Source organism: Etheostoma cragini, chromosome 12 (assembly GCF_013103735.1).
Source record: "Etheostoma cragini isolate CJK2018 chromosome 12, CSU_Ecrag_1.0, whole genome shotgun sequence".
NCBI classification, from domain to species: Eukaryota; Metazoa; Chordata; class Actinopteri; order Perciformes; family Percidae; genus Etheostoma; species Etheostoma cragini.
The window spans coordinates 16,421,545-16,483,611 of NC_048418.1; the positions used below are offsets into that span (position 1 = coordinate 16,421,545).

General features: G+C 39.2%; 6 protein-coding genes and 2 non-coding genes across 15 annotated transcripts in view; 2 read left to right on the plus strand and 6 right to left on the minus strand.

The window, feature by feature from the left end:
• eif4g1a (eukaryotic translation initiation factor 4 gamma, 1a) overlaps positions 1–14,576 on the minus strand; it is a 19,882-nt gene extending 5,306 nt beyond the window's left edge. Inside the window, exons 1-24 of one of the 8 annotated variants that reach the window (XM_034887194.1) lie at positions 14,136–14,576; positions 12,142–12,268; positions 11,964–12,050; positions 11,698–11,730; positions 10,519–10,539; positions 10,133–10,297; positions 8,991–9,090; positions 7,976–8,086; positions 6,713–6,864; positions 6,362–6,454; positions 5,466–5,541; positions 4,584–5,368; positions 4,403–4,505; positions 4,227–4,315; positions 3,853–4,033; positions 3,631–3,764; positions 3,331–3,450; positions 2,561–2,950; positions 2,214–2,360; positions 1,858–2,094; positions 1,194–1,298; positions 709–1,014; positions 308–425; positions 122–224 (exon numbers count right to left, since the gene is read on the minus strand). In XM_034887194.1, the coding sequence (XP_034743085.1) occupies positions 122–224; positions 308–425; positions 709–1,014; positions 1,194–1,298; positions 1,858–2,094; positions 2,214–2,360; positions 2,561–2,950; positions 3,331–3,450; positions 3,631–3,764; positions 3,853–4,033; positions 4,227–4,315; positions 4,403–4,505; positions 4,584–5,368; positions 5,466–5,541; positions 6,362–6,454; positions 6,713–6,864; positions 7,976–8,086; positions 8,991–9,090; positions 10,133–10,297; positions 10,519–10,539; positions 11,698–11,730; positions 11,964–12,050; positions 12,142–12,216 (3,731 nt within the window). In that variant the 5' untranslated portion in view covers positions 12,217–12,268; positions 14,136–14,576. Of the gene's footprint in view, positions 1–121; positions 225–307; positions 426–708; positions 1,015–1,193; positions 1,299–1,857; positions 2,095–2,213; positions 2,361–2,560; positions 2,951–3,330; positions 3,451–3,630; positions 3,765–3,852; positions 4,034–4,226; positions 4,316–4,402; positions 4,506–4,583; positions 5,369–5,465; positions 5,542–6,361; positions 6,455–6,670; positions 6,865–7,975; positions 8,087–8,990; positions 9,091–10,132; positions 10,298–10,518; positions 10,540–11,697; positions 11,731–11,963; positions 12,051–12,141; positions 12,269–14,135 lie in introns of all 8 variants that reach the window. The other 7 variants (XM_034887192.1, XM_034887191.1, XM_034887193.1 and 4 more) reach the window with 7 other exon arrangements.
• LOC117954907 lies at positions 1,403–1,479 on the minus strand. Its single transcript, XR_004658920.1, has one exon. It is a non-coding gene; the product is annotated as a small nucleolar RNA SNORD66 (small nucleolar RNA).
• LOC117954908 lies at positions 2,478–2,537 on the minus strand. The gene has a single exon (XR_004658921.1). It is a non-coding gene; the product is annotated as a small nucleolar RNA SNORD66 (small nucleolar RNA).
• A 1,255-nt stretch (positions 14,577–15,831) lies between the features above and the next one.
• Positions 15,832–23,825, minus strand: tfa (transferrin-a). Its single transcript, XM_034887221.1, has 17 exons — positions 23,655–23,825; positions 23,408–23,556; positions 22,598–22,700; positions 21,951–22,142; positions 20,809–20,938; positions 20,609–20,664; positions 20,064–20,227; positions 19,783–19,945; positions 19,517–19,677; positions 19,328–19,424; positions 19,205–19,225; positions 17,879–18,043; positions 17,508–17,658; positions 16,896–16,963; positions 16,610–16,794; positions 16,215–16,407; positions 15,832–16,050 (listed from the first exon to the last, which is right to left on the minus strand). The coding sequence occupies exons 1-17, from the start codon at positions 23,692–23,694 to the stop codon at positions 16,004–16,006; spliced, it is 2,085 nt and encodes a 694-aa protein (XP_034743112.1). The 5' UTR covers positions 23,695–23,825; the 3' UTR covers positions 15,832–16,003.
• Positions 23,826–32,378: 8,553 nt separating this feature from the next.
• ubxn7 (UBX domain protein 7) lies at positions 32,379–41,327 on the minus strand. The gene is made up of 11 exons (XM_034887230.1): positions 41,211–41,327; positions 39,147–39,300; positions 38,835–38,899; positions 38,626–38,691; positions 38,353–38,465; positions 36,754–36,900; positions 36,259–36,349; positions 35,685–35,815; positions 34,725–35,229; positions 34,550–34,629; positions 32,379–33,465 (listed from the first exon to the last, which is right to left on the minus strand). Exons 1-11 carry the CDS (start codon positions 41,314–41,316, stop codon positions 33,304–33,306), a joined length of 1,620 nt encoding a protein of 539 aa, XP_034743121.1. The 5' UTR covers positions 41,317–41,327; the 3' UTR covers positions 32,379–33,303.
• Positions 41,328–42,248: 921 nt separating this feature from the next.
• Positions 42,249–48,499, minus strand: ppp1r7 (protein phosphatase 1, regulatory (inhibitor) subunit 7). The gene is made up of 10 exons (XM_034887234.1): positions 48,382–48,499; positions 47,533–47,628; positions 47,254–47,309; positions 46,422–46,487; positions 46,027–46,157; positions 45,636–45,798; positions 45,375–45,491; positions 45,171–45,275; positions 44,950–45,036; positions 42,249–44,365 (listed from the first exon to the last, which is right to left on the minus strand). The coding sequence occupies exons 1-10, from the start codon at positions 48,419–48,421 to the stop codon at positions 44,189–44,191; spliced, it is 1,038 nt and encodes a 345-aa protein (XP_034743125.1). The 5' UTR covers positions 48,422–48,499; the 3' UTR covers positions 42,249–44,188.
• Positions 48,500–50,916: 2,417 nt separating this feature from the next.
• Positions 50,917–55,106, plus strand: LOC117953850. Its single transcript, XM_034887239.1, has 6 exons — positions 50,917–51,352; positions 52,045–52,227; positions 52,375–52,632; positions 53,262–53,360; positions 53,913–53,930; positions 54,329–55,106. Exons 1-6 carry the CDS (start codon positions 51,286–51,288, stop codon positions 54,412–54,414), a joined length of 711 nt encoding a protein of 236 aa, XP_034743130.1. The 5' UTR covers positions 50,917–51,285; the 3' UTR covers positions 54,415–55,106.
• Positions 55,107–56,420: 1,314 nt separating this feature from the next.
• cdc20 (cell division cycle 20 homolog) lies at positions 56,421–60,595 on the plus strand. The gene is made up of 11 exons (XM_034887231.1): positions 56,421–56,624; positions 56,993–57,204; positions 57,291–57,433; positions 57,523–57,619; positions 57,708–57,833; positions 58,069–58,265; positions 58,366–58,460; positions 58,543–58,771; positions 59,607–59,732; positions 59,858–59,975; positions 60,118–60,595. The coding sequence occupies exons 2-11, from the start codon at positions 57,015–57,017 to the stop codon at positions 60,291–60,293; spliced, it is 1,497 nt and encodes a 498-aa protein (XP_034743122.1). The 5' UTR covers positions 56,421–56,624; positions 56,993–57,014; the 3' UTR covers positions 60,294–60,595.
• The last annotated feature ends 1,472 nt before the right edge of the window (positions 60,596–62,067 follow it).

Genomic DNA, 62,067 nt, shown 5'->3' on the forward strand with positions numbered 1-62,067 from the left:
AAAAAAAAAAAGAAAGCATACAGGCCACTTATTCGGTGAAGGAGGTAAAGAAAACAATAGGAGCAAGGTACAAGGATAAGACATTTCCCTTGGTGAGAAAATATCTGCAGCTGCTAAATACCTCTGAGGAGCTCTGCGATCAGAGTCAGTTGAAGACAACAACGAAGCAGACTGTTGCAGGGCTGAGAAGCGGTTGAGGGTGCTGGTAGCTGGACGGCCAGAATCTTAAAGTGGAAAAGAATAGATTAACACTCCAACCCCTAAATCATCTTAAAACCACACTGTCTTTTTGAAGAAAATGTTATACCTGGCTCTCCACTTGCTGGTTTTGCTCCAGTTCCTCCACTGCTGCCTTTGCCCCAGCTACCCCACATGCCTTTTCCCCCTGGAGCCAGCAGTTGATTGTTGAAGTCCAGAGAACCAGGCTGATGTTGAACATAAAAGTAAGAATGAGTTACATAAACATTTATGCAAGCCCCAAATCATCAGGTCAAATGTACAAATGTGTAATACTAAAGGTTTGTAGCACAATAAGAATAAGTGCAAGACAGGGGCGATTTCTTACGATGCACCAAAAACACACTTCAAGACTCAGGACATTGACACTTAATTTGACTTCACTGATGTGTTCAGTTAAACTGAATGAAACCTTAAGCTGTACATTTTAGTAAAATTAGTGACAACTTCTGTGTTAGACTTGGACGTTACCTTTGTGATCTTGCTAAGGCGAGTGGTGTCGATGGGTCTGTTCTTGGAAATGGGCACCGTGTTCCAGCCCTCATCCTGAGGCTGGCTAGTCCGGCCACCTCCTGGTGTGTGAGAGCCGCGGCCCCCCATGTTCCCGCCCATCCTGCCACCTCCTCTGTCTCCTCCTCTGTCTCCTCCTCCCTCTTTCTTGGATAAGAGCTGCTGCTGAACTTTGATGTGTTCTCTGTGCTCCTCCATCTCTGCCTCCTTGTGGATCTGGTCAATTGTTTTAGGACCCTGGTCTCCTCTACGAGGCACCCACCCACTCTGTAGACCAAAGATGAAAGATAGTTATAAAACAGTCCAACACCTGCCATTAATGTCTTCATTCATTGTTCCCATGTGATTCCTGTTTAAAACAAATCTGCTCATTCAGGAACACTTAGCATTAGTCACCACCATTAATGCTAATTTTCAGCTCCAGTTATGGCTGAAGTAATATTTACCTTTCTGAGATCCAAGACATCTTGTAACATGAAGCGGATTCTGGATGAGGTCTTTCTCTCTTTGATTATCTTGTCCATCTGGTTGAAATACTGATCCATACGAGGCTAACCGGGACAGAAAAAAAGAGCAGCTTTTTATGAGTCATGGCTACAAAACGTTAACCTCATTATGAATAGAAATTGAGATGGATTTATATGTAGAGAACTGTCTCCTCAGTTCCTCAATCCCATCACTAATAATCAGTGGCCCAGACACATGGCACAAAAATAAAAGTCATCACCAGAGACAGTTGTGTGTGTAAATACTTTCTAGGGGTTTTCTAGGGGTGTCCTCCAGTAAGAATTTACATAGCCAAATGGTTAAATCTTGCCTATAGTTGACTGATATTCCAATCATGTTTTGTTTTTTGTTAAAAACTAAAAAAATATGAGTGCTCTGCTTGTATTCCAAAATAGGCTATACAGTTTATCATGATTTATTTGGATAAAGCAAGCAGTTTTATGTAAAAATCTGACACTCAACACCCCCATATTGACCAAATGAACGATCCTTTTGTTTCATGACCACAACGTCCACCACTGCGACCATTCAACTGTGATTTGATCAAATCATCCAAGAGTCAACAATTCGGGGTCGCTCCTAATGTGTTCATGCTTTATTCACCTTGGCCTTCTCAAAGTCCAGGTCTTTGCCAATCGTGGAGAACAGCCTGCAGAGACACTCCAGAGACTCTTCATCATGATTCTTCAGTAGTTTCACTACACAGTCGTGCATGATGGCCTCTGTCAGCATCTTCAGCTTGAAGAGCTCGCCAATGAACTTTATGTTACCCATGGAGCGGCGACGAGCCTTGTCTTTGAAATCCTGAAGCTCCACCTTCAAGCGCTCACACTCCTCTCCCTGAGGGCAGATACAAGTAGGGGTTTGTGCTTAGTGCTGGGGTAACATGATCAGTTTAGTCTAAGTAAACACCACCTGTGTTGGTTGTGACGGTGCGGGTAAAGGATCACATTTCTTACTTCTTTGGCAGCCTCTATTTCTTTTTGCTTTTTCTCAAAGATTTCATCATCATCCTGGTCCTTCTCAAACTCTTTCTGGCAGCGGTTGAGCAGCAGTTTGCGAAAGTTCACAAAGAGTCCTGGCTTGTCGGGGATGGGGACTTTCAACTGTAGGAGGAAAACAGAATACAATTAAACATTTTTAATGAATATACACCATCTCACATATAATTATATGGCTTAAATGTGATTATATAAGTCAAAATGAACAGTGATTCAAGTGTGCTTCATTATGAACATTCAGTAGCCCAGACACATGGCCCAAAACAGAAGTCATCATTGGAGCTGATAAATATCACACAAGTTACCCCCAAAAGGCAGCGGCACATGTTGGCATAGGCCACAGAGAAGTTGGGCTCTGAGATGGCCTTCTCAAAGATGAGGTCAATAGTTCCTTTCAGCCTCTCCTCTGTGTCTATCGTCAGCTCTGTCACTTGTTTCATCAGCTCCTGGAACTTCTGAGGGGTCAGCTTGTTGAGGATACTGCGCAGACGCTTGAACAACTCTTGAGTCTTGCCCTGTTCGGAATCGTCATTTTCAACTTCTTCCGGGGCACGGGTTCGACTTGACTTCTTTACCGTGGGCTTCCAGGCTTTCTCAGCCTTGTTGAGCTGCACGTCGTCGCCGAGGGACATGCTGCTGATAATTTTCCTGGGCTCTTTCCTCTGACCTTGCTGGGAGCGACGTGGCCCAGGTGGCTAAAAGGAGGGGAAGGGATGCATTTTAGAAAAGAAACCATGATCAGAAAATAAAAACATAGAATTATGGATAAATCACCAAAGAAAGAAAAGACAAAGTAACTGTTGCGCGCTGTGGTGTTTGTGTCTGCTGTCTCGTGTCTCTCCAGGTACCTGCCTGCCTCGCAGCTGCAGTAAGGGATTGAGTATAGCTTATTTCAATAGGTAATCAGGGCTGGAGCGTAAAGGAGCAGTGGGCCATTACACCAACGTCCATGTTTGTATTTTAAACTTTAATGATTTCCTTTGTTTGTCCATTTACTTTAGTTTTCCAGTTTATCTTTGTTCATTTTATTGTTACTTCACTCACCCCCTGGGCTATTCAGGTAACATTCACTTACCGGGCCTCGTGGTCCTCCCACCGATCTGCTCCCAAGGTTACCCAAATACGAGGGAGTAAAATCAGGACCCACATTAATCATTCGAGATGGGTCAACAGGACGCATTGGAGTCTTGTTTGCCTGATGTTAGAGTATAAGAAAAAACAACCTTAGAGTCCATACAAAACACTGACAAGGCAAGATGGACGTAAAGTTTCCCAATTCTCTATAATAATTGCCATGATATATTCAGAAAATAGCTATAAGTTATGTTGCATATGAAATACATTCAACAGCAGGATTATGTAAAACATCCCCTACCTTGTCCAGGACCACGTCACTGATGGTAGGCAGGCCATCGGGTTTGTGCATACTGGCGCTAATAAACTGGAAACCCAGGAGGAACTCCCTGTCGTACCGCTTCTTGTCTTCTGGGTCTATTGGCTTCCATTTTTCTAAAAGATGTTCAGGAAATGTTATTTCATGATTTTTTTTTTAATCACAAAATACGTTGACATTTGCAGAGAATCTTGTAGAATCTACCTTCTTTGTACTGGTATTTCTGCTCAGTTGGCTCAGATGTAACTTTAGGTTCTGCATTTTGCTTGTCTTCTTTCTCCTCCCAGGTCTCATCTACAACCTCAGCTGGAGGTTCAGGTGGAGCAACAGGGACAGGGTCGGCCTGAGTGGACGAGGGTTCAGGAGCAGGCTTGGCTTCTTGCTCCTGCGACAAAAGCCCCCAACAGACAGACAGACAGAGAGACAGAGAGACAGACAGACGGACGGAGAGATTGAAAAGTATTACAACTAAATATCCTCAAAAATATTATTGATTTAGCTGACACTGCTGGGACACTTAAAACACAATGATGACCTTGCGTAATTTCAATCTTTGTTTTAATCTGGCCGATACTAACCTCTGTGAAGGCATCCAGGAGGTCTCCAATTGCCTCTTTCTTGTTTAACTCCTTCATGTTCTTCCTCTTCTTTGGCACAGACGTTGCAGCTTCAAAAAATGACAAGTGTTGACATTAAAACTGAGCACAACACATGCGGCAATCATAAGTGCAAGCCAGATTTAACTCCACCCCACCTTGCATAGTAGATTCCTCTGTAGGGCAGCTAACAGAGGCAGGAGGGGCAACCTCACTTTTCTCCTTCCTTTCTTCCCCTTTCTCCTCCTCCTCCTCCTCCTCCTCCAGCGCCTCCTCTTCCTCCTCCTTCTTCTCCTCCTCCTTCTCCTTCTCCTCCTCCTCCTTCTCCTCCTCCTTCTCCTCCTCCTGGGCAGGCATTACCGTTTTAGCCACAGGTGTGGATTCCTGAGATTGAGAAGCATCCGGCTTGTCAACGTGTGTAGTGTCTGAAAATGCCATATCCTCAGACAGGTCCTCAGTGTCCTGAGGAAGGCCGTTGGAGAGAAGAGGCTCTGCTTCTTCAACCGGTGTGGGTTCAGGTTTAGGGGCGGGGCTCTGGGTGGTGTTCTGGGTTTGTGGAGCAAAAGGTTCCTCTGCAGAGGATGGAAGCGCAGAAACTTTTTTTTCTGTCTTTGTCGCCGTTTCTTCTTTTGCCTCGTCAACAGGAGTAAATGTTGCAGGAACCTCAGCTGCAGGCTCAAACGTAGCACTGGCCACCTGCTCTTTATTTTCCAACGTCTGCAATTCCTCTGCTTTCTTTTCTTCCTTTTCTGGTACCTTCTCAGCTTGTGGTGGGACAGCCTGTGGTTCTTCCATTTTGACAGGTGCCTCTTGTGCCACTAATGATGCAGAAGGGCCGACAGGAGCGTCTACGGTGTCGCCAACATTAGTATCAACTTTATTTTCTGCCTCAGGAGGAGCTGTAGTAGTAGATGCTGCAGGGAGGGAACAGAGAGACTGCAGGTCCTTTATCATTGGGCATGGCACCTCTGCAGCGGCTGTAGGGGCTACAGATTGTACGGCTAATTCAGCAGGCGGTATCATCTGGTTTTCCGTTTCCTGTTTCGCCTCGACCACAGGCTCTGTATTTGCGGTGGCAAGAGATGGTGGGCTTTCGGCGCTAGCAGGTGGCTCAGTGTTTTCATCTGGGCAGTGAAACATGAAATAATTACAATAAGGAAAATCTGAAATACGGCAGTCTTGCATGTTTTATGTAAACCAAAATTGAGAAAATGTACTCACCTCTTCTCGTAACTGTAGTGGCAGGCTGTGTAACTTCACCATTGGTCTGTGCAGGACTTCCATCTGCTGTGGAGGCCTACAGTCACAAAAAAGTATTTAGTTTTTGTATGTACAACCATTTTATGATGCAATCTTTATGAAATAATTTTCATTTATAGTTAAGACTGCGTCAAAGATGTGTTGATTAAGCTCTATGGTCTTTTTTAAGCCCGTAGTGTGTCCTGTGTATTGTATTGCATTTGATAGTGTAGTAATAGTGTTTAAAAATGTTTTGACCAACCCAGCCGGCAACTCAATGTATTTCTTGAGTTGAAAAATATATATCTAAATAAAAAAAACTAGCTTGATAGTATAACCACAGCTCAAAACATCAGTGTTGTGCATTTGCTTTGGCTTTGTATTGTTTGTTCTGTGAAACTGCAAGATTTGTACTGTGCTGATAACAAAATGTTAGCACAGAGATGTGTAAACATGCAAGCCCCTATGAAAATGAAGTAAGTCAAGCTGGTGTGTAAAGAACATGTATTTAGTTCAAAATTTTAAAGTACTGTAATGATCTGCTTGAGCTGTAGTTTTTTTTCTTTTTAATGAGTTACGTTTTTATGTGTAATTAAATCGTAAGACATCAAACTGTAAAAATTACATTTTTGAAAAAAAAAATACTAGATTTTTTTTTACAGATAGAACGGTCTACCTTCACTAAATTTCCCAGACACATTAAGCCAGCACAGAATAGCTGAAAACAATTTAGATTTCTAGAATAAAAACAACTAAATCCTAATCACAGCTTCAAGACTTCAAAGAATTATGTATTTAACCATAAACACAACCATGCTTGCCTCAGATCAGAGTTTAAATGAGTCAATAAAAACTGTTCTTCCCAAAATGCTTCTTACCTGTGGAGGAGTCGGTGTGGTGGTGGACCGTCCACCTGACATGATCTCCTCTGTGATATCACGCCCGCCCTGGTTAGGGTCTCGTATCCTTATCTATAAGCAGACGGGGTCAATATTGGTTAGGTTTCCTCTAAACATGTATTCTCTTTAGAACATTGAAATAAAGACAGTGTGTTATGATGCTGTCACTACTGATCTATAGCAGTCACCCATCGTGACAAATGCTATTGTTATTTTTAGATAAAAGGGAAAGTTCCACATTGAACAGACAATACACTTTCTGTCCATTCAAATTTTTTTTTTTTTGACCTCAGAGAAGAGGTGTGCTGCCCTTTTGTTGTGACACACTACCGGTTTGCGTTCCCTCTTTGGTGGCCCTTGTGACTGTGGGGGTGGTTGCTGAGGAGGCGGGGCTTGTTGCTGTTGCTGGGCGGGGGTGATCATGACCGGTGCCGGCTGGACAGACTGAGAGTACTGCGGCTGAGCTGGATAGTATGCTCCTGCTGTAACAGTAAAATGAAACAAAACAAAAAAACATTAATGAAAAGAAAACTATACTCACACAAACAAAGAAGCTTCAAACAAAGAAGAAAGAAGTAAAAAGTCCATCCGGGAGTCACAAGATGAATTACGACTGCTTGAATTTGTTGATGAAAAACATGTATAGCAAGATATAATTTTGAGGAAGTGAAGCATTTTGATGCATTGATTTGAAACGTTTACAGGACTATCATAATCAAATGTGAGACCAGTGAAGATTCCCACCCCTGGTTATGCACAAACGCTTTTGAAAGAATACCCTTCACATTCGGGCTGTGAAGGTCAGACAGAATACCATGTTAAAAGTCCTGTGCAGTAAATGAGCACAGCCAACATTACAGGCAAGCTAACAATTATAAATCAAGCCACTTGCAATCAAGGATTTCTTTCTTTCCTTGTCATCACATGAAATATACATCATTTAATAAAAATCTGAATCATTTGACTGTTAAAAGTGGAATTTTGGCCCAGATAGCAAGAAATTTGCAGCCTGGCAGCCAAGCGGCACACTTTTTAGCTCACTATCAGCCCTGTGTAGGCGGACTGCTCGTCCTCAGCCGTAAATTAGGGTGAGCTTGCTTTCAAGGGCGAGTGCTTTTTTGCTCCTTCCCCAATGTGTAAGAATACTGTTAGAGCAACTGGTAACAGCCCAGCCGAGCCCGTATGTGTGGTTTTGCTTAACTGTTCAGAATTGTTTAGATTATAACCTTTAAATGATTGGCAACTATATTGTTTACTTCTGTCTACAACCTGATTTAACCTATACTGCACTGACAATGTGCATATATGAAGGTGTACTTTCTTGTGGTATTATCATCATCGTGAAAAAACAAAAATACAAAATGCCATTATTTATTTTGCTAAGGCTTCACTATTTGTATAAAAAATACTTGTAGTGGAATGAATTTTTTTATGTGTGCAACTTTGTACTCCATTTGCATATAAAAGTAAACGTAGGTGTTAGCAGAAAGAAAAAAAAACAACCTTTTCCAATGATATCAGCAACAGGAAGTGCCACAGAGATTTTTGCCACTAAAGCTTGCTGACCAACACACAAGCACACACACTACTCACCAGGGTAGCGCTGGGAGGTGAGAGGAGCACCGTGGAGAGAGAGACGGCCGTTCTCTCGCCCGCCCCCTCTCCCCCCACCACCCCGCCTCTCCCTCGCAGCAAGAGAGGGCTCTGAACCAACGCAGCAAACGAGAGGAAGGGAGTGAGGGACGGGAGAGGGAGAGGGAGGAAAAAAGGAGAGAGGGCAGGAAGAGACAGATGCAGAATGAGTTAATGAGAGGATCCAGAGGAAGCAGGGTGTTAAAAAGGTCCCATGAAATGAACGGCTTTAATGTATATATTGCCTTGTGTTCCTGGCTTCATCTTATTATTATGTCCACAGTTTTTTTTTTTTGCGTCATATCTTTAAGTGAAAATCAAATTCCTTACTTCAACTTCTGTTCACCGTTTCAGTGTGAGAAAATATAACCTGAGGTTATAGTTTTACCCACACAATGCCTTACATTTAAGAAAGAATGTGTTCAGAAAATGAGTATTTGCAGCAGGAACACAAGAAGTGTGTTTGAGTTGGTATTATTTTTGGAAAATTGTTTTTCCAAGTGCAGCAGTTGTGGCAACACTCAAATGCCTTGCATTTTAAAGGCTTTGTCCTGGATACTTTGAATATATTAATATTCAAATTAGATCCATCTTAACATTAAATCCCACCAAAACAGTATGTTTGAACAAAATTATTGTCTCAAAGCCATTTCATGGAACCTGTAAGGCAGTGTCCGGTGAGACTGCAGATAGAAAGAACACAGGCCAAAGCAGAATCAAGCCAGACCACATGCAACTGGCCCTTCACCAAGTACAACAGTGTTTTGACACAGAAAGACATGTAACACCCAAACCAGCCAAGCAAAACCACAAGAAACCCAGCAATACCTTATGGGCAAAGACTAAAACTACATGCTTATACTTTAAATGTGTTAAGTGAGGTGTTCTGTTGGTAAGATGTTATCCCCTTTAACGGATAATCCTCCGTGTATGTAGTTGTGCTTGGTTGTTGTTTGTCTTTTTCAAAAACCCTTACCATAAGCAGAGTATTCAGCAGGGCTAGTTCCCGGATAGAAGCCTGCTGTACCGCTGGTCACAGGATACTGCTGAGTAGGAGGCATATATGGGGCCCGGTACTGCAGAGACAAAATAAAGTGTCAGAGACAACAATAGATGGAGCAATTAAGTTGGGAGAGTGTCAGATCAATCCCTGCCATCTCAACAGTTACAGATGAGACCCTTCTGGAACCCTGATTAATGGTTCTGTGGCGACTCCACAAAGAGGTTTCGCCATAGTCTACGTAAGTGGCCTGAAGTTTAAACTTGCGCGTTGGGCTGTGTGTGGTTGTGGGTGTGTGTGTCGATCTCTTTAAGAGAATAGCATGACTGGCATGAGTGCATGTGTGGGGAGTGTGCGGTAGAGCAAATGAGAAAGTGAGAGGGATTTACTTTGGAGCGACTGGTGACACTTGAGTCATATTGAAAGAAAAAAAAAGTGTCTCCCTTGTGCTTCCTGACCAATGACGGAAATTGGTAGCAGGAAAAGTTAACCCTATCCTTAATTTCACGTTGTTTGTGAAGCGCAAGGACACGGAAATTAGTTTGAGGAAATACAACGCTACCAAGCCACGCCCGAGCTACGCAGTTCCTTTTGTTGCGAGGAGCACGCCATGCTACGGCATAGGGTCGTATCTCCACTTACCCACAAGGTTGATTTAACACAGAAACATAAATTGGCCTTATTACTGGTTTTTGGTAGATAGAAACTCACATTTGTGTAGCTTATCCAACTCTCCTGTCAGGCTGTTGGAAGCAGATGGAAGGATTTTCTCTGGCAACATGTGTCCTATTATGACATTCTGTGACACTGGTAATTCTAGGATGCTTCACAAATGATTTGGACCTCAATCTGTTTCATTAGAAAATGCTCTTAACTGATTTTCACTTTCCACAAACTGTATTTCTCTGTGGCAGCAAAACAATCAAAGTGATCTGTCAGAAACTCCAGTAGGTTAAACTGGGGCTCCTGAACAGTTGTTCTGTTCAGTAGTTTATGTTTATTCTCACTCTGTAGGACCAGATACTCTCTCCTATTCAAAGAGAACATCTACAGTTGTTAGGTCGACCGGTAATGTGTGTGGCATTTTAACAAACTGTCAATTGCTAATTTGAACCAACCTGTCCAGGTGGGATGAAGTAACCCTGAGGGGAGCCAGGAAAAGACATCATCATCATCTGTGAGCTGTGCGGGTAGACTGGAGTGGGTCCGACAGGTCGTGGGCCACTACTTGTCTGTACCCTCGGAGCATTGGTGGCCATGGCTGGTCGGTTTTGGTAGTAACTCTAGAGAACAGATAAGTGAGATAAAGAAAGAGGGATTAAGAGTGTATCACCAGCAAACCTTTTGTTCTTTGTGTGCATTTAGTGTCTTTATTGGTAGCGCAGACAAACACGCGCGCAGGCACACACACACATATATTAAATTGTACTGAATGGCATGTCTCCCTGCTACACTGAATTTAACCAAAGCTAGGGGGGAGAGGGACGAAGAGAAAAGCGGTTACCTGTAATGCTCTGTATCCACCCTTCAGCCGCGCAACACATGAGCAGAGAGTGAGATTAAGGTGAAAATGAGGACAAGAGACAATGTGGAAGGTTGAGATTACAAGGTGCAAGAAGGAAGAGCATGAGAGGCAGCAGCAAAATATCTCTCAGCCATGAACAGTAAGCTCCAACAACCAGATGCAACTCTGTACAGGTCTGCATAAAAGTAAGATCCTCTGAAGTCATGCGAGTCCCAGGTCCGAGTGGATTAAAGAATCCCTTTAAGGGCTGCAGGTGCATGCGAGCCATAAAACAGTGTCAGAATGCTGCAGGTACTAAAATCAATTTTCTAAATATTTAACTGTACTGTGAAGGTGTACGATGTATGAAGAATAATAAGGCCTGGGAGAATTCTGATGTTAAAACATTGTGACCCAGCTACATTTAAAATAAATAAATAAATAAACTATTTCACAGCGTGTGCTTAAGACTGACATGACACCTGTCATGAACATAAAGAGTCGCTACAAATCTTTTAGACTGTTGTCATTAAAGGTCATTTGGTAAATTATGAAACATTTAATGCAAAGTTTACATTGTTTGAGGTATGACAACTTGATATTAATCAGGACATCAATGTATGTTATGATAAACTTGACATTAACCTAGACAACATAACCTGCAATAAATGTGTCATAGCAGGCCTAATTATCAAACTTAAAGAAACTATTTAGCTTTATGCGTTAACATTACAACAAACTGCAATGTGTGGTTGGTTTTGACATTGGCTCTAATGAGACCACTACAGCGGTCTAATGATTATTTTCGTTGACCTTAAGTAAAGTAGTACTATTTGGACTTGTCATAGAGATGTCATAAATGGTAGAAGGCCAGTTTGACATTATTATTTACAGAGTTTTGGACAGATAGCTTTACTTGTTACTTAAGTATCCGCTAACTGTAGTTAGCGGCCATTAGAAAGTGTACTATGTTCATGAGGTGTCATGTCAGTCTTTAACTCCCTACAGAGAATTAAGCATTTCTAAAATGAGAGATAAACCTCAATTTAACTGGACCTCAGTTAACTCATCTAATAAACACTACGGCATTTTCATTTAATTCTCCAACAAGTGAACTGAAAGCATGTATTACACTAAAGAGACAGTGGGGATGTAAGGAAAAGTGATTAGTGTTAGTACCTGTTGGTGTAAAGTACGGGGGCCTGCAGCAAACTGGGAGGACAGCAGAAGAGAGGAAAGAAGTCAAGATTGACATTTAAGGAGAAACATGGCAAATAGGCCAAAACACACACAGATTTAGCCAAAGCCTTATAGCAGAAAAAGCCATGTCAGAAGTCTTTGTGAAAGAGTAGGAAAGGGAGGGTTCCCATACAAGGCAAACTATCACATACTTAGACACTGAATGTAAAAACCTTAAAAATATATAAACATGCTGTGAAAAATACCTGTCTTGGCTGAGGTGCAGAGTTCATTTGTGGAGGTGGAGGGGTGGCAAAAACAAGAGAAGGGGGCTGTCCAGGACCGTAGGCGGCCTTGATAGGAGGATGTGGTGGGGGGGAATAGATGTTACCACATTTTTATCTAACAAAACAACTTAAATTCTACAAGGTCCGTTTCTCTCACCTGTGTCAATCCAGGGGATGGGGCAGGGTTTGGGACAGAAGTGGGCCCCGTTATAGGCTGTGGTGGTTTGTTCATTTCACGTTCTTTTATGGTTCTGCATTAGGGTGGCTGTGTGCTGCCAGCCTTTCTGTGGAAAGAGGAGGAGCAAGGAATACAAAACAAGATGAACAATTAAGAATTAACCAAGTGGTAAACAACGGTATTGAGAGGAAATCTGTTTCAGCTCAAAGCTGATCTTTACATTTGACAGTTGCAGGCATACAGGTAAGATATCACTTAACACTGTATGAAGAGAAGACATGAACCTTTAGTGTGGGATCATCAAGCCAAGCAGTAAGGGTGCGGTCTGTGGTTTTGCCTATGATAACATCACCACCTCCCACAATGTTATTCACTTACATATTGTCTCATGGCTCATGCAAGCAATCTTAGGGACAATTAGTGTTAAAATCATCTCTGGATTCCTTCTTCAAATCAGATAACAATAGACTTGTTTTAACCTTCACCCAAAACTTTCATAAGACTAGGAAAGGGGTCTGGTGCTATCCAAAAAGGGGACCTTACCGTAAAAATAAATTTTAAAAAACTGACCATGACTGAGTTAAACCACAAGTAGCAACCGTAATAGGAATTACTTATATTGGCTTGGAGATCTACTTCCAATTCATACATGCCTGCCACCAAATCAGTTGCACTGTTCCGTTTTGAGTGAATTTAAGAAAATGGATACCTCAGGTCAAAGTTCGTTTACGGTGTTAACAGTAGCTTCAATGCCCCTTGGTTGTGCTAACTACATGTGCAAATATTCCACTCAAATAACGTTAATATCCGTTTCAAAACTGACTGCAGTTTTCTCACGAAGATAAATGATCGCATAGGTCCTGGAATAGTTTAGTCAAGCTGGATTAATAAAATCTGATGAACACTACTAGCAGACGTGTCATCCACCTGCTGACACAGGAACTACCGTTAGCTGCTAGCTAGTGCCATGCTTCTTCTAGGGCATCAATGTACAGAGCTACCATATGGTTCTATTAGCAGAGAAGGCTATCAATCTTACGGACAGTCAGTAAATGTGACAGGGAGTCTAGGGAACGATTCCCATTGTGTCTTAGCTATGGTATAGTGTGAAAGGACATTTTACTGGCCCGCTAACATGGCAGCATTCCCGGCCGAAGCAGGTTAAATCGTTAGCAATCAGCCAGCTAACGTTACGTGTCCCACTATCAGAGGTTTTTGCCTAGTTACGCTACGTGGCTAAACCTAGAGTCCACATTTAACCTTAAAGTACACAGAGCTCAGTGTGATAGTTCTACTGTGATTATGGACAATATGACTAATCAAACTCGAGAACAGCAAATAAGCCGGTCCTTGCCATAATGTTGCAACACTTGACACCGATTAGGTTACAGTTCAGCTAACGCTGGTTATCGGTTTAGCCCTGCCCTACGAAATGTATTTAATTACAGGCCCAACGAGCAAACGAGACCATCAACCTGACATTAAACTTGAGACAACATTGTGCCAACAAGACAAACAATATAAGGGGTTCAAACAAACCGTTATAATAGAGAAGCTAGCTCTGAAACCCAGTGAAACGTCGTTTTTAAACCATGACCCAGTAGCGTTAGAGCTAACCTTACGAAGCCTCAATGATAACGGCAACGTTAACACCAACTGAAGCTTAGCCACGAGAGCAAGGGACACTGGCTGTCACTACAGTTAACTACGCAGCTCGAAATAATGCGTCGAGATTAGGTACCTACCTTGAAACCACCTTTAAAACATTCAAACTAATTTGGTTTCATCCGTTTTAGAATTCTGGGAAAGCTTCGTAGGATAGATATCCTAGTGTGAGGATGACAGCCGGCAGGGCCTCAACCAGCTAACATAAGCTAGCTAGCTAGGTAGCCTGTGTGCCTTTGACAAAAATGAAGCCAAGCTTGGGTGTACTCCAAGCTAGCAATAGCACCGTCAATTGGTTTTATTCTTACCAGGAATCAATAGTGAATATGTTGTAAGATGGTAACTCAGGGAATCGGCCTCTGATCAGTCTTCTGTTAATACAAGTAGTGGTGTTGCAGTTTCCTTGTCCTTTACTCCAAAAGAAAAGTGATGCCCTTCTTGGCTTTTGACTTAGCGAGCTAGCTAGCTGACCGGCAGATGGGGGTGAATACTACTACTGTCACTTCGGTTTAAATCCCCGGGCGTGCAAAAGTGACAGTGCTCAAAATCAAATAATATAGTACTTAGTGAGTACTATTGACAACTCCGATGGCCCCGAAAAAAGCCTCTGGACCGGAGGTCCATGATCAAGGCGTCGATGGTGACGGATTGCCGGTTAGGTATATACACAACTGTCGCATCAGTAGGCTCAGTGCGAGGCCATAATGCGATGTTTCTTGGTCTATGGAGCCGGTGCGCGGCGTGCGCCTCCAAGTCGCATGGGTAACTTCCGGGTAAATTAAATTTTGATGCCGTTTCCTAGGTCATGTGATACAGGAGCTCAGCTCAATTCATAAACCTTCGCCTCACATTTAGCTGAAACAAACACAGTATACGCATGTCAGGAATTTAAGTATGTAAAGTATGTAAAAGGCAACTGTTTTAAGGCCGTACGGCTTTGTGCAGGGTGTGTGAAACATTATGCATGTAAAAAAAACTCCCTCAAAACTCACAGTATAACATAAGTGACAGATTATTAATATTTACATATATCTGGAAAAACCACAAATCCCCACATATGAGACGCTGAAACAATCCCGCTCCGAGTTTTACTTAAAAAATGACTTAAGATGATGAGATTAATTGATTATCAAAAGTTAATGATACATTTTATATATATTATTAATACTACTACTACTACGACAACTACTCCTATTACTACTACCATCTAATGCTAATATTGCTAATACATAACATCAGCTGAAATGATAAAGGCACTATGGTGTACCCTGCATTATTATCTGCATAATTTGTGGAGGGGCACATTTCTAAATAAATTTGATTTGAAATAGCCTTCATTGCCAAAAACAAATTGGTCAAAATGGGCCTTAAGTTAATTTGTACCCTGGGGCCTCAAAGCAGACTTGTTTGGCTACAAGTTTTGACTTCAATGACCCCCCATTAGATTTATGTATGTATGTTCATACGTTGCTTTCTGACGTCTGTGGAAATGCAGCTGAAGGTGCAGACTGACGGACATGGCTGCTGAAATGGAAAAATTACTTCCCTTGTAGACAAAATGATGACATTAATCAATCATTGTTTTGGTGATTATTTAGGAGTAATATATTTTTTTGTGCATATCTCATCATGGTCATTCACCTCTCATACTAGTTATGTTAATCAAATCCATGCCCTTTTTGTACAAGTCCTTTTATACCCTAACATGTTACATGTACAGTTACATTACAGCCAATAGGTCACAGTGTTTGTTCCAGACTGATTTTGCCATCGGAAGCAAATTTGATAATATTCCTTTTACTTTTTCATTAGGACACTTCTTTGCACTTTTTAGTGATATTTAACAGGAATCCCTAAACATTTAGCCTACAACAAAAACAAACCATACTGTCACCACAAAAGAGCATTATAAAGGTTTTATTTGAGAAAAGTCAGGCACATTATGTTTCAACAGCATGAAAATAGCTACATGTGGACATGAATGATCACAGGCTTGTTGATTTGTAAGTTGTGGTAGTGCAATGTATCCATTTGTTGGTTGTACTTCTAAAATCAGTCTACAACACAATCAATAAGAAAATACACAATGCAATTTTTGAGTTGAGGGTGAGAAGGGTGGATTTGGTGCTTAAATCGCTGAGGGCTGAAAGAGGCACAGCATGGTCTATGGTTGCCACTAGTTTTTTTGCTGACAGGAATGGAAAGTGCAAGCTTTCTCCAGATCTGTTGGAAACAGAAAAAGACAAAAACTGACTTGGGAATACAGAGCAGTTATATATCTTTATGGTGTCTGTCATGTGTCTAGAATACAAAAATACAATTTTAATGTAAATCTGTTAAATTGCAGTCCTGTTAGTCTTGATTTGGCCAGCAACAGTAGTACAAACCTGAAGTGTAGTCACTGCACTGTCTGAGTGAAGACATGGAGCTCATGTACTGTTCTCCCAAAAATTCTGTATATGATTTTCCAGCTGATACCTCCTGGAGGCACTTAGTAGAGTCCTTGAAGAGGAGGTTCTTTCCTCCCTCTGACTGGAACATCCTGAATGAGGCCTCACTGGCACTGCTACCAAACTTGGCCTGTTATTAAAAATAAAAATGATTTAAAACCAACATGTTCCTTTTTAAGATCTGATGTAATTATGTTATGTGAACATCAAGGTCAGAAATCAACAGGGGCTTAAAGTAACTAAAAGCGAGGAAAATACCTGTGAACTTGAAAACAAGTGTGCAAAATGCCCTTTTTAAATGTTACCCTGTATCTTATAAAATAATCACCAACCTGCTGATCCAGAAGAACGTTAACAACCTCACTGTGGCTCTCTGGACGAGTCACCACAGCGTGGGAGGGCACGGCAGCCAGATGACAAGATTCGTAATCAGTGACTGGCACTGGATTCTTCCCAGGGCAGATCAGCTCGTAGTCCGCAGACTTCACATTACTAGCCCATGGCGCTAAATTATTGCCTTTGACAAGAAAGTTGGAAGAATAGTTGGTTGTTTTATAAAACAAAACATAAAAATGTGGGTATTTTTGAAATGAAGGCAGGCTAGAGTCAGTCTCTTACTATCACTGTTTTCTGAAACGGTTGTGTGTTTGATAAAGGCCACATCGCCGGCACCCTCAACCAGACATCTATAAATGATATGAAAAACAGAACTCATGCAATATGAAGATGAGGTTTTCTAGCCTGAGCATGGTACTCTGGAAGTGTAATTAAAAAGAAGGAAGCTTTGTCATTTTTGGAGAAAAAAATGTAGTTGCTTTGTTAGACAAAAACATTGACAACACTCTCATGCCTGAGTGTGAATTAAGGGCTGGAGTTGGGAGGCAGTTAGCTTAGCTTAGCCAAAATAATTATACAAGGGAAACAGTTGGCCTGGCTCTCTCCTAAACTTAAAAAAAGCCTATTAGCAGCTTTAGAGTTGCTGGAAGAACTTTAGAGAGAACAATGCTAGCTGTTTCCTTCTGCCTACAGTCCTTGTTCTAGTTTAGGTTAACAATCTCCTGGTTCAAGATCCATACTGATCTTACAGACATGAGAGTAGTATTAATGTTTTCTAATTCTCAGAAAGAAAGCAAATGTGCATATTTCCCAAAATGCCCTTCCTTCCTTCCTTGAACATACTGTACATGCACGTAAAATTGTATGCAGAGTAATTGCACTGTTGCGTCCTACCTGAAGGCTCCAGCATAGCCGTAGAACTGCTCTTCAGCACTGGCTTTGCACTTGAACTCGTCTCCCACGGCTTTGCCACTGCCACGACAATTAGTACAGAACGGAGAGGTGATGTTTGCTCCGGGGGCACAGCCGCTACTGAAGAACTTGGCTGAAGAGAGGAGCATACATAATGTGTTGCACTTAGAGACGTGGAAAAGGCTATCGTGTCTGCAAAAAATGATATTTATACACTACAGAATGGTTTCACCACATACGGTTTGGAGGAAAGGTAATTGCTACCTGGCATTATGTTTCTTTCTTAACATATTTATTTCAAATGTGTTGTAAATGAACAGAATGTATTACAGAAGAAGCACACAGTCACTTACTGAAGTCACAGTCCGACAGTGATTGGCGGATCAGACCCATAGGGATGTTCCAGCCAGCAGTTCTGCCGACGCCCGTGTGGCAAGACCTCTTGCCCTTCAGGTTTTCCCAGGTCACCCCTGAACCCTTCTTTGCCACAGCAACAGCATAGTAAGACGAAGTTCTGGCTACAAGAGTGGAAGTACAGAAGGAGATGAATCTGAAAACTATCCTTGTTAATAGTTATAGTTAATTTAAAAGTTAAACCAAAGTAAATCATTTCCTAATAATTTACATGAAATGTTCTGGACAGAACTACGCCATTTGTTATTTTTATAGAAAATACAGTGTTCACTTGGTACACTTCCAATAATCAATTCCAATGAACTGCTCTAGAATCTAGAAAGTCTTTTAGCCTGTGCACAGGTCAGCCCAACATGCCACAATGTCACTTGTGTCTATGGTGAAGCACACAACTCCCGATAGATGGGAAAAAAAGTTTAAATTATAAATTAATAGGCTACGGTAATTAATGCAGATTTATTTGGATTCAAGTGGAGATTCTCCTTTAAAGGTCCCATGGCATAAACATTTAACTTTATGTTTTTTTTTATCATTAATATGAGTTCCCCAGGCCTGCCTATGGTCCCACATTGGCTAGAAATGACGATAGGTGTAAACCGAGCCCCGGGTCTCCTGCTCTGCCTTTGAGAAAATGAAAACTCAGATGGGCCAATCTGGAATCTCTCCTTTCTCTGCTTTGCCCGCCCTGAGAGTTTGGCCCACCCATGGGAGAGAGACATCATGGCTTTCAAACGAGCAAAGGGACAGTTGGTCAAGGCCACACCCCCAGCCTCCACCTTGCCCCCCCTTTTTCCTTTTCAAAAGCTACAGACTCAGAAATGGCACGTACTAAGGGAAGTTCATTGTGGGACTGGCTCTAGTGGCTGTAATTCTGCACCAAGGCTGAATTTTGAGAGAGAGACTTCTGATATGGTATTAGGAGACCACCAAGGTCTGCATTAAAAGCATTCAAAGAGCACCATGTTGTGGGATCTTAAAGAAAATTCCTATTTCCTCGTAATTATCACCAAATTACGTAGTCGTCATCCCCCCCCCCACCCACACATACACACACACACAAACACATAGACAACGTCTTATTGACTAGTTTTTTTGCTTTTGTAATATACAGTGGTGACATAGGTGAAATGTTTTCTTTTGATGAATTCCTCAATTCTACATTACAGCTTAATCCCTCACTTTTCTAACCTAATTCCATGATTACACATGGAAAATGTGTTTTTTAAAAAGGATATCAATACTTTAACATCTAATTGTGTCCATACCTCCAGAGGTGCTGCACAGCCCTGTGGAGAGAGACAACGATTCAAATATTAGAATCATGTAGAAAAGGTTTTCTAAAACATAGAATTGTATAGGCTGGTTTCTGTGCTATCTAAGCCTCATACCTTCATCATACTGCTCCACCATAGAAGGAACCAGACCACACTTCCCTGCTGTGTACACCTGTCCTCCATCCACTGCCATTGCATCAGCCTCTTTACGCTTCAGGATAATTGAGATCACAAATAATCAGAGACAAACACCACAAAATGGAACAATACCAAGTTTCACATTTTCATCCAAGTCTGTTTTACCATGATCTTTTTCAGGCACTCTTCAACTGTGGCACCACTTGCACATTCAATGGCGGTGGTGTCCTCCCCCACACTGTTGATGCTCCATTTGTCACACTTGGATGTCTCAGCGTGGCCCACAGCACACCATCTAATGGCAGTGGATGTAGTGCCTGTCGGCTCTGGAAGGTGAAGTACACCCATAAGCCAATGTCTGCTGTCTAATAATGCGTTTGCGTGATGGTTTGTGTGTCAATGTGTTTTTCATCTGCTTATGTTTACAGTACCTTTCTTAAGCGAACGGATAATGCTCATGTATTCAGCACCCAAATACAGGAAGGAATCTGTGTTTGCGGGCACCTGCACCAGCTTCAGTGTTGAGTCCTTGAACATCAGGTTTTTGGCAGGTGCATAGGCTTCAGAGGAGAAGAGGTTAAAGTCTGGAAGAGACTGTAGAGAAAAAACTCATTATATAAGCACTGAAATACATTGTAAGGGATTTTTTTTCTACATTATCAGGCCACTCTACTACTCGCTCTTTGTGCAGTACAAATATTTTGTACCGTACCTGTACTGCATTGAGGTTATTCCAGATTAAGTGAGCCAAGTGTGGGTCCTTGCGGGTGACAACAGCATGAGCTGGCACTCTGGCCAGGTGGCAGTTTTGATAGCTGTCGATAGGCGCTCTGGTGTTATCCTTGCACAGCAGCTCGTAGTTGTTCTTTTCAGACTCTGAAAGTGTGCCACAACAATGTTTAAGCTTTTTTCTTCTTACAATCTTCTAGTTCGAAATTAATAGGTTTTGTACCCATCTTCTTTCTATGCTTTCCTATTTTGTAATCTACATAAAAAGTTGCTGCCCGTAATAATCAGTGATTGTGATATAGATGTGATGATGCCGAGCAACAGTGCTGTTGCTTTATTTTTTGGTATTGAGCAATATAGAAATATTTACTTTAATAAAAAAATATAATACAAATACATATAATCTAACAACAATAAAATATAAAAAGATAGGAAGATTTTGGCATTTAACTGAAGTAAACAAGACTGCTTGTATTTCATACTGTCATAATACAGAATTGAAACCACTGATGATTGTGTGATACTGACCAGGTACAGTAAGATGTTTCACAAAAGCCACGTCTCCAGCACCGTCCTTTAGACACCTATTAAGAAATGAATCCAATTTTAAAAAGGATAACAGAGTGAGCTGGGACAGGTTGTCATATTTGGAAGATATGTGTAGGGGTTGATAGAGGACAGTTAGTCATAGTAGAACTGAGAAGGATCAAAGAAAGACTGATACTGACTGGAAGGCTCCGGCGTAGTCGTAGTAAGGCTCATTGTGAGACCTGGAGCAGTCTCCAATGCACAGCTGACACAGTTTTCCGCCCCTCGTTGCCCCCGGGACACAGCTGGCCGAAAAGTACTCGCTCACCGCTGCAAAACAAAAAGCAAGGCCGTGGCAAAGGTTTTAGAAATACTGAGGTTATGTTTCCCCACACCCTTAGGAAGGTTTGACCAGACTGTTTCAACATTGTTTTTGGTATACTTTGGATTTCGTATTCTGTAATTAGTGTTATTTTCCAACATGAAGCTATTTAGTAACATAACATTTGTGTTGGTCGTTGAAATAATAAATCATGATTCATATTGGGTATACAATCAGTCTATAAGACATCCACTATGCTAAAGGAATAGTGTGACATTTTTAAAGATAATTTTAGGCCTGTATTTCCACAGAATAGATGAAGACATGAAAGGGGAGATGACATGCAGCAAAGGCCCGCAGGTTGGAGTTGAATCCTAGGCTGCTGCAGTGAGGAATAAACCTCTCTATATGAGCGCCTGCTCTACCAACTGAGCTAACCTGGCCACAACAGTTTTGGAAATGGGATAATAATTCACTATCTTACCGAGAGTGGGATGAGAAGATTGATATCATTCTAACATCTGTAAGGTAGATATGAAGTTACAGTCAACAGCCAGTTATCTTAGCTTAGCATAAAGTCTGGATTGGCTTGTATTTTGTTGTGTAAAAACATCCCATAGGGTTATGTGCCAGACTGTTTCTTGGCTGGGCATGGTAATTTACTGTAATTACAACTTGTTGATTTAAACGTCAGTTTTTGTACGGATTGAACAAGTATACATGTTAATGTGTACATTGTGTTACTTTTGGACGGAGACAAAGTTGTTTCCCCCTAACTGGCTTATTGCTGTAGTTTCATATTTAACTGACAGATATTACATTACATTAAAATGCTGTCTAATACTAAATCAAGGAAATAAAACTTCCCAGAGAGTGAATTGAAAAAATACTGATTGTCCTTAGTGGTAGGCTATAGCTGCAGCTCTGACTAAAAGTATAATTACTGTGTTTGATCGTCTTTGTCTTTGATCAGTGGTGCCTTACGTTTGAGGATTGTGCTTAACATTTAGTGTAACTCACCCTCCTCCAGAGGTTTGTCTTCAATGCCTGCCCACTGAATCAAATTCCTAGACACCAGAGTTCCTATGGGGATGTTCCAACCTGCGGATTTCCCCAACCCAGTGTGGCAGGATTTCTTCCCCCTGAGCTGGTCAATGGTAAAGTCAGTGCCCTTCTTCACCACAGCAACAGCGTAGTAGCAGGTTTCCGAAGCTGGATATACAGAATGCAAAACAATTGTGAGCAAAGAGTTAAAATATGTAGCTCATACAAAATGCTTAAAGACAGCCTCTTTCTTGTCAGAATCAGAATCAGAATCAGCTTTATGCGCCAGGTATGACAGACATACAAGGAATTTGACTAAGGTTGGAGCAAGCCTCTGGGCGACAGCTCTGGAACAGCGCCACCGCACGCTTTTCTCGAAAAGAAACAATGCAGACAGCAACATGATATACAATACAACACCACAACATAATGCACAAGACAACACACAGTTCATGTGAATGCATGAAGGAATTTTTTGAGGTGGCATTGAGAGGGTGCGAGAAACACGAAATCGAGGCAGATTCCACAAGACAGGGTAGACAGACTGGGAAGGAGCCAAGCTAAGATAAGAGGGTGCTGTTGTGCTGATTTCATCAGTAAATATGACTGATTAGTACACATACAGGTGCCGTAGTCCTCTGCAATAATGGGCTGCAGGCCGTAGTTCTTAAGTCCAGCAACGTAGATGTCCCCTCCATCCAAAGTGATGGCATCGGCCTCACCAGCCTGATGAAAAACACACAAATTGTTATCAACCAGCAACATGATGTTGGATCTCTGGCTGAAAGATATGTGATGAATGGTTTCTTGCATAATTTGGAAGTAACTAAATGCAGTGGTGGAAAGTGAAACATTTTATTGAATGTGTCAATTTAATACTACTTTAAACTTCTACTCCACTTCATTTCAGGAGGTATTACTCTTCTATATTTATTTGATGGCTGTAGGTAACAGATATTAACATATACAAACATTTATGCATATTTATGCATGTAATGAGTACTTTTACTCTTGATATACTTTACTTTGACTTTTTTTTCTAATGATACTTAGCCTCCATAATACTATTAATGTAACGCTTTAAAAAGGAGCTATCCTGCTTAGTGAGAACTTTTGATACTTCACTTTGCTGGTTTACCTCTGTACTTTGACTCATTAACATTAATTGCAGGACGAGTATTAAAGTATTTTTACATGTTTGCTGTTGATACTTGTACATAAGTAAATGACTGAATCCTTCGTCCACTGGGCAAATACCCCCTAGAACGTATCTTTTTGACCATTGCGTTAGCCTAATCATTTATTAGACATTATTATAGGCAGGCAGATGAAATAAAGGTGAAGACAGAGCTATGAAGAGTCCTTTTCTGATGGAATTCTTTATGCTGAATATTTTATTGAGTGTGTGCTCTGTATAATGTTACTCTCCTCACCTTGATTGCAACGATGCAGTCGATGGTGTTGGATTTCTTCACGCAGGAGAAGGCAGGAGCTTTGGCTGCGAGGGCCACACATTTCTCATGTTCTTTGTCCGACTTGACGCACCATCTCACCCTGTCAGCTGGGGCCGCGAACACGGCGGCTGCAAATGCAGATGGTTAAGTAACAATGCAGATGTATTGAGCGTTTTGGTAAATATGTGTACGAGGTGCCTGTGCAATAATATCATAATGTCTTTACCTAGGCATCCGAGCAGCGCAACAAGGAGGAGAGTCTGCATGTTGGACGGCGGGGTCTCCAGATCAGCAGAACAGAGAGTCCGGCAGGCAGGCTTTTTATAGCGAACCTCGGACCGAGCTGGAAGAGGGAAAAAACAAAAAGTTGCCTCAGGTTTCCTAATGTGTGCGTGCATGGGCGTGCGCGTGTGTACTTTAGTGCGCTGGTAAGATACGGGATGGCAGAACAACAGAGAGATAAGGCTACATGGGCTATCTGCAATTTCAACATTTTGGAAATTTAGACTATCCTTTGAAACTTTTCAACCATTGTTTGAACTATCCGAAATCCTCCATCATGCACTTTAAGGACAAATAACCTCCATTACAAGTACAAATCCTGCATTCAGAATTTCAGTTGAGTATTATCTACAGAAATTACTTCAAGTATCAAAAGTAAAGTAAGTCACATAACGGCTCACATCAGTGTTATATTGTCATGTTATTATGCATTGTGATCACATTTACATTTATGTATGCGTGAGCAGCATTTTACAGCTGTAGTTAATCATGGTAAAGCTCATTTTAACTAGGCCTACTTTTTATGTTACAATTGATTGTTTTAAATTATAGCCGTGCATCATGTTTCATAAATTGATCTTGTTTGTGAGTAAAAAAGTAACTTACAAAATAACCAGAAATGCAGAAACAAACCATAAACATAGTGAAGTAAAAAATACTAAATTCTGCTCTGAAATGTAATGGATTAGAAGTGTAAAGTGGCAAAAAAAAGAACCTCTACCTCAAAATTGTACAGTACCACCTAAGTAAAAGTAGGTCTACTTAGTTAATGACTTTGGGGTGATTACTGCTTTATGAAGACAAGGAGAAGTTCTGCAAAACGTGAATAGAATATGTTGTAAGTAATTATCCAGCCACTTCAGGTAGAAGTGGGAAATGACTCTGTCACATTCATACCATCAGAAGAAAAAGTCTAAGGTGAGTAAGTAATTGTATTCATCAGTATACTTTACTTAGAAAAGCTGCAGTGTGACCCACAGGTGCATGGCACACAATTCTGGGCCCTGTAGAAAGGCATTTTATTATGGGCCGCAGCCACAGCTGTTCATCCTAGCATCTTTTTGGGCCCTCCTCACATGAGGGCCCTTGGAACTTAATCCCTTTTTCCCCCCAGTCCGACTCCCCTGATGACCCATGACGGAGTCGTGTTTACACAGACAATGTTGCCCAACCCAAGAGCAAATTTTCCTGTTGATTTTTTAAATATCCAATCTACCAAACGTTGAAATATCACCCAATAACTCACAGAAGTTTTCATGTTTCAAGGGGCCTTTTGCAGTGCCACTTTGGAAGAACCGAAACTTGGTGGTGGATGGAGTGGATTTTTATTGCTATATGTGTACATGTACAGTGTATTTTAATAAAACGTGTTCAAGTCAATGGGATTAACAGAAGTAAATCTTTTTTTTTTTAATTGACTGAAAGTTTAAATGAGAATCAGGTGTAGCAGGAGAAATGCTCATGGAGACATATCACTGACAATGAAATCTGTCTGGACTTGTTCCTCTTATTGATTTTGCCCAGTAAAGCAAATATTTGAACATGATGCTTTGGGGAGTTTATCAAACAATGAAAGGGAATAGGTAAAACTGTAGCATTATGCAACCGTACTCAAGGCATTATATTATACCATATTATATATTATTATATTATTATTATTATAATTATTATGTAAAGTATGTCAGCAGGTGTAAATGGACACGTGTATCAAAGTATTACAATCCTTGATCAGCAAAATCTAAATGCTTAGAAAAGCACATTACACAACATTTTATTTGCACGGTTTAATGTCCATTACTTGCCCAGAGTAGATGTTCCACAAAATGCCCTTCAAGCTGAATCATTACACACTATGTAACCATGACACTCACCCTACCATTACTAATATCTTTATTTTCACCCTTGTCCGCTGAGAGTAACACGATACAGAGTATACATACTGTAAACTTGTTTCCATTTTTTTTCATCCTACGATTAATTTTAGTGACATGGTATAGAAATAGATAGCTAGTACACAGACTATCAGGAGATCATAGTGGTAGTGACTGCTGTAGTGCAAAATATACTTGAAATGGACATTCGATCAGCAATAAAACTAACAATCTACTTCCAGTAAATCCTGGATTCCATGCTTTCTCAGTTGCCTGTAGAGTCTACTGTCTGAACACGCTAAAACAAACAGGTCTTTTATTTCATGTTAATGATCAAAAACAAATGCTGAATGGTATGCACTGCTGCTGACAATAAACTAGAACAAAAGTGTGTTATTGTTTCTCATGTATTCTAGTTACCAACTTCTCCTGATATTCCTTACCTGACCACCAGTCGTGCTTGTTGTGTGGATCCCATTTTGGCCTCAGAACTGCCTTAATTCTTCATTGAATAGATTCAACAGGGTGCTGGAAACAATCCTCCGAGATTTTGGTCCATTCTGACATGATAGCACCACGCAGTTGCTGCAGATTTCTCGGCTGACCACCCATAATGAGAACCTCTGGTTTCACCGCACCCGATAGGTGCTCTATTGGAATCTGGTGACAGTGGAGGCCGTTTGAGTACTGTGAACTCTTTTGTCATGTTCAAGAAACCAGTTTGGGATGATCTGAGCTTTGTGACATGGTGTGTTATCCTGCTGGAAGTAACTAATAAAGGATGATTTAAAGTGCTCACATTATGCTCATTTTCAGGTTCATAATTGCATTTAGAGGTTGTACCAGAATATGTTTATGTGGTTGAATTAAAAAAAAATCTTTTTCGGGGGTATTGTACATTGCTGCAGCTCCTCTTTTCATCCTGTGTGTTGAGCTCTCTGTTTTAGCAACCGAGTGAGTTATCACGCTGCTATTCCATCTTTGCTGGGAGTCGCACATGCGCAGTACCTAGGTAACTAGGCCAACTAGCAAGCAGATTATGAGGGTGTGCCACGCTAGCAGCTAGGCGAGCATTATAACGTATGTTACAAAGTGACGCGTGTTCGTCACAGATGGAAAGGCTGGACTGTAATAGAGCTGTTTGGAGCAGTTTGTGAACAGTGTTTTCTGTTGGAGATGGTAAGCCCCTTTGGGGTGGACTTTGGGCTTTTTCACTTTGCAAACCTATTACAAGCACAAAAAAGATATATAAAGGAAAGGGAAAAAGCCAAAAAGCATAATACATATACATACATATAGTACCCATTACACCACCACCAGCCTGAACCGTTGACACAAGGCAGGATGGATCCATGATTTGTTCTTTATACCAAATTCTGACCCTACCATCTGAATGTCACAGCAGAAATCAAGACTCATCCTCATTTTTTTTTTAAACTCTGGTATCATCTAAAACTAATGCTCACTGGACATTTTCTCCTTTTGGAACCATTCCCAGTAAACCCCAGAGAAAGTTATGCATGAAAATCCTAGTATGATCTGCAGAATGTTAAACCAAGCATCAGAATGGGGAGGCATGGCAATTGGAGAAGTGACTTTGGCATGGTTGTTTGTGCCTGATGGGCTGGTTTGGTCAGAAAAAGAGAAAATATCCAGTGAGCAGCAGTTCTCTAGGGTCACAAAGCTCATATCATCTCAAACTGGAACAAACAATGAGTTCACTGTACTCAAATGTCACCAGATCTCAAATAGAGCACCTTTGGGGTGTGGTGGAAATGTGCAGCTGACAAATCTGCAGCCACTGCTGATGCTTCCATGTCAATATGGACCAATATATCGGAGGAATATTTCCAGCATCTTGTTAAGTCTATGACCCCTACATTTAAGGCAGTTCTGAAGGCAAAAAGGGGACCAACGTGGTACTATCAAGGTTTAGGCTACATAATAAAGTGGCCAGTGAGAGTAAACTCCTCCTCAGCCAGCATTCACCTGTTTACTAAGATTGTCTCTGTTGCGTTACATTTCCATCCCAGTTTTTGATCTTACTTCCTGTGTGTGAAATGTGTGTTTACTTCCATTGGCCATTGGTTTTGTCTGCTGCCTTTACGGAATTATTGTTCTTTGACTGATTAAAGATTCTCTTATTTTCTGCCTGGTGAGTCAGGATTTGAGTCTTAAACCTGTGCCTGCTTCCTCAACCCCCACAGATTATGATTACTGGGCCTTTGTCAATCAGTGCTGACACTTCACTGAGCAGCATTACTGTAAGGACACCTCTTGACAACACAGCCGGCAACTCAATAGCATTACTGTCCTGTAATTGCTGCACAAGTTGATATATAGTATATATTCTGTTCAAATGTGCTGGATTTCTGTTAGAGGCACCAGACAAAAAATAAAAAAGATACAATGAGTCTAAAAACACAGAAGATCCAATGAGCTATGTGGTAGATACTTGTTGCAGTAAACATGCATTTGGATATGCAAGGGTATTAGTCAATAATTTGTAATATTTGTTTTGATTTTTTGAAGTCCCCCAGCTTCCTAAAATACCTTTGGGATTCTTGTGACTGACGGGGACTACAGTCCACAAAGCCTTCCTGACTTTGCTAAATCAGAGCAGATAAGCTTACTATCAGTGATTGTTCTCTTGAAACATGCAGAGCAGGGGGTTAACAATGCATTATAGATTGGACAATACACACAAACATTCTTTCAGTCTGTGACGCAATCATATTTTTCCTGCTAAGCTCTGCGTTTAGGCTCTGGTACATCATTCAGGTGTACATGAAATATTGTAAAAAAAAAAAAAAAAAAGAAGAAGAGTGTTACCAAGGGAAGGGGTTGTGTATTTTGCACTTAACAAAAAAGTTAAAGTCGAGTATACAGTGAGTGAAGGAGTGAGCGGTGACACAATGCTCAGCTGGGGATGATTCATACCCACACATGATGATAACACTCTTGAATCAGCACCTTTGAAAATTTCTAGAAAAACACATCTGGCTGGTGAATCAGGAAATAAAGACACTGCTGGTCCCAGTTGTTTATGATAAACGATGTCACCTTTGCAGAGGTGGAAGAAGTGCTCAAATACTTTACTTCAGTAAAAGCACCAGTACCATGTGATGTGAAAATACCCCAATACAAGTAAAAATCCTATGGCAAAATACAGAAATATTGTCAGCAAAATGTAAAGTATCAAAAATAGGTAACTATATAAACACAAGTTATTGTTCTGCAGAAAAAATAATACAATAAAATAGGATTTATTATTATATTACATTACGTTAATATGAATGCATCAAGGCATTTTACTGTTGTAGTTGGTGGATGTGGAGTTATTTTTAAGGACTTAATCAACAGTTTAGTTTGGTTCTCAACCTGAGGCTTAGGCCTCCTTCAATCAGATATGCCCCCTAATTACAGCTCAGGGGGTGTAAGATGAATGATGGGGTAATAAACATGAAAAACAAATTAGTGTTCATTTTTGCTTGAAACAAAATAATGAAGCACTATAGCTCTTTGGGCCTTGTTCAGCTACTATAATTAGAAAAAAAAACATTATCAATGTTAGAAGTTTATGGGGGTTTCTTAGTTGGAAAAAAAAAAGTTTTTTGTGAAGGGTCTTAAGTTAAAAAAAAAGCTTGAGAATCAATGGCTTAAACTCTAATAAGGCATTATTTAATAAACTTATCAAATGCTTTAAAAGTAAAATTCTATTCTGAAAAGTAACTTGTAGCTAAAGCTGTCAAGTAAATCTTGATGAGTAAAGAGTACATTTTTCCCTTCTGAAATGTGGAATAGAAGTATTTAATAGCATGAAATGGAATTACTAAACTTTAATACAATACCTAAAATCCTTACTTAAGTGCAGTATGCACCTATGTAGGTTAAATCTTGAGAGGAGGGTGACATTCATTAAGCTTATCAGGTCTTTCTTTGTTTGATCACAGTGTAAAGGGGATTCTATTTTACATATAGTTACATCCTGCAGTTTTTTGCCGCATGGGAAGGACTGCCAACTCCTTTTACCGGGCCAATTTGGTGATTCAAATCTTCCATCCACAAACATTTCTTTAAACCGTAGGTTCCTGTCTTCTGCATGTATTGCAGGTGCTCCAGCGATATAAGTATGCACTGTCATTAAGTTGCAGGACTCACAAGAGACAGATTAAAACAAGAATGGTCCAAATCAATGCAGCAGAGGCCAAGAAAAACTAGATCCTACATTTCCCATAACGCAATAGCATCTTTCAGTAGTCCCTTGGCTCTTTAATGCCCACTTCTTTCAAACTCTACACCTCTAGTTTGTAACACAAACTTTCCGTCAAAGAAAATGATTGCTTAATTAGTGGAAAGCAACAATGACTCTTTGTGACAAGTAAGCTGAACTTTATATGTAAAATTGGTGGAGTGCCCCTTTAAACTCAGCTCCAAGAAGGGTCACTGATCACACATTAACTATAATTGATTTCTTTCTGAAAACTAGTTGACAGGTCCATAGAAGACTGGGGTCAACATACTTCTTATGCAATAGACAAACTCTCAAACAAGGGTTGTGCTGAGGGCCCTGTTGTGAAGCGCTGGTGAACAAATATAGGTTTCAAGTGAAATAAATGCAGTTATCACTGTTAAGGGAATACATTTAACCTCCTCAAAACACAACTTTTCAGGACATTAGATCATCTTGCTTTTGTAGCTCGTTAGTATTTTCCCAGCTGGGTTATTAAATGTTTTGATGACCTGCAAGCTCAAAAAACAGCAAAACAAGCATCACATGTAAACCATCCAAAGCCTTGTTGATAGTTTACTGATTTAAAAGATGAAATTTTGACCTGTGATCTTATTGATTCCAGATGCCGTTGTGCAAAGAAAACCTACAACCTCGGGTGTTCTGTGTTTGAGACAGCTGATCAGCATTACTAGCACATTTGTTTCTCAAGTTAAGGGGGAAAAGGGTTCAGTACCTTATTCAGTGCTGCCCTTTGCCAGCACATTTCCCCTCATTCTCCTTTTGCCTATTACACACACAAAAAAACGGTGTTGAAGGAATGCCCTTCACGTACTGTAGTATCCAAATAGCAAAGGGAGTGACATAGAGCCCTCATCTGTTTGTACAGCTGAAAGTCCTTTTCTTTCACCTCTGACCTTTGCCCTGGACACTGTTGACACTATCAGTCGGGGCCTTCAAAGGGAAATATAAAAAAAAAAAGATTTTTGAAAGTTTCTTCTTAATTCTTTTAAATGCTTGACACTAAATATGGTCTACAGTATAAATCACATTGACATTCTGTGACAAAAGAGACGGGGAACTGATTGTTTCTTGGGTAACAATAGAACTGGTCACCTTTTCCTATTTTTCAAATTGTAGATTTTCAATATTTATTAACTTATTGACACTGTTATTTACAGTGATAACCCTGCATGTATTTATCATGTCCAAAACGCAACACTTCAACAAATGCTTTAAAGGACTTGTAATCTTCTGTAATCAAAAATGTTTTGTTTTTTTTACCACATAGCTTATTCTGATATCAGTGAACTAACATGGCAGCGCACATCACTTGCATTCTTTTAGGACTGAAATGCTCGGTAAAAATAAAACTTTGAAAGTCCCATGATATGCTCATTTTCAGGTTAATACTAGAACATGTTTTCATGCTTTTTTGTTTATGCTACATGATTTTTCCAATACGGTCTATCTGAAAATACCTCGCCCTCTGTCTGAAACGCTCCATTTTAGCGCCGATCTCTTTTAGCCTAAGTCTGCTGTGATTGGTTAACATTCCTGGGTCTTACTGGGTCTGCAGTCTCCAGACCATCATTGCAGCTGGGGAATGACTGCAACGGTCGGTTCTTTCTACCTATATATAAAGTCCTGGCCGCTTGTTGAAAGACAGGCTGTGTACAGTTCTCTGTGGATTGAGTGTTTGATTTTTTTACAGTATTTATATAGCACCTTGATCAGCTTATAATAAAAAGAAATGGAAGTCTCACTTTTTACAATAAGGGACCATTAAAAATAGAACAAAAGCTGAATAGAAAAGGAAACAGCTCCTCTCCAGGACAAACTGCAACAACTTGAACTTTTCAACAATAAACATTGACATCTTTTCTTTTGTCACCCCAAAACAGGATCAAAAAGAATTCTGTATTCATTTCCTATTTCATAAAACATTTGTGAAGCTCATTTAAACATTTTTTATTCTTAAATTATTTAAACTTGCTAGTGTTCTTCTTCGTCTTCACCTTAGTTGTTGAGGGCATGTTGACAATTAAGGCACATTAGTGCCACCAACTGTCCACATTTGAGCTAATTAAAGCCCACATGGTGCATTATTAAATAGCTAAAGTATATATAACTATAAGCAGGAGTTCCTGACACTACAGATCCTATCACAAATTGGGAGTTTGTTAAGGGATTGGTTGGTACTCTGAGGTGGTTCTCTCAGCCTTATACAGCTGTTGTTCTCCGTTTAATTGACTAAACATTGTCAGTCTTTGATTTAGGCCTAAATAACAAATCCCTGGCTAGCAACTAACAAGATATCATATGAACATAATTTGATTAAATCAAGGTAAGCTAGGTGCATACTGAAACTACTTATCATAACAGAATAGAACACATCTGCTTTCTAAGTTGTTGCAGTTGATTCTCATGAGTTTTTGCTTTTTTGTATTTATTACATGTCTTTGTAGATTTGTTTTGGTATTGGTTTGGGTTTTGACCTATGACGTTTGTCTCATCACATGCCTGTGTAGTTCATTTAAAATGTGACAAAAGACCAAGCAGAATCTCTCTTGGTTTTGGTGGTTATATTTCAACATCAGCATATTTTCTTGGCAGCATATAAAAAAAGAAAGGAAACATTGACTACAGCTAAATATCAGTCTCTCTAAACCATCTCTGTACAGTGTAGGTCCGACTGATGAGATGTACCACCCTTCATTCATTCCCTTCTGTATCAAAAGTTGAAATCCAAAAAAATTCTCTAATTAGTCTCTAATTAACCAATAGAAACTTGAGTAAAAATGTGCAGATCAACCCAAATCCTCTCAGATCTAAACAAGTGTGTCACAGATGTCCGACACATTTTCTTGACTAGCAATTTCTGAAACCATATGTCTTAGTGCCCCTGCCGTCCAAATAATTACAATTGTTCAAACAACGACCGTGTGAGGGACCAACTTTGGGTCAAAATAAACAAGAATGAGTCTCCCCAGGTAGAGAAAACAAGAGCAAGAAAATAAACTCTGACATTTAACATCCTTTCTGGGAGGTAAAAGTATTTTTGTACAAGTCCCTGGTGCCTCATCATCAATCAGTGATCCATTATTTTATGTTTATTTATATATATATATATATATATATATATTCTATCCAGATGTGCCTCAGTGTTCAGAACTCAATGAAGCCTGCATCAGAAAAGAATATATTGCATTAAAAAGTAAAGAGTGTCGGCATTTTTAACACCTTACTGGCCAACTGTATCGCACTACAAAAGGGTTAGGGCTGTCAGTAGAGATGTCAGTATTCAGACTGGTGGAGTGGCGGGGGCAGTAGTCCATCCACAAAGAGTTGTCTTGGCAAAAATGGGGCCCAATTCCAGGAGAAGAGAAGGTTATATGACCAAGGCCAGTGATATCGTCCCAGATCAGTGGTGAAAGGGTGAGGTCTAGCAGAGAGATATAGACAAGCAAAAGTGAGCGTGTCTGACAAGGCTAGTTCCTCTCCTGAACAAATACAGTCTCCTGTGGACAAAGCCCCGCCTCCTGCAGCGTGATGTCATAGTCCAAGTGGGCAAGCTTCCTTCTGGGAAAGTTGGTGACGAGTTCGAAGCGTTCATTTGGGTAGCCTTTGGATTGGACGTGTCTAACCAGGGCCTTGACGAGAAAGAGTAAAATACCAGAGGTGAGACATTGTAAGCAACAATCAGTATTTGTTTAATAATATGAACTGTTTGGAAATGCTGCCATTTAGTTTAGTCAAAGAAATAGTTTGACATTTTGGGAAATACGCTTAGTTGTTGCCAGGAGTTAGATGACATGACAGATACAACTCCCACATCTGTACAATAAATATGAAACCGGAACCAGCAGCCAGGTAGCGTAGCTTGCCTGGAGCCAACCTGTCCAAAGTTAATAAATTCACTTATCAGCACAGATGAAGCTCATTAATAAACAAATTGTACTGTACCTCATTTGTTTAATCTACACAAAAAAAACAAAGGCCAAAAATTACAATTTGCTTCTCCTAGAGAGTTCTGTGCCAGACTTTTTTTCTTGGCAAGCAGCTTCCTGGAGTCTGGCAAATACAATTCTGTTTGCATCCAGTTTTGTGTTAAGCTTATATCCTCTTGGCTCCAGCTCCATACTAAATCCACACTTATATGTTTTTTGTTTTAAAAACACATATCATTTGCTCCCTTTACGCCTCGTTTTCACACTACTCCGGCATTTCCAAGCCCCTAAACTAAGACATTTGGAATCACTGCTGACCCTGTTTGAAAACTCAATGACAACAATGGTGTGCGCGAGTCAGTCTTAACAGTTCGCTAAGTAGGCTTACATACATATCTGTAACCGTTCCACCTTGCCGTCCGCCCAGGCAAATAAATTCCTGGTATTGCTTTTCATAATTTTTTCTCCAAAGTGCTTCTGTATTTTTAACCTATACATCCATAATGACCGCAGATCAACATTAGACAATCTGCTGTCTGTTTGCACGTGCATGCCCAGTGTATGCAAATTGTCATGTGATTTGTGTTGTCAGATGTGTTTATATGGACAGAGATCATTTTTGTATATAGTGTGGACGGAGACCGCTTTAGTTTCGAAGTGCTGGTCAAAAATGAAAACGTAGTAGTGTGGATGCAGCCTGTACAGACTCTCAGCAACAAATCTCAGAAGCGTATTTCCAAAAATGTATGAACTATTTCTTTAAAATTGTATTGTAGTGTGTTCTCACCAAAAGTTTTGCTTTAGAAGACAAGGAAATTTGCTCTCTCTGTCCATCAGGGTAACGGAGCATCAACCTGGCTTTGGGACCTGTGTTAAAAAACAAAACAACACATGGGGTAAATATCCTAATACTTTTTCCATCATCATAACTGTTCGAGGTTTAGAATGACGCGTTGAAGTACCATTGTCGTCAGGACAGTCCACGTCACAGATTTTGGTGGTGCTAGTCCTGGAAGGTCCAGCGCTTTCGTCCGCTGGGGGACAGTGGTTACCTGCAGAATCTGCGTCAGGCTGAGGATGACGAGGAGCAGCAGCTGACGGCTCCAGGTGGTTCTTTTTGCTCTCCTCTTTTTTATGACTGTGGTTGTTTTCTTTGTATGGAGACTTTCTGTGGGAAGAAGTGGAACTATCGGGGTGTAGACGCTGCTGAACCGCAGTGGCCGGAGGGGGCGGAGTGTGTTTGCTGGTAAAACTTCTCTCTTCGCGGGGTGCTGGCATTTCGCTGTCTGAGCCATCAACAGATATGGGACCCTCGCTATCAGAGAAAGGCTCTGCATCTGATTCCTCATCTGATCGGGGGGAATCAGGGGCCTCGGGGGCATTCGAGGACTCGTAGTGGGTCTCCTGTAGGGAAGCTCGTATCGCTGCCTCCAGCTGGCTATCTTCACTGGCATCAATTAGACTCTCCTAGAACAAAAAACAGAGTGCGCAGCTGTAGAAAACTCAAAAGAGCTTGGTAAAATAACACAAAATATTGTAATACTTATTACACTAGCCATGGCTGTATTGGCCAATACTGATGATAATATGACTATCTTTGGGGGTGACTAACGTTGCTATTAGAGTATAAGACGCATCCACATTTTTAGATACGGTCATCAGTAATAAGACATTGATGTACAAGCAGAGAGAAGCATTTTTCTAGCAGATAGTACAGTTTAAATAAGTTAACAAAAATATAATATTTTACATGTTATTCAGCCTTTAGAGTTCTATCATGATATCATATAATAATCAAAATAGAGTTCCAGAGAGAGAGAGAGAGAGAGAGAGAGAGAGAGAGAGAGAGAGAGAAAAGAACTCTTATTAGAGCAGAAAAAAAGAATGAGAATTAGAGGCGACACATGAGATGAGAGACCCACAGAGCGAGCTCGTTTGGCAGGGGGTGCGTGGCAGGATGGCCCATCGAGCTGGCCGTGCTCTGCCAGGAAGCCAGTAGTTTGTTCCAAAAACGACGCCACATCCAGCTGATTCCATTCCACCATTTTTTGACCTGAAGTGAAAATGTTTTGAACACCACAGGTCAATAGCAAAATCAATTATAGAGCATTTAAGCAGCAAAAGTAGATGTGTTCAACTTCAGCTTCATTGATTTAGAACTACTTTACAGATGTAAATAGCGAGGGCGAGAGATCTGCTCATTGTAGTGTTTATATATAATCAATAATCTTTATTAAGTGAAAAAAACGATTGTTAACCTGTATTGATCTCAACCTCTCTTGCTCAGTCACGCACCATTATTCAAGGATGTCGAATAGCTGCTTACAAATTCTCAGAGTGCTGTTGTGTTGTTTTTGAATTAGTGAATGAATGGATGAATGAATGAGAGTTGCAGCGTGTTCTGTCCTCCCTCCCAAACAACAGCAGATACAGTATATGGTGTCACTGAATATCAAGCATCAGAACTGCTGCAACTAACTTCCCAAGAGCACTCACCTGTGCGGGGATCGAGGATGGAAATATAGGGAAACTTGTTCAGCTTATAGAACTGGATGTATCTTTGTCCCTCTTCACTATCATGATATACCTGTAATGAAAGAAAATGCACAATACAAATCAGACATGAACCATAAACCACATATACTCAAAGTGAGTGGCATTTATGTGAGTATAAGGATAAGATCTGGCTTAATAAGGTCAGGTTGTTTGCAAGACTTTTTCTACAGTAAAAGAAGAAATGGATACTACAACATCATTGTGTACTTAAAAAACATTTGCACTGTAAATGCACTGCTTTACATTTATTGGTTACTGTTACTGTACTGCCAATGGTTTCCATTTTTCCATCACTGACTAAATGAATTTCTCAACTGAATAATGAAGTTTAACTCGACCTTCCCATCAAATGAGTTGCTGAACCCTGGTCTTGCAAATACCTCAACACAAAGTCTGAACATGAAAGCATTACAGGCCATGTATGAAACAACATACCTGCCAGAATATGAAGTGTTCTCTGATGATGGTCTTCACTGCATCGTTGCTCCAAACATCCCTGTTCAGGCATTGGCAGGCAAAGTCCTGAACATTTTGAATGTTGATCATAAGCCACTTGTTCTCAAGTTGTCCACAGTCTTTTGCCTGTAAGCACAGTAGAGGAAATATATGATTTGATTTTTATTATTGGGTCATGCATAAACAGGTTTTCTGCAGGTTTCACCAAGTAAAATGTAGGACTTTTTAAGACATTTTAAGAGCATAATAAATGAAATTCAAGAGCTTTATCAACTAAGCCCTAAATTCAGTTTTTTTTAAGCCAAGTATCGTTAAACATGAACTTCGCCATAGCCAAAGAATTTTTTAGTTGTAATACAGAGAAATTATATTTGGACTAGCAATAGAAAGAACTACAACACCACAGAAATAAATCAAAAAATTGCATAATGAGATAGCGTTGTGTGGACTTAGGAAAATGAAGACCTGTTTAATTTATTTAAAACACAGAACACAATACTTCAGCAAATTTAAAGGCCAAAAATTTAGACTTTTAAATTTTAGACCCCGCGGAAACCCTGATATTATATTATATATAACAAAGAGTTCCGGAAACCAGAGTAGGAACATAGACTACTAATAATACTAAACAAATAAACCATCCTGACATTTTCCCCAAGCTTTAGAAACAAAGATAGCCAACTTTCCAAGCACTAAAATTAAACAACAACCGTTCCATTATGTCATTGTCAGTGCACCAAAATATTTCTGACATTTCATTTAATGCAGATATTCTTAACTCATGATATAAAATAAAATGTGTTTAATTCTCCTTGCATTATTCACACAGCGTGTTGTCCTACTGGATGTTTTTAAAGCTGCCAACGTCAAGGGCCAAAGGAAAGATTCGTGTTCTCAACTGTGCAACTAAAGACCTTTGACTCCTCGATAAATTTGCTGTAACATAACGTTCAGTGCCATAATTGTGCTTGATTTAAATATATGTTTGAAAGATTGGTTGCAAGATGTCTTAACTGTTTTTCTTCAAATCGCACGAGTAATTTTCTTTTAGTTGTGTTAATGCTGCCTGATAAATGATTACTATACATGCTGTGTATCGTAATTCAGCTTCTTAAAAAACTGAATTGGAAGAAAACTCAGAAGATCAAGATGGATTTAGTCAATTTTCTGAGAGATGTGATTGCTAAATCGCCAAATCTGGAGGAAGACCATAAGAACATATTATTAAGCTACAGCTTGATGACAAATGATAAAATTCATGACGTAAATCTCTCTTTATGGAGAACAATCATAACCATCTACATCAGTAGTTTGTGATCATATCATGGAGGGTATGCAGGTTTTCATTTTAAACACTTCCTCAGCTGATAACACATATACTGAGAGTGCACATCCAACCGGAGAGAGATACTGTATGCATCCCAAATGACAACCTGCACACAACCTACAACCTTCCGTACATGGCAGACCTGGTTTCCCACCTTTGATCTACACAGTCACCATCTGAGATTTCACTGAAAGTTCACACAAAGTGAATAAAGATCTGTGGTTAAAAGTGTCCGGTGATTGACTCCTCACCGTCTCAAAGCTGCCTTTGTGCATGAGCTCAATGGGAGGACGGAAAAGGTCTGCCAGGGTGCTCAGTTTCTTATCCACTGTTCCACCGTTACGCAGCTCCTGTTCCTGTCGTACTGGGAAAACATTCATAGTCATTACGGGAAATAAAGACACAGTGGAAAAAGGTTGAGATGGAGAGATAAGGTGACATGTTGTCTTGATGGTGTTAATTACGCAGCATTAATCTATACCAGATCGCTACGGACCAGATTCTTTAAGATTGAATGTACTCACTTGTTTCTGTTTGAAAGTCTCGGAAACCATCAAATATAGATCGAGCAGGTCTTCTTCGCTTTGGCACTGCAAGTAGAACAAGACACATCACATCACATCACATTAAGCAGCTGATTGAAACAGCACAGCCAGAAACATTATTTTGTGAAATTAGTATTTTGTGTAGAATCATGAGGTCAGCATGAGGTCCAATTAGGAAATTACAATACCTCCAAACAATGGTTCAGGTTCCACCAATATGTCCTGCTTCTGAGGAATGGGTGCTCGTACGTCACTGAGGCATGATGCAACATAAACAGTATTATTCTAAGAATCCATAAACTTTGTTATATCAAGCAGCAACCACACAAATCAGAGTAGTAGTCCGAACCCTAAATTCTACTCTCAGCTCACTGTTAACTACAACAACCACTCTAAACTAGCAGAGCAAATATGGGGTATTTTAATAAATAAATCAATGAAAAAAGACTCCATCTTTAAGTTAATTAAATGTGGCAGAAAACTGGAAAGACTGAGCATACTCTGAAGGGGGAGCTCTGCTGCTTGAAGCTGCTGAACTGGAGCTGGTGCTGGGCTCCTCTGCAATCCCGCCTCCGTCCAGAAACATGGTCACTGCCATCTCCAGGTTGTTGTTGCATGCTTCCAACATATGTTGTCCTACACTCTCTGTAGCTCCTAAAAGAGTGGTGGACAATGGCATACTGATGTTGATAAACGTTATGGATAAAACTCTAATGCACAGGTACATGTGTGTGAAATCTCACACTACCCATGTCAGCCATGGAACAATTTATCAATGATTGAAAACTGCACATCATCAGTAAAATATGTTTTATATTGAAATAACCTATTGAATGGACTGTTTATAATGGAATGTTTATTTTTGGATGTTTAAACGTATTTTCTACGCTTCAGGTAGTCTATACATTACTGCAAACTTCACTGTTTGTAGACCATTTAATTGTTTAATAACTTACTTTAACAGGGCCCATGTTTCAATTCATTCTACTAGGTTGTGAGTAGAGCCTGAGGAATGCTTTGACATCGAAATACGAATTTCAAAGTCTAAAAGAAAATCTGATGATATATTTGGCAATTTGGTTTAATTAAAAACATTTGATACAGATATTGGAGTTTGTTTATTAACGTTGTGACCAAGACAGGTACTTTTCAGAAACTGAACGGTTGAAAAATTAACTTGTCAGGGCTCTCACAAGGACAAACTACGTAATGGGGACAACACTTCTAAATTACCCTAAATACAGTATATCTTTGTCAATTCTGCACTGAGTAGTAACATGTATATGTGACGCACAGTAAAGCATAAGCTGGACTACATACAAAACATCAGGGACGTTGTAGTTTTATGTCTGCAGCTCTTCTGTATAACAAATTAATCCATTAAAGGAATCTAATCTAATACTAATTATGCATGTTTTAGCCTGTTCAAAACATGCTAATGAGTTTTTTGTTTGCTTTGTAACTTGCTTTCAACAAAATAAGTCCTTGTTAAGTGTAAATGCAAAATTAAGCTTTATTAAGCTAAATATAGGGTCTTATGAAATGTAATGACAGAGATGCTGTTCATTGTAATGGATTACCAACAAGTCTTTGCTAGTTGACTGCAACACTGTACTGAGATGAATGAAAGCAAAACTGCCTGAAAGTTAATCTATGAAGAAAAGGCATCCTGTCTAAACAAAGTTAATTGCATGCTTTGGGAAATAGTAGGCACTGGCAGTGACGTTAATGTAGCTCCAGTGTAGGCTACGTGACTTGTAGGCTACAAATAGGCTGCAAAGATACCAGGTACTTTAATGTGTTAAGATCATGACTTGACACAATAAATAAAAGTATGGAAATAATCTGCATGTGAGAAAACATTAATCTGAGGGTTAACCCGGGTCTTTTTTACGTGAACAGCGCCGTTCGGCTACACTGATCTTTCAATTTGTACTGCGCATGTCCGTTTCACTTTCCAAGTCTGGCAGCAGCCCCCGAACTGAGTCTCTTTCTCTTTTCCGTTAAATAACTTAAAACTGGTACACTATCCATTGTGTCAAGCCCACAAACTATAGAGGACCTCTGACGAGTAGTTGGAGACAGACAGTGAGCTCATCCGAGAGCGGCTAACGTCACAGTCAGAGTGAAGAATACAGTAACACAACGTAAAGCATGGATGATGATGATGAAGAAGGGAAAGGTTGCACAGCCGACGTCCATTCCACATTATCAAACAACATGTAATGGAAAAAGGAGCAGAAAATCAGCTCTAGGCTAGCGAGATAGTCTCTGCAATGAGCACCACAAAGAAAATATGATATTTAAAGTGCTTGTGACAGATACTATTCAAAGCGGTTGGGTTTCTGGTCCTTTTTCAGAGGCTTTCACTTGAGTCAAGCAGATAACTGGCTGTGCTTTTCCCCCTCTGCAAAGCATTGACAGCGTAGGGGCCAGGGTAGGACTTAACGTCCGTTTTCTTATCTACGCACTCATTTTGTGGTTTGTTGGACAAGGGACCCATTCCTGTTGGATAACCAAAACCTACTTAATAGATCACGCGTAAAATAAAATGTATTTTTTACCTGTTATTGATGTGAATTGTTGTATTAACCCGTTCACCCCCGGAGCTGAGGTGTCTCCGAGCGCCGCCATCTTACCGCCACAAACAACAACATAAATGTCGCGCATGCGCTACGCCGTCCCTTTTCCCCTGCCTGGCGCGCTGGCGCCGCGCAAGCCCCTAACGTCACCAAAAGATTGTGCTGCATTGTGGGTCTTGTTGTTTAGTAAACAAATGGCGAGTTATTAGTAAATATATTCATAATTCTTTTTAGGAAATATTTCTATTTCATAGGTTTTATACAGTTCTTGTAGGTTTCCCATAGTCTTAAAAGAAATATTAACTCTTACAAAAAAACATTGTTTCCTCTTTAACCATTTTTAGTGGAGGTGCAAGCAGCATCCATTAACAGACTATTAATTGTGTTGCATTTCCAAAATCTTTTTAGTCTTCTCTGTACTGCAGTCTAAAAGCTTGCTGTATTCAACAATTTCTTAGAATTGTACAATACTGCATTGGACTATACGCCTACCTATCATTTTTATAATTCAGAATTTGGAATTTAGAAAACTGTTTTGTTTTTTTCACGTGTTTTATTTGATGCAGTGATTAGTGGGGGTCTTATGGCATCCAGGGACTCCTTTCAGCTCTTGTTGTCCCCTTCTGTGTGTTTATGTAGCAAGTGATTATTGGGATGAAGAGAATTCCTAATATTCAGTTGCTGATCATTGTAGGTAAATTTCACATCCATAGTTCTAATTGGTCTGGCACCTTAATTAAAGACGCAAAGAACAAAAAGGCCAAGAAGCCTTTAAATGATTATAATGAATTTGAACTTTAAAGTGTCCTTTATTTAATGGACTAATTGCAATGTGTTTTAGGTTTTTGAATCACTATTGTTGTACTCCATTGTAAATAAAGTTAACATAAATGACTTTGTAGGAAGGTCTTAAAGGATACTCAAGATAACCTGACTATAGGCTAAAGTTTCAAAATTGGGACTGTATCACTCATCGTGACAACATATATTATACCTCTTAGATTAAAACTACAGACTTTCTTTAAGTAGTGTAACTTTATTATTTGCACAATACATTCAGTTTGAAAACATCTTCAACAAAGCCCGGAACCTGAAGACTCAGTTCAAAAATCAGCTACCAGCAATTTGAATAATTGCTTGTTCAGTAACCAATCATATTCAAGTTGTAATTACATTATCTCACACGAATCTACTGTGCTGCCTGGCAAAACAAGTAAGAAAAAATGGATTTCACTTTACAAGGGAAAGGTGATAATGGCACTGACTTTCTACATCATGAGATGTCCAAATTATTTACAAATACACAAAGTGACACTTCCAATCCCACTGGCCAATTGTAAAGTTAATTACAGTTAAAGATGAATTTAAAATAACATCAATCATGTCCTTCAGTTTCCCCGATCTGTCAGTCTGACATAGGCTTATACATGTTCTATTGATACATGGTCAAAATCACTAATCTTAATTCACTTAATTCCTTTGAAAGAGAGCAATTTGTCAGCTGAAGACACCTATGATACAAACCAGCATACAATGCTATCATTTTCTTGACTACAAAGAGAGATGCAATATTAACTCAGATCACTTTAACAGTTTGGATATGCAGTTAAGACCCAGATGAAATTAATTAGATAATAATGATCAGTATCTTATGTTGCACAAAAAGCACTTAGGTTTAGCATTCTCTATGTAAACCCATTAATGTACTGAAATCTGATGGGTTTCTGCTGTGTCCAAATGTGACCTTGTTAGCGGAGATAAGTGTTTAATGGACATGGGAAGTAGTAGGAGTAAATCAAGTGCACTTAAGCATTATATACAGGGGACCATAAGAACAGATCATTCACATCTTAGAGCTTCATCTATGAAATCCTAAGCAATCATGAATATACAAAATTATCTATTTTTAAGCAATACCAAAAGCCAAATGAGAATATTACAGAGTGTGTCACTGCAGTGGTTTTACATTTTGGAGATTTTTTAACCCAAAAATTTGTTTAGTAAATTAACATGACTTAATCTATCCTACAGTAGTTAACACTTATGTAAGACCAGTCCTGCCATTAGTAAGTTCATTCACTTCAAAAACAATCTACATTTTACTGTTATAAGTTCAAATCAAATCAATGAACAATTTTCTCAGTCAAGAGAACCAAAGCAAGATTCATACCAGTTAAAAAATATAAACTATATTATTCTTTACTGATTCATCAGTTTGAACTGTTTTCCTTAAAAAGCAAGCAGGTGCCACTTCACTGAACTAGCATGAACCTGCATGGTGTCACTTTGGCATGGTAGGCTTAATTATAGATTTTTCTGTGGCTGTAAAGTTTAGTAACTTCTCCAAGACAGTTTTGAAGCGTTTTGAAACCTAATGATAAGATAAGCAGTATTCTAAAGATTCAAATATGTAAATTATTTTTATGGACTTCTCGTTTAATGTTTTTTGTATCCACTGTATATCTTGTGAAAACAATCTCATCCTCTCCAACCAAAAGGAATGAACTCGCAACAAAATCCCTCAAATATTAAAAATGCCATTCTTTCCTCTCACACACTGTATATAGAAGTGCAACTTCAACAACATGATAAGAATTGTATCTTATTTTCCTGATGGGCACTGACTGATTGTGTCTCCATATTTTATCCCACATGCAAAACAATAAAAGAAAACTGAGTAAAGAAGAAAAATAATGACATGGTTGTAGGGTACTTTTTGAAATGCTTTCCACAGTCCAGCTTTATAAATAAATAAGCTTCCACACAATAGCATAGATTAAGGTGTGAATGAGTGCATACACAGGGTGACAGTGAATGTTGGAATGTGTATTTGTGTTTGGAGTGACAAAATGATTTAGTGAGGCCAGTGTGTTTCAAAATGAAGTTTGTTTTGTATGTGGGGCAGGCAGGGTGGTGAGGGAGAACACTGAGAAGTTGGCAGGTGAATGTTACACTGCAGTTTAAAAGCGGATGAAGGTAGCGTCAATCTGGCGCACACTGGGCAGCGCTAGCATGATCTTTCGCCGGTACTGCGGATCCTTCTGTAGGGGATTTCTCTCAAGGTAGACGGTCTCCAGAGACTTGGCATTCTTCAACTCATCGAGATCTGACCAGTTATCTATCTGATTATCGTTCATCTGGGGAGGGATTGAAAAACATAGCCAATAAAGACAGACTTAGTTTTGCCTTGCAAAGATAGCTGAAACACAAACTTTAAGCACGCTTGCAACATACAATGTAGAGGATGTGGTGACCAAAGCAACAGAAGAATTAATTAGACTTTATAAATGACTTAATCAAGCTTTTTAGGATACGTGTTTATTAATGTCGTTTGTTAACAACATAGACTGCATATGCTGTAAATTGAATACGAAAATTGTTTATTATAAATGTAAAATAAAGACTTAAATTGCCCTAATGCTTGTTTACAACAGTACAGTGTGTTCTTAACAATTTATTAAATGTTAAAGAAGTTTCTTATGAATTTGTAAATTAACTTTTTTAAAGTTTTCAAAAGGGAACTTAACCTGGGGTATTTCATTTCAAAGTATACTTTGTTTTATCTTTTCCCCTAGGTTCTTGTTTGAAACAAATTCCAAATGGCTGTCACCAGAAATGTCTGATGATGCATGCTCATCTAAGCAGTCTTCAAACTTTTAAAAAAGGCAGACAATTGGAAGATCAAATTACATTCTAGTTTATTTTTACAAACTATCCGTACCCAGAACTCCTGCAGCTCTGTCAGATGGCTGATGTTTTCGATTTTCTTTACTCGATTGGCTGCAATGTCAAGCGTTGTGAGCCTTTTCTGTGAGGGGAAAACAGTGTTTGAAAGTACAGACCAGACTTTGTTGTAAATCTTTGCACAGTTAGCAAAATACATGATGGACAGTTTGGCATTTAATCCTTTCATACGTAGGCTGTGGAATTTCTATAACTCACATTGTTTTCCAAGCCCTCAATGACCTCAATGCCATTGTGGCTCAAATAGAGCTCTTTCAGGTTGACAAGATTCTGTAGACCCTCAATTTTAGTAATCCGGTTACTCTGTAATGAAAGTACACTACGTTATTCACCATTGCTTCCACATACACACTGTAGTTTTGTAACCACTTACACAGGCGTTGAATATAATTTGTGAATTACCTGAATGCTTAACACAGTTAGGTTGTGTAAACCATCCAGATTCTGAAGCGTAGTTATTTTATTGGTGCCAAGAAACAAACTTTGCAAAGATGCAAGTGTATCCAGGTTCTCTATGACCTGTGAACACATGAAAAAAGGCACAAATAAATGACAAAATTACTAGAATATATAATTTTACACCATCATTTAAAAAAAAAAAAAGTTTCAATATATGTGGTTTTTGATTTGCAAAGTGTTAGGATTTTTTTTTTCATGACATACCCGGATGCGATTGGAGCCCAGCTCTAGCATTTCCAGGCATGTGAGGTGGTCCAGGTTGCTAATGTTGCCAATTTTGTTGTGAAGCAGAAAAAGTTTCTTCACCCGAGTCATCTGCTCCAAACCCTCGATCTTTCTCAGCATATTAAAGGACACGTCGAGCTGCCTGTGGATCAGTTAAACAAGTATACGATTAGAATGAATTGTATTTAAGATGCTGGTTCTTTCATCTATGTTATCTGCATTGAAAATACAACACCCCAACTATCACCTGATAGAAATATGTACAAAATTGGATTTGCCATAAAGAACTTGAGCTTGGCCCTCTCTGGATGGAATATCTATAATATGAGAAAACAATAGAAACAAAGCCGTCTGTTTTCTTCAGACTTACTCAATCTCTGTGAGAGTCTGCAGGTTCTCCAGTTTGCGGATCTGATTGTCATAGAGATCTAGTTCCTGCAGTGAGCTCAAACTTTCAAGGTTTTCTATCTTTTTGATGAGATTCTGTCTTAAGGAGAGTGTCTGTACAAAGAGAAGGATTAAAAGAAAGCAATTTACAGACACAATCAATAGCTGTATTTCTCAATAGACCATAAACTCTTTTATTACATTTAAAAAACTTAAAAATTCAGATATGATTAACAAAGAAAAAAGAACAAATGGTTGCAACCAAAATTCTGTCTGGTTTCTCTAGGGGAAAAAAAATGATATAATAACTCCAGATTTTGCATACTAAGCTACTAACATTACTTCATCACGGTGGCCATAAAAACTGAGAATACTTACTTTGGCCTTCTGAAGCACCTCCAATCCTTCAATCTTTCCAATACGACAATGAACAAGATCAACATCCTAGAGAGAAAAGTAGTGATTGGGGTTAATCACATACAAGTGCCTAGCCCACACACCGTGGACCGACAGACACCAAATATACTGTATAGTTGCAGTGGTTAAACACCTGTCAGAAAAGAACATAACCTTTTAACATTTAAGATTCCAGTGTACACTACCGGTCAAAAGTTTGGGGTCACTTACAAATTTCCATTTCACTCCATTATAGACAGGATACCAGCTGATCTGGGTGGGTGGCTGATCTTTAATGCATTATCTACATTTCCCATTATCAGCAACCATTCATCCAATTTTCCAAAGGCACATTTTGTTTACTAATCTTATATTACTTTAAAAAACTAACTAAGAAAACATTAAACAACCCTTTTGCAATTATGTAAGCACATAATGTAATCTGGAAACTGCTGCCCTGGTTAAAAAAAACAAGGCAACTGATCTCAGCTGGGATTCTGTCTATAACGGAGTCCAATGGAAATTTGTGAGTGACCCCAAACTTTTGACCGGTAGCGTAACTAAAGAACTTTTTGTCCACTCGCAAAATTTACAAATAAAATCCTATCAAAAATGTTCCCTTCCTAAAAGACAACTGAAGTCTTTAACAGTCGTCCTACCATATGAGTCATTAAAGATGGAAGACAGTTTAAGATATACTTTATTGTCCCCAAGGGGACAACCTGCTTGGGATTTGCTAAAAAGCATTGCCACGTAAACTTTGTGACAGTAGCTACTGCCGAACTGCAGCAACGTTTTTAGAGCATCTACTAACCTCTTCCTCTGGGTCCAAGGTTATAGTGTCCATGTCAACAGGAGACTCTTCTTTACCTTGGAATGGATGAAAGAATAAATCAGATAATGTAATATGACCAATGCATCAATGTAGGGTTTTTATAAACTTCATATAGACACTGAAGGTGGTTTTAAAGCAGTTGGGAAGACTCACAGTTATGTAATGCTATCATGTAGATATGTCATGTGAAATTACATTACAGCTGACAACCGAACTTGTATCACTTATTTTTTGCGGTATGGAAATGTGCTGTTTTACCAGTGGTAGGGGGCTGAGTGGGGTCCACGTTGCCATTGATACTCCTCCTCCTAGTCTCCTCATCTCCAGACTCCTCAGACTCACCCCTTCGGTCAACTGCAGTCAGCAGACAAAGACAAGTGAAGCTATATTACTCTATACATAAGCAGAGCGACACATTTAGCTAATGCACATGGGATGTGATGCAAAGACCAGGCCCAGCTCCACCTAGCATGCTGAGTAGTCAAGGGATGTCATGTGAAGCATCCAGACTCTGTCTGACTGTCACCAACGTTAGATCATTAGCCTACACTCTGCAACATTGCAAACACGTGTGCCCACCCGCTATTACAAATATTAACGTTATTGAATTAAATGTGTTACTGTGGGTGTGATCACAGCTGTATTTCCAATCTGACCAGTTTAGAGACAATTCACAAACTATGATTGGCTGACACACGTTGACACACGGGGTAAACACTGCTAGCTAACCATGTTAGCTTGCTGGGTAGCTAATTGGACCACAGTAGGCAGGTCTACGATTAGAAACATATTATATGGGCGCACGACTACGTTAAACATAAAATAAAATGTCAAACCATTAGACTAGACAACGCAGCTATGAAAACGGAAATTATATGTCGACTAGCAGGACTTTGTGAGTTGACGTTAACAGGATAATATCAGCTAACGAGGATTGTTGTTAGCCTGTTAGCTAGCTAGCAAGTCAATGGTGAAGGTGTGGTTCGGAACAAGGAAAACTAAACGCCGGATGTGCATATATATAAATAGATAAATTTGTCTAAATGAATGCCAGTTCACCCAGCTAATACAACCATGTCCTGGCTGCATCTTTACACATTTACTCACCTTCCATCTCCTGATGCTCTCCAACAGACCTGGTAGCCATGTTTCCTGTAAACAGTCCTGACAACCGCTCAGCCAATCCAGTGAAGGCTCACGCTGTAGCCAGACCATCCAGTCTATGCGCCAGACACAGGAGGGCAGTGGTGGCCCACACTATAAACCGCTCTACTGCGTATTCACTAAAACAATACAGTAACAGATTACAAACAGCACAACATAGATCAGCTACAACATTACAATGATGTATTACACACGTTAATGCATCAATAAAAAATAGTCCAATAATGTAATGTATGAAGTGAACGATTTATGGAATTCTCCATTCTACATAATGAGTATTTTTTCTTTATTTTACTGATAATGATTTTGTGTATTTTGCAAGTGTAAAATTGTCAATGCAGATCTTTTGGTTGCAATCGTGTATTTTTACATTGTGGTATTACTTTTACTAAAGCACAGGTTGTTAGTAAGCTTTGATTAATACTGAGAACTTAAAAATCCTTCATTTTTCCAGGTTAACCCCAAAGTCAGTAGTTTCCCCTTATTCAGTATGTAATTGCTGCAGAACATTTTGTTCACTATGTAATTCCCGATGCAGGTTTATGCAGTGTCACAACATGGTTATTATTATAAGAATAAGATAAAGAACAAACATGTACACATTTTTAGAAAGCTAAAAAAAGTAAATACATATATAAGAGACACTATTTAAAGTAAGCAGGATCACAAGCTTGTAATGGAATTGTCTATAAAAGTGGGGTGTAGGTAATATTTATCATACTTCACTGCAAAGCCAGCCATATTGGATCACATGAAACATAAAACAGCCTGACTCCTAAAATCCCCTCACTCTATAAAGTCCCCTGCACTCACCAATTCCCGTCTCCCTAGCATAGGCTACCTTCCATTTTAAAAATGTTCCTGCGTAACAGTAACGCACTTGGCTAAAAATGTCTGGTGACAACATCAACACCTAAATGATTATTCTTTATATAACACACAGTAACATAAGATAACACAACATAACATAACACAATACAAACATAACATCATAACTCAAAACACCCATACAAGTTAGACAGCTACTGTAGGTCAACATTTCTAATCATTACTATGCTCCTACGTCATTTGTTTCTAATAACATAAACATTTATAAAGCATCAGATATGGAGGCACCAGGCGGTCACCTCCCAATCCATCCCCTCCCTAGAGGACATCTCCATCAACAGTGCTTGTGCTGAATATCAAGTGATTCTAATATCTAGTCCTGAGCATACACATAGGATAACAATAGGAACTTGGAATTTATACTTGACCTAATATTAAACTGAGGGACTGAGATTAACAAAATGCACCTCCATTATCAGACCAATAAAAACAACCGGCTGTGTCTGTCAGGATAACAATAACTGTAAACGTTAAACTTACTAACATGAACAGTAATTGACAACAAGCAAGATCATGCTTAACTAGGAAACCGGCTAAAAATGTTTGTAAACTGCGTGTCACAGACTCAATAACAAAGCAAACAGCAGTTCAATTTACTTAGTCTACTTAATCTTTTAAAGGACTGGATGCATTCAGTGTATCGGAATACATAAAAATATTATTGTATGGATACATTTTCAAATGAATACCATAAAGGACAATGAAGTCTTTGTACAGAGACCTTAAAACATGTCTTTAGAGGTCTTTAATATTTGTATTTAGGTCCAGAGAAAATGATATGCTAATAGATAAAGTCAGATACATAACAAGACAGACTTGTAATACTATCCAACCTTTTCAGAGGTGTTCTGTCCTCACACAGAGTGGAGGAGCCTTTTCCACACAGTATGTTTACTAGACACTCTGAGTTTGTTAACCTTGAGTTAACAAGTTCCAGAAACAGAAACTCCCTTATATTTAGTGATCCTTCAATTGACATGGCCATGAAAACAGACAATCCAGCAGAAGAGGGAACCACACTGCTACTTCAAAATCTGACTCCACTTTTAGGTTTTCATTTGACTATTATGATACTTTTAATAAAAAAAAAGAAAAAAAAGAAAAAAAAGAAACAAAGTTGGATGTGGTTGGCGGTGGCAGTAAATGCATTCAGATAATTTACATAAGTAAAAGTAGCAATGACACAATGTAAAAAAAAGTACTAAATTACAAGTTCCTGGCTTCAAAATATTACTTAAAATTAAGAAATATTATCAGCTAAAGTATCAACCATAAAATTATGCAGCAGAATTGTAATAGTCACTTAATTTCCTATGTAGGCCTATTATAGTTTTGATTATTACCACTGAAACATTCATGTGTAAGCATTTCAGTATTTTCGCTGGATGAAAAACCTACAATATTTCCTTCTGGAATGTTAGTGAAGTACAAGTACAAGTACAATACTTAAGTAAAACGTTAAAGCTGTAATCTAGCCTACTTAGGTGAATGCATTTTATTATTGGAAAACTTGACATGTCTGTTCCCGTGGTGAAAAGATGTTACCATAGTTACCGCACTCAGTGTTGAATGATCTAGCTAATGTTTTCTGTTTGTTAAGTCACCTCTGACCTCAGGTGTAGCTAGCTAGCTAACTACTTTCCATGGAGCAGGACCTACTTGTGCTGGACCTGTGAGGGAGAGCCATAGAATGAAAATGGGATGTACCAGCTATATATATTAACCAATCAGAAACGAGACGGTTGTACATTTAAACTAACGTTTGTCAAAGTGAAAGATACCGAGGAAGTGCGCAGTAGAAGGACATAAGTGGAAGTTTTGGCTCTGGGATGTATCATTAGTGCGCTGGTTACGGTTAAATGGCTTAACGCCATCATTGCTATTTATAACTCTGGAGACTTTTGTCCTTCCTTGACAGTTGAACATTACTCGGTTTTAAGTCGAGAAGTGACGCTTGAAATGCATTTTCTTGGCATTGCCTTGCTAATGTTATGCGACCTATCAATGGGTTATCCTGTACCTATAGGTAAGAACAGAAGCTTGTCTCTTTGCTTTGCATGTTAAGTCAACCCACGCTTATACACGTTAGTAGCTAAGCCTTTGCAAGCACGTACCATTACATATGTAGCTATATTTACAGGAGGCTACTCTATTGCTGTTCATACACTCGAGCCATTCCAATTTCCTGAGATTCGTAATTTTTATTTTTATACTTTAACTGCTCATTTTTTCACAGGTCAATTGGTTATTATGCAGCAGGCTAATGTACAACTGCAGTAGAATGTCAATACAAATAGCCATGTGTTTGCAAAAGTTAGCTTTAGGTAGGTTATTCCGGTACAAATGCAATGACTAGATACTTCGCAGATTAAAAATGAACTATGTACAGTGCATTGCAATAATGAAAAGTACCCAACATTTGAGTGGTTGGACCTATGCCACATGGACCAAAATACAACATTCATAATTTAACACGCTTAAAAGGGCCATTCAGCAGAATTTAGTGCTTTTACTTTTTGTTTCAGGGCTATAATAAACTAATTTATGTTTTGCAAAGTTAAATATTTATGCAGGACTACTTTCAAATGAGTAATCTAAAATGCATTGTGCACAAGTTACATTTTAGCTTATTTTTCATTACATGATACAATTCCTGTGGGGACTTGAAGCCAACTGTATCAATTGGAGTCTTACTTCTTTTTATTTTTTAACTGTTAGATACCATCATAGTGCAGGTCCAGCAGTGGGGCGTGGTGGGTGCTCAGCAGGTCGAGCAGCAGGTCCTTCTCAATGGAGTCTCTCTTACTGGCAAAAACCAGGAAGTTGAAAGCATTATCCAAACCATGTCCGCTGAAGCACAACTTCCAACTCTAATCGGTATCAACCAGACTTCAGTTCTAAGTAAGAAAATCAGTACCAATACCAAATCATGTACCTGTAATCAATGTAATGACAGTGAAAATTGACATAATCAAAATCTCAATTGGGATCAAATATTGTTGTCCGTCAAATAATATGTTTGTTATTAGCTTTTATCTTCTTCCCTAGGAAATCACATTGTCCTTCGTTCTCGCGAATGCATACTGGAGGGGTCTCAGCTGCACTGGACCGACCGAGTGTTCTATGATGGGAAGGTCTATCTGACTCTGAACCACTCTGACACGTGGACAGCCCATGTACCGGAAGCACTGGCCTTTAAAGTGCTGTGGGACCAGGAAGAGAAGAGGCTAAAGACGGCGAGGACCCCCCTTCAGGAGGGATGCATCAAGCTGATGAGAGAACTGATGCTTTCTGAGGAGCAGTCAGGTATGTATTCATTCTGGCTTTGCAGTTTGCTTGTTTTTTTTGTAAGAGATTTGGAACCAAATGAGTGCATGTTACCCACAAAGTATGTCTTTTCAAAATAACCACATTGGTGATACTACAGTATTGTGCTAAGGACACAAGCTGCCAATGTTTAAAATCAAATGACCAGATTTGAACTAGACTGGTGTATATTGATTGGAGCAAACCATGGTGCAAAATGGCTTGATGCGCTCATGGAGAAACATTTTAAGTGCAAAAGTGGTAGCATTAATAGAAACTAAATGATTGATAAGGCGCGCTGTCCGTGACATGAATGATCAGGTGCAACTTTGTTGAAAGGCAGGACACATCTACATCATCTAATCACTTTAATTCTCACTGAGTGATAAACTATAGAATTAACAATAATTTTAAAACTTTTCTCTGTCCGTAGCTGTACCTCCCTGGTAGTTTGAAGTCATGTGACACAATGCATGCTAACCAAATAAATAAAATGGTTATGAAAACATAAAACATCACTTTGTCCCTGTGATTGTAACGGTCCACCATCACATAGAGGTATCCATACATTTTTTGAGTGGCCTCTTTGTTGGCATGCAGTCGGGTTACATTTGTATTTGTTTTTCTAGTTCCAGAAATTCCTTTGCCTCAGTTTCTGATCCCAATCTTGGCGCTCCTGGCGTTTGTAGGAATAATCGTAATCAGCCTCCTTCTCTTCAAAAACCAGGGTGAGTGTTAAGTCAGTGTCCTCATTTATGATCCTAGTGGCCTGATAGTGGCAGCTTGTACCCAAACTCAACAGGGAGAAAATGGGGATTCCCGGGTGGTTTGGATTTCTGATGATTCTCCTAGCCTTTTTCTTGCAATGCCTGGTGTAAATATCATGCGGGCAGGGTAGGACACTGTGTATTGTGTGTTCGGCCCACTAGAATAGTAACCACAATAAACTACTGGCTGCTGTGCCTTGTGGCCCTATTTGATGCTATTTCCATACCAGGCAGTGATGTTCTGTCACTATGGTCTTGATGATGGAGCAGAAATTTCTCAGTATTGAGGGAATGCACAGAATTTCCTTAGGCGTCTGCATTGAAACAGTCTTTGCCTTGCCTTTCTCACCACTATGTGATCTTTACATCTGCTTTAATTTAACACCTACATTTTGAAACGTTTGCTTTCACATGACTGACATGATAGTCATATAATTTGGTATGGAGTCTCATGCTCACAGGGAAATGTATGAGGCACAATGATGTGATTTGTTTTTCTCTCACTCTGAATAGGTTCGCGACACCCTGGAGGTAAGAAAACAACCGCTTTATGTTTTCTCTTTAGTCCCTGTCGCCTTCTCAGTTAAGTCTTGGGAAAATATTGGAGTATCTTGGAGTTAAATATTAAATAAACTCAAACCACATACCCTTTGGATGGGCATTTTTTTTTAATTTTCTTTTTTCCCTCCTGATTCACGCAGTAAAACATGCAATATCACAGTGAGGTTATACTGCATAATCGCTGCATAATTGCAGTCCTATTCAGATTATGACTGCATTTGTCAGGTGACGCAGGGATGATACTTCATGAAAGTTAATGCTTAAAAGAATTTTATTAGGGGCGATATTCAATAATCTTTAACAGTGAGTGAGACTGTCCCTCTGTCATGGAATGTAAGCCTAATCTGTGCTCTTTGATTTCCTTGCAGGTGTTATTGGCTCGATCATACATTACCCTAAAGACATGACTGAAACAGCTCCAGACATAAAAGCCAGTGGTTACCATACCTTGTAATTCAATGCTCCAGCTCATGAACAGGGTCACGTTGGAGCTTTTTACTACATTTCTACTGTTGATTGTCCACTTACTGATTTAACACTTTGAATTCCTTCTGTGTATGAACAGTGTTGCGCCATGAATGTAACCAAAACCTTTGTTAAAATACCAACAGCCCACTGTGTGAAATGCATGTGATCTGGATTCCAGACCACATTATTTTATGCACTTTAATACATGTATCCCACTTTACACTGAATTTACACTTTTATTGCATATCATTTTTGTATTTGTGCATATATAAATACTCACATACACAAAGAAATGTAAACATGATTGCTGTCTTTTAATATTTGCTGGACTAAGCTATTCAGGGACCACTTATGTAAGAAATGACAATGTTCTATTTCAAGCAAGTATCTAATGCAAATTAAGACAGACTGTCACAGATTGTCTTGTTGTCTGTAGAAAAGGCCCTGCTTAAAGTCTTTTGTTTTGCCACTGATAGACCAATCACACCTGAGCTCTACCAAACACTGGATGGACTACTCTAAGTGTGTCCAGTTATCCAAAGGGTCAGATTGTGTTGGTTGGTTTAGAGATACCATCCTTATGGTTTTAATATTTCTTTATTATACTGTTACATTGTTGGGACTTTCTATTCATGTAAACTTTAAGAAATCGTTACATTAAAGATTTTATGGAATGTTTATTTCATATTTTTTACTCCTTCAGCTTACCCTTAATGTTGATTTAAGGACAATTCCAGAACACATCTAATTAAGAGGGATAACAAAAAGAAGCACTTGTCACAAACAGTGCAACACTGTTGACTTTTTTAAAAATCTAATAGCATAATACTTTTTTAAATTTGTATTTACTCTGCCTCATAAAATACTTATGTGAAGCTGTTTAACCATTCTGGCCACTTAGTCTTATGAACACTAAAAACTGCATTACAGCACTATCACCTGTCATAAACAGCTAAAAAATATACCTGCATGACACACTATGCAAAATTAACAAATCGTTGTGAATTGATATTAGAACTGATACAATGATGTGACAATATAAAAATTTGACCAAATTCCGATGTGGCTTAAGTGGCTCTTAAAGATTACCTAGCAATGGGAAATTAGTAGAATACTACACGTCATAAAAGAGTTTTAAAAATGGCAGACTTTGAAGTTTGTATGATGGTTCTAACATTTGATGTTCATTTCCATGATTAATGTTCTATTTCCAGAAAATTGAAAGTAAGGTTGCTGAATGCAAGCAACAGTATATTTTCTTTTAACAATCAAAATCAGCTGCATAAGATTATCCTTCCTGTTTTCCTAGCAGTCCTTTGAGACACTAATACATTAAGGGTATCTTTATAAAATGTAGTCACAGACAGTATATATTTTTCAAATAAAGGTTAGTCCGTGACAGATGTCAGTTTGTCATCATGCGTCTTCTATTGAGTCTATTATTTTCCAGGAGGTTGAGTATTGAGTGCACTGATGAGTCTTCTACGGAAATATTCTTTAGTAAAATAGAATATTTATAAGTAGAATAGAATATTTATTTAACGTTGTGCCTCTCTCTATTTTTCTTTAAAGTTTACTATATTGATCTTTTTGATTGTTCTTTGAATTAGATACCTTTTAAGGTTGTTGTAAAATATAATAACAAATCAGAATACAGGTGTTGTGCTGGAATCTAAAACTCATAAAACAAATGAAACAACAAAAAGGAATTTTCCTGCTTTTATATGGTGTTCAATTACATTTCTCAATCTTTAAACAAAAGACATGTAGCCAAAATTTCTAATTATAGCAACCAACACTAAATCATTCTATAGAAAATTTTGATAATTATAGACTTTGATTTTAGATTTTTTATGTTTTTTATTATTTACGTTCTACACAATTCACAACTCTAATATCAACATTTGGCCGATAGGTGGCAATATATTTTTAGGAGGAGGATTGTTTATGGGCAGGAAGTTTTCTCCACCAATCACATAAACGCATTCATAAACATTACCTTGGTTATAACGGCACTCCTTGAACGAACCAATCACAGGAGCTCTTTCTGGCATTTAAACCGTGTGGCGTCATCGTCACGAAATTCAAAATTTAGAAAGAGAGAGAGAACGGTCAGAGTCCAGTGTGTTCCACGTTTTCTTAAAGAAGTGAGATCGTTGGGTTTATTTTGAGGTTTTGGACGGGCCACATTTGACGGTAATTAAACTTTTAAAGAGGTCATTTGTACTAAAGGGTATGGTAACTTTTGTTTACTTAAAGAAATCTAACTAAATTGACCTGCAGTCGTTATATAGAAGTTGACATTATTGCAAAACAGGTTTGGCTGATGTAAACGACGACTTGTTTTGTACTCCAGCACTGATAGGTTTGGCAACAGGAGACTAGCTTGCTAGCTAGGCAACGTTAACGTAACTGTGACTCAAGCGTTAGCGTGCGTTGCCGAGCTAACGTTAGCTAGCCATCCGACCTAAAACTAGTTCCAACTTTAATATTAACCAGTAGACGTTACTATTGTACGTCATAGAAATATTTTTTTTTATTTTAATTACCCTGACACATTACAGGTTGTGTGAAAACCTGGATAAAATGGCGCAGTTTGGGTTTGAGAACGACATCCATAGCATCTTAAAGCTGGATATGCCCATCACAAACGCTCCCATGGCAAGGTGGCAGAGGAAGGCCAGCTCATCTAACCCATCCGCCTTGAACGGGTTGTCGCCTGGCAAATCTGCCAATGTGTCGCTCAGTTCATCAAAAACACCGAGCAAAACACCAGGTAATGTGTGCAAATTCAGCGTAACACTTAGCAGACTCTGTAGTTATCTGCAATTGTTAACCACTTGAATGTTTTGTGTATCATAGGCAAAAATAAGAAGCAGACCCCCTCTAAGATGGGGGGCGACCGCTTCATTCCAACCAGAAACAGCAAACAAATGGATGTGGCAAGTTTTCTTCTCTCAAAAGAGAATGAGCCTGTGGACACAAACAATCCAGCGGGAACATCAGTGAGTTATTGTTTTGATGCACAGTCTCATGATCCTTAAATTAATTAAAAAAAGGATTGTCTTGATTTTTATATTGATTGTCTTTAAAGGAAAGTCAGAAAGCCTGGTCCATGTCACTAAATGGATACAACATTGAAGATGCAAAGATACTTCACCTTGGAGGGAAACCACTGAATGCTCCAGAAGGTAACTTCAGGATATATGTGAACATATTTCTTGGCAAAAATATGCCATTATTGTATTTACGTGGTTTTTAATTTGGTCTAATTTACAGGTTACCAAAATAACTTGAAAGTCCTCTACAGTCAGGGTGCAACCCCTGCCTCTGTCAAAAAGACAAGATACATATCTTCAACTCCTGACAAAATCCTGGATGCTCCTGATCTTCGAAATGATTTCTGTAAGTGTAAAGAGGTTTTCCTTATAACATTAATGCATGTTAGTATTCTATTCTGTGACAACAACAATGTATGCATAATCTATCACATCTTGGATTAACATCAATCAACTGAGGGTGGATGATGATCACTAAATTGTAAATAGTTTATTTAAGATTTTGTATACAAATATTCGATCTTACACCAAAGGCACTCGTGTACACCTAGCAATCATTGTGTCTCCTTCTTCCTCCACAGATTTGAATCTGATTGACTGGAGCAGTCGAAATGTTCTTGCTGTGGCACTTCATAACAGTGTTTATCTGTTGGATGCCTCTCAAGGAGACATCACTCTTCTGATGAAGTTGGACAGTGATGATGTCTACATCTGCTCACTATCCTGGACCAAAGAGGGAACCTATCTAGCTATCGGCACCAGTGACTGCAAAGTTCAGGTCAGTGTTCTGATGAACACACCACCTTGGTTCATAAGGACACATGCAAACAAATAACTGCTTCATATCTTTAACAATAGTTTTTTTTTTTTTTTCTTAGTTGTGGGATGTTTACAACCAGAAGCGTCTACGCAGCATGGCCAGCCATACGTCTAGAGTTGCTTCCCTGAGCTGGAATGACCATGTTCTCTCCAGGTACAGTTTTCCTCCGTTACGATAATTTACCAAAACATGCATTTACTTCTTGTGTGTTTGACACGTGTGTTTCTTTCCCTAGTGGGTCGAGATCAGGACACATCCACCATCATGATGTGAGGGTGGCAGAACACCACATCTTCACCCTCACTGGTCACTCACAGGAGGTGTGTGGGCTAAAGTGGTCACCTGATGGGCGATATCTGGCCAGTGGAGGCAATGATAACTTGGTTTATGTATGGCCACGTATGCAGGAGGGCACCACCAGCAACTCAGTCCAATGCTGGAGTGATCATCAAGGAGCTGTGAAGGTGAGTAGCTTCATACTTGTACTGGAAAACAGAATTTGTTTAAAGGTCCATATCTTGGAATTTTTCCTGTCTAGTGTTGAGATCAGACATTGCAATCAACTCTCTTGCCCTACGCAGTTCAATTTATGTTTTACAGCTAGGGTGGACTTTCGGCTTCAGAAAGCCCGCCTTTTGCTCTTTTCAATATCGTTTTTATTTTTCTGAGCAACGAAGACTACAGTTTCTGAAATTTGGATTTTGAATGTGACAATGTTTCCATCTTCAAACTTGCCAGAAGCAACTATACCCATTAGCAGCACCTGTGAGTTTATCTTGTGACGGCTAGAACGCAAAATGCAGAGCAGGATATCCTGAATATACCTTACCGGCTAAAGTATTTCAATATGGAGCGTATACCTTGTGGGAGCTGTCAGTAAATCAACGTGCATTCGTTCGTAGTGTCACAATGATCCTTCTCTTTATTTCATAACCGCAACATAAGTAAACTTGTTTTGTCTCACAAAATGCGGTTGAAAAATAGTTTGTCCTTCTGCTCATATCTATCTATCTATCTCTTGACATCGTTAACAACATGATAGGTATCAGTATGACTATAAATTATATTCATGGGAAGAGGATTAAACAAATCAGTGTAATGGCTTCAACACACCAGTTCATGAAAAATTTCAAGCAAATAGGGATAATTGGAATTGATGGTAAATATTCATTAAAAAGGACATTTGTGCAAACGTTGCACACTGGACTTTTTTTTTTTTTTTCTTTTAACTGTATATATGGGTAAGATAAAATGTAACTTGGTTAAGCTTGAAACTACCTTTTGAATGTGTTATCGTAGGCTTTGGCCTGGTGTCCGTGGCAGCCCAACATCCTCGCATCTGGAGGTGGTACCAGTGACCGTCACATCCGCATCTGGAACGTTAACAGTGGCTCCTGCATCAGTTCACTTGACACTCAGTCCCAGGTACCTTCACACTGCTAGACCCTTTTCAGTTCCAATGGATATTCTCAGGCAAATGTTTTTATTTTTGAGAACATTAAACTTCTTCATAGGTCTTTTCTCAAATCACACTTTGTTTTGTTTTTCAGATCTCCTCACTGTTGTTTTCACCCAACTACAAAGAACTTGTCTCTGCCCATGGATATGCCCACAACAATGTTGTTATCTGGAAGTATCCTGCTCTAACCAGGGTTGCAGAGCTCAAGGGTTAGTAACTTTTTTCTTTTTTTTAAAACTGTAAAGGTTATGTACCAAGACATGCTTAACTTTAAATGGAAATATCTAGTGACCTGGGAACTATGCCATGTTTTCTACTACTTTTTAAACATTTTAATGCTTTTTATTATAGGCCACGAGGACCGAGTTCTCAGTTTGATTCTGAGCCCTGATTGCTCAACTATTGCGACTGTTGCTGGAGATGAGACTATCCGCATGTGGAAGAGCTTTGAAGTGGATCCTGTTAAGAAGGCCAAGGAGAGGCTGGTCAAGTCAACTAGCGGTGTAATTCATCAGTCAATCAGATAGTTTGCTATGTTTTTTTCTTTTTTTTTTGGGGGGGGGGGGGGGGGTGTTATGCTGAGTTTATGTGCAAGTGTTTTATTTAATCCACAAAGATGTTCACTGTAACTGGCTGTTAAAAGCTCCCAATGGTGGTGTAATGGATTGTTGGTCTCAATTGTTTATACAAGTCTGCTAATGTGGTGAGTGTCTTTTTTTTCTTCTTTTTTTAAATAAGAAATCAATGTATTTAACTTGTAAGCACTCGGGATGCATTGTTTACCACGGACTAGGTCATAAATAAATGCTTATAAATAAATGGTTTGATTTTTAATATGCTTCTGTCAGTTAATGGTGATGTATTAGTGCCATGGTGCAAACTGTAGCCCTATGTCAATTCACATGTAGTGAGTCATTATCTCCACCAGTGCCTCATGTTTATCCTGTAGCTATGTCATTAATTTGCTCAATCATTAGCTTAGCTGTGGTTTTATATGTCAAATGTTGTCGTCAAATTGCATTTAAGCTTCGCCTGTGGTGTTATTCTGACCCTTGTGCATTCTGTAGAAGTTGTCTTTTAGCCTGTAGAGTTCACAGTATCGGAGGTTTAAGTGTCGCAGATTTATTTGAGCTGCCATTAAGACTGTCTCACTACTTCAGTTTCTAAAAGGAACAAGGTTACTGATTTATCTGACAAATGTAACCAGTTAATCGCCAGTCAAGCACCTGCAGTGAGGAGTATACCAGTAATGTGTAAGCGACAAATAACTTGTCAACGGCGTGCTGTGTATTAGTCCTGTTTATTTGACAGATTAAGACGGCAGAAGTAAGATCTACATTTGATTTAACCATTTTGAACTCTACTGGTAGTAGCATACAGTGGCTTGAGAATGTTTCCACACCCATACTAAAGGTGATTTTAAAAAAAAGGCAGAAATTGATCTTAATGCCTTCATTAGGAAGTCCAACCTTTTAAGGACATCAATTTTCTTTGGGTGGATAATGTAAATGTTCGTCCTTAAAATACAGGAGGTTTAAGTATACACACCGCTGTGTTAAATTCAATAGCAGGCAGATTTTTATTAAAGGGCAGTTATAAGGATCAGTATACTAAGCATCCTGACAAAGTTCCATTGGCCATTGTAATTCAAATAGCCCCACATCATCACATACCCTTCACCATACCTAGTGATAGGCATGGGGATCTTTCCATAAGACCATCTCTCTGTGCAAATCAAACCAGCTATTAAGGTAACGCACGGTGTATACTTATGCCCCCTGTATTTTAAGGAAGAACATTTATTTATTCACAAAGAAAATTGGTGTTCTTGGATTTTCCTTTTTAGTTTACTTAAGGCATAAATAAATACATTTCCAAAACATTTTAATTACTTTTAATTAACTCTAGCATGGGTGTGTAAGCTTTCTCAAGCCACTGTACTTTCACAGGTGCAGGTAAAATAAAACTGGCAAGGGTTTACAATAAAATATAACCTTTTCTCTTACAGGGACATTGAGTTAATCTAAATACTGGTGCACATAACACATTGTGGTGCAATGGCATTTACTTCTGAGTAATTGTACAGAAATGTGAAGAGTGGAAATGTTGCAGATCACAATAGCACAGATACAATGATCATTTCATTGCTGCAGTGCATGCTGTGTAGCCATCAGACACACCTGTGTGCTACAGTGGTGTGAAAAAGTGTTTGCCCCCTTCCTCGTTTCCTGTTCCTTTGCATGTTTGTCACACTTAAGTGTTTCGGAACATCAAACCAATTTAAACAATAGTCAAGGACAA

Coding starts and splice junctions, on each gene's coding strand:
- LOC117953850 (XM_034887239.1), top strand. CDS start 51,286: ATGCATTTTCTTGGCATTGCCTTGCTAATGTTATGCGACCTATCAATG. Junction 51,353..52,044: donor GGGTTATCCTGTACCTATAG/GTAAGAACAGAA, acceptor TTTAACTGTTAG/ATACCATCATAGTGCAGGTC. Junction 52,228..52,374: donor CAACCAGACTTCAGTTCTAA/GTAAGAAAATCA, acceptor CTTCTTCCCTAG/GAAATCACATTGTCCTTCGT.
- tfa (XM_034887221.1), bottom strand. CDS start 23,694: ATGCAGACTCTCCTCCTTGTTGCGCTGCTCGGATGCCTAG. Junction 23,557..23,654: donor TGCGCTGCTCGGATGCCTAG/GTAAAGACATTA, acceptor CTGCATTTGCAG/CCGCCGTGTTCGCGGCCCCA. Junction 17,659..17,878: donor ACTGTCGGACTGTGACTTCA/GTAAGTGACTGT, acceptor TCCTCTCTTCAG/CCAAGTTCTTCAGTAGCGGC.
- ubxn7 (XM_034887230.1), bottom strand. CDS start 41,316: ATGCGCGACATTTATGTTGTTGTTTGTGGCGGTAAGATGGCGGCGCTC. Junction 35,816..36,258: donor CATCCTCGATCCCCGCACAG/GTGAGTGCTCTT, acceptor TTTTCACTTCAG/GTCAAAAAATGGTGGAATGG. Junction 34,630..34,724: donor GGACTGTCCTGACGACAATG/GTACTTCAACGC, acceptor TTTTTAACACAG/GTCCCAAAGCCAGGTTGATG.
- cdc20 (XM_034887231.1), top strand. CDS start 57,015: ATGGCGCAGTTTGGGTTTGAGAACGACATCCATAGCATCTTAAAGCTG. Junction 57,434..57,522: donor ACAATCCAGCGGGAACATCA/GTGAGTTATTGT, acceptor TTGTCTTTAAAG/GAAAGTCAGAAAGCCTGGTC. Junction 57,834..58,068: donor TGATCTTCGAAATGATTTCT/GTAAGTGTAAAG, acceptor CTTCCTCCACAG/ATTTGAATCTGATTGACTGG.
- ppp1r7 (XM_034887234.1), bottom strand. CDS start 48,421: ATGGCTACCAGGTCTGTTGGAGAGCATCAGGAGATGGAAG. Junction 45,492..45,635: donor TGGGCTCCAATCGCATCCGG/GTATGTCATGAA, acceptor ATGTGTTCACAG/GTCATAGAGAACCTGGATAC. Junction 44,366..44,949: donor CAGAGCTGCAGGAGTTCTGG/GTACGGATAGTT, acceptor ATCCCTCCCCAG/ATGAACGATAATCAGATAGA.